The sequence below is a fragment of the Chaetodon auriga genome, chromosome 18, assembly GCF_051107435.1.
Source record: "Chaetodon auriga isolate fChaAug3 chromosome 18, fChaAug3.hap1, whole genome shotgun sequence".
Lineage (NCBI taxonomy): Eukaryota > Metazoa > Chordata > Actinopteri > Chaetodontiformes > Chaetodontidae > Chaetodon > Chaetodon auriga.
The window spans coordinates 4,624,674-4,685,621 of NC_135091.1; the positions used below are offsets into that span (position 1 = coordinate 4,624,674).

General features: G+C 44.6%; 1 protein-coding gene across 2 annotated transcripts; it reads right to left on the reverse strand.

Annotated features, from left to right (window-relative positions):
- Nucleotides 1–48,644: 48,644 nt before the first annotated feature.
- On the reverse strand, nucleotides 48,645–60,732 carry tfap2b (transcription factor AP-2 beta). Of its 2 annotated transcripts, none has more exons than XM_076756182.1 (7): nucleotides 60,659–60,732; nucleotides 57,958–58,419; nucleotides 56,389–56,443; nucleotides 55,013–55,232; nucleotides 54,536–54,654; nucleotides 53,372–53,513; nucleotides 48,645–49,652 (listed from the first exon to the last, which is right to left on the reverse strand). In XM_076756182.1, the coding sequence occupies exons 1-7, from the start codon at nucleotides 60,704–60,706 to the stop codon at nucleotides 49,364–49,366; spliced, it is 1,335 nt and encodes a 444-aa protein (XP_076612297.1). In that variant the 5' UTR covers nucleotides 60,707–60,732; the 3' UTR covers nucleotides 48,645–49,363. The 2 variants fall into 2 exon arrangements, with proteins under 2 accessions (XP_076612297.1, XP_076612298.1); XM_076756183.1 differs by lacking the exon at nucleotides 60,659–60,732 and adding an exon at nucleotides 58,723–58,982.
- Nucleotides 60,733–60,948: the final 216 nt, after the last annotated feature.

Here is a 60,948-nt window from a genome sequence, read left to right on the forward strand (position 1 = left end):
AATCTGTTTCTTTATGATGCAGAAAATTGCTAAAAATGGTTTCAAGGAAATAAATAGCCCATTTTTTTTTCAGCTTTCTGATGGTGGCGTGAAAACATCTCGTATCTGCATGCGCATACTGTAACACAGGAAGTAAAACCACCGGGGTCGAATCAGTCAGTACATCACGGTTATTCAAAAATTCAATGACAATTATCACTGAAACAGAGCGGCTGTTCTCTAACGTTGACAGCATTAAAAGTGGAAATGCTTTCCAGCTTATTGGTGATGATCATGATAAATTTCCATTTCCTGGAGCAGTACTGTGAAATCAGTGCTCATCTCCAGCCCTGGACATTCAAACCACTCATTCTGTATTATGGTCCTCATTTAATGGTGTTAATTACTGTAATCATATCGTTAAAGTTATTTTGTAAGATGCAAAAAACCTGATAAAGTGTTCCCGAGCTTTGCTATCTATGTAAAAGTTAACATATAGAAGCTGTTCTGAGCTTCAGTCACGTCACATGATCTCCATGTTAGCCTTCAGAAAACAGCAGCTCCTGTGAGATTTTCCAGTGTTTCAGCACACAGACGGTACAGCAATGCTAACTGTTACTCCCTAATCCTTGACATCGCCACACACACGTCTTCTTTCCCTCTTTTCAGCTGTAATCTCTGCAGTTTAAAACATCTAGCCTGCACTGATCAGACATGAAGACAAAGTTATGTTTATGTTTTAGGGCTTTTGTTTGTGAACTGGCTTTAATATAAATGTGAAAGTGATTTTGAGTTAAGTGTCTTTTATGGGACTAGATGCCAGACTTACTTGCAGCCTGGAAGTTATGCACAGTTGGTGGTTTGTTAATTTTTAGCAGGAGCAACACACACACACACACACACACACACACACACACACACACACACACACGCACCGTAACTGTGAAATTTCTAATTCTTTCCATTTTATCTCTCCTTAGCTGTCTTTCTGTAGCCGTGCAGTAACGTAATGAGTAAATACACCTTTAAATCTGATGCACTGGACTCCTTCAGCACCACAGACAGCGTCATGGCTGCATCAGTGCACGGCGGTGAGACTGCTGATGCGTCAGAGCCGTGGTCCAGGACGTGGATTCTAACTTACACAAACCTCAGTCAGATAAAGGATCAGTGAGGAGGAAGACGAGACCAACACATTCAACTAGACGACCCCTCTGCCCCTGCACTTTCTCTGCTACGAGGAGATGAGGGGGGTGACAGCTTAACGAGGGGGATGCATTTCGGTCATTTTGCTAACCAGGGTGATGCCCCCCCAAAATCACCTACTGGTTGTGCATGTTGTTTGGTTCTAAAAACCCGTAGAAGTGAATGAACTGAACCAGCAGAGATGCTGCAGACCAGGAAACCAATTAGCAAAACCACAACGCAGTGAGATTCACAGCTCAGTCACCTGAAGAAATGCAGACTTCTGCACACCACGGCTATGTTTCTTTGAGCTCGTTATGCTCAAACTTTACGTTTCTTTATGCTTCAGTTTTCAGTTTTATGCTGTGGTTCAGGTCTGGTTAGATTTAGGCACAAAAACACCTGGTCAGGCTTCGGGAAAGATCCATTGTTGGCTTAAAATAGTTGATTTAGTCACCATGAACGCAGCTCGAACAGTAATCTGCAGCTAGTCGTCTCACCTGCAGGTATTGTAGAAACAATGCAATACAATACGACACAACGGCAACATTTAATTTGCAGATTGAGCTGAGATTTGTTATTTAACTGCAGTCATATTTACATGAATTTCAAGCGTCCTCTAACTCAACGGGCTGCTGAGGTACAGTGTGCTGCCTGGTTCCATCTCTCACTGTCTAAAACAGGAGAGAGCGCTCCTGTTGTAAGAATCTCAGTCTGTTACGAGCTTCGTATCAAAATCTTTGCTTCTCAAGCTGCACTGAGCCACACTTTAAAGCCTTGATCTGTCAGTCAAAGACAAATGTTACGGACTCCAACCAACACGAGTGCCAAGAGCTTCTGGAAGCAGTCTAAATATTTTGACACCAGCCTTCAGTGTAACACCAGCTCTGACTGTGGGCCACACACACACACACACACACACACACACACACACACACACACAGGAAATTATTTTAAGTTGGAATAATTCATTTAAACTCAATGGTACAAATTTCACCTTTTGAACCATCCAGAAGTCTGAATCAGCTGGATTCAGCAGAGCAATGGTTGATGGTTCAGACGCCAGATTTTCAACAGGCACAGTCTGACAATCCAAATCCATCAAATAAACTCTCTTGCATAAATTCTAGTTATTAAAGGTATCATGGTGTCGAACTTTAGTGGGACCTGGAGTGTACAAATGGGACACAGCTGCTAACTGCAGCCCCTAACAGGCTGGTGCAGGTTTACAGTATGTTGCTGCATGATAAGACTGGCTGGATGACTGCACAACCTGCAGTTTGAATGGGCAAAAAATGATGCACGAGCGCTAAGCTAACGTATATGAACCAGTACTGAGGTGGTCCCTGAAGTCACTCATCTAAATCCATTACATTTCTTTCTGTGCTTGTTTGGTCTACAGCAGTTATATCTCTCACAGCTTGAGGAGGCGATCATCAGGAGGTATGTGCACAATTTTTGCAGGTGCAAATATGCACAAACAGACAGGAAGTGGTTGCAGCGTGTGGGTATGAGGTGGCCAGTTAGTGGTGGTCTCTCTTTCATGGCAGCTTGCAGCAGCGGTGTGCAGTTTCCTGGCAGATGAGTACTGATGTGGCTGCTTTTGCTCTGATCCTGATCACAGCACATGGCTGCCCACTCTGGCAGTGTGTAAAACATTCATGATGAAGGTTTTGGCGTCTGCTTCTCCAAATCAAAGATCAATGGATTCTGTCTAAAACTTAAAGCGGCTATTTTAGAATTCAACCATCATACAGACAGAAATCCATCAAAAATGAGACCAGATGAGGCACCGGTTCTTCTTCAGTGGTAGCAATCCGGCGCTGACAGCGGTCTAAGTGGACACGTGGCTCGAGTTAGCAGCAGAATGCACTCGAGCAGCTGTTGTAATCATGACGGGAGCGAAGGAGGAAGTCAGGTGACGGCCTTAAAGAGTGGCACAAGAGCGGTTGTACTCAAGAATGACTACAATCATTCCATAATCTTAGTTATCATGGTTGTAACCATGATGACATGATGATGACAAAGCTCCCCTAACGCTCATTAGACTTGTTGAGTGAGAAGCCACAGAGCACCTCTTGTATAACAGTCTCCGGCGGTCTGAGGCTCCCCTCCGAGCCACCGCCCGGCCTTCGTCCCAGCTCCTCCTCGGATCGGAGCAGAGGTGTGTTTTCTGAGCAGGACCTGAGCAGGTTGAACGGTGCGCTCTAAGTGGATTGGGTTCCTGTCAGAGCTGAGCGTTTGGACATTGATAAATTTCCTCCTGTGTGGGATCGATAACTCTCACCTTTCAGCCCAGGGCTCCCTCAGAGTGGGACGTCATAATTACTCTGTCAAACTGAATGCCTGTGTCTGTGTTAAGACTGACGACCGTGTGTGTGTGTGTGTGTGTGTGTGTGTGTGTGTGTGTGTGTGTGTGTATGTGTGTGTGTGAGAATGATATAGAGTCAGCGAATGTGTGTGTAAAGCAGTAGAAGGTGGCTTTTTCATGCGAATGTGGTGCTGTGTGTTTTGGGATGCATGCATGGAGATTTATGGCTTATGTTTGTACACGTGGGCTTAAAAAGTTGTGTGTATTTGTATTTGTGTGTGTGTGTGTGTGTGTGTGTGTGTGTGTGTGTGTGTGTGGGCCCAGGTGATGCTTTGTTGGCTGAGCTGGACTTGTGACTGGCAGTGATTGACAGCTGGGCAGCCCGCCTCCTCCTTTCTCCTCCCACGGCGCTTTTTGATGCCTGTCACATTGGCCAATCAGCGAAGTGATCTGACAGCTGTCCTGACACCAACGTACACACACACATCACACACATACACGGACACACATTCACACGTGTGCAGCCAGGCAGGCCGAATCCTAAATTCACCATTTAAAATTCAAAATTAGGTGGAAAAACTGACTTTCTAACACCTTTTTAACATTTTTTTTATCAATAAACTAGAACATTTGCAGCAGCGAAACAGACCAAAGCAGCCATGTTTACTCACCGATTAGCAGCAGCAACGATTAGCTCCGAAAACAACACGGTGGGGATGACGGGCCCCTCACGTCGATCATGTTAACTGAATTAACATACGACGTTCCTCAGATCCGCTGTCTGTCCACATGTAATGATGATTTATTTATTCTGTTTCAGGGAAGGCAGGGGATTGCCTCCATCTGCTCCATCAGACATCGCCGCTTCGCCGCTTGCATACTTCCTCCAGGTTAGTGCGATCATGCCTGTATTTTGGCACACGTGTGTGTGTGTGTGTGTGTGTATATGCATGCATGAAAGTGTGTTTCTGTATGTGAACGTGTTTGTCTTTATGCGGGGGAGTCTATCTGTATGAGGACGTGTGTGTGCATGAGTGCAACTTTCTGCATATAACCCAGTGCGTAAACGTGTGTGTAACTGCTCTGCAGGTTTTTATTAGATTTGCCTGCATGTGTGTACGTGTGTGTGTCACAGCGGCCATGTGGCGCTGCTGCCTGTAAAAGAGGCAGCCTGTGGAATTAAAAGTGAATGAAGCGAAGATGAGCGAGGCTGCCCGCTCCTCATAATGCTGCCACAATAATAATAATAATAATAATCAGGGCAATAATAACCTCAGCGCTCATTTAGACATCAATACTAATCACCCTCATTTGGAGGACAATAATAATAATCAGGCTCATTTAGAGTGCCGTTTCTCCACAGAGGCTTTCACTGCCTTTGGGGTTGGTTGGTGCTTAACCTAATGATAATAGTCATGATTCATGGCTCAACTCTCCCTCCCTGCATGTTGCTTTCACTCCACATGAACACAGGAAGTGTGTGTGTGTGTGTGTGTGTGTGTGTGTGTGTGTGTGTGTGTGTGTGTGTGTGTGTGTGAGGGAGTGAATCTGTTGTGATATGCTCATACTTCTCTTGTGCTTTTGATAAGACATCAGATTCTCCTTGTTAGAACTTCACATTGACTCTCTAACCTCTAAGTCTTATGAGAAATTCTGGTTCATGCTCTGATTTTTTTTAGCTTTGGCACAGATCTGAAAAGTCCAACAGGTGCAAAAATCACAAACAATCAGATGATCATAAAGATTTTAAACAAACCTGCAGGTCAACCAAACTTATTAACAAGAGAACAGAAGAGGTTATAGCCCGAACGGTGTGCGCAAACATCCATCACAGCTGACAGACCGACAAAGAACGAATTCCTGTGCAATAAGGCATCATTGTGACATTTTGGGTGTTTTGTTTGTTTGTTTTGGATAATCTGGCTGATTTGTTTTCTTGCCTGATTGGATATTGTGTTAGCTGTGCTGCTTTATCTTACCAACCAATAGAAACGATGTCTAAAACTGTGACATTTAAACCGAGCTGTAATAAAACAGATGTTATGCTCTCTGTTAGCTTGTTGTTTTGTGGCAACAACAAACAAATAAACAAGACGCAAACAGCAGACATTTAGCAACTATCAGGTGAACTCAGTGGAGCATTAAACTGCTAAAGAGTCGGATATTTCACTCAGGAGTTGGTGGAGACCAAAAATGGAGCTAAAATCTTGCTCTTTGCTTGATGTGAAAACTATTACCAGGTTACTGTTTCCTCTATTCATGAGGAAAAAGCACTGATGGAACCGGAGCTAGCTAAAGCTAACGTCTGTACAGTTGGTACATTGGCTGTTTGAGGGAAATAAACTCAGACAGCAGAAACACTCCAGCAGTCAGATAAAGGGAGGCGAGAATTTGCTTTGCATTCTGTCTGAGCACACCTCGACTGCAGCTAATCCTACCAAAATCTGGCCACTCGTGACTCCACATTACTTCATGAATTACTTCCAGGATACCTCGGACGTGGTGCTTCAGAGGAATCGAATTCAGACATACAGACTGTCTCTATTAAACCTTCTCTGGTGCCTTTTCTTCCTGTTTTCCTCTGTTTCTGGTGGTGCTGTGTGCAATGGAAACAGATTGACATTTGCACTTTTATGTTAATGTGGTCACATGTGTCAGAGATCCGTTTTAGCCCGACGTGATCGCGATCCAGCCGGCAAGGATGCAGGTTAATGCTGCAGGAATTTAGGTGTTACAGTAAGTCTCAGCCCTTTACAGCACTATATAGTCATCTTCAAGACATGGAAATATTCTCTTTCTGATGTATTGCGTGCCAGCATATGGGACAGTCAGGCACTAATGTAATTCCTTGCGAGTGGTGCTCATCTCATCTGGGCTCCAGCTTTGAACTCTTGGCTCAGCGGCTTTTCAGAACGAGACAGAAAATGGGGACAGAGGGAGAGAATTGTCCGGCACTGATTCGCTGTAAAAAACTCGGACAGAAGATCATTTCAGCGCCGCTCGGGAAGATCAAAAGCTCTGCTGGCAGAGAGCGGGCGCGAGGGGAGATGGTATCGCCGGGCTCTCATTTCATTCACAGACGAGTGTGAAATGACTTCATCTGTTGTGTGGACTCACACTAGACACCATTATACACTACTGTACCCTGACCCTCCCTTCCTCTCTCACTTTCTGCTGCACGCTGGCAGCTACAGGCCAAAAACCACTGCAGCTGTGTCCTAATAATACATCTGTAAGGTATTGCTTTGTGTTTCTATTAGCCACACTGTCAGCTTTTACCTACGTTGACATTAAGAGCATTAAAGCACCTGATTTTTTGGCACTAATTGCACTGTGATTATCTGCAGAGTAACACCAGCGGAGCTCAGGTCTGGTGTTAATTGCCTGTTTATAAGAGCAGGAGATCTCAGCCCTTAAAGAACACCAAAGGGGGAATATGGGAGTGCTAATAAGAGGAGATCAGACCTCAAGTCCAGGCCTACAGTGGTTGGTTTCAGGCCCAGCGATGCGCGTCGTTACCACTCTGCCTCCTGCACTTAAAACAAGAGGAAATGCAGGAAAAAAAGCAGCAATTTGCTCAAACTTCTGAGCCTTAAACACTTGAATAATTCAGAGCTGAATATTATGAATCCGCTTGATTATTGCAGGGACGACAACAAACAGGTTTTAACGCCACTGCTCTCTTGCTGCTAATGGAGATCGCAGGCACACACACACAAACACACACACACACTCACACACACACACACACACACACACACTCAAAGAAAGACAGAGTGTGAAAGGGGAAGAGGAGGGAAGCATAACGAGATAATGCGAGTCGACTTAACGGGAGGATTTTCCTCCTCTCTCTTTCTTCTTCCTCCTTCATCCCTCGTCTTCATTTCCTCCTTCATTAAAAGAGGAGTCCAGGCTGTAATGCTGCGTGTTGGCCGTGAGAGCCTTCCTCCTCTATCTCCGTCTCTTTTTTTTAGCCTCCCTCCTCCCGTCTTCCTCCCCCTCCCTCCCTTGAACACCCTGTTTAGCTGTTTAAGCTGATGACACAGAGAATATTGCACGTTGAAAGGCTGTTTCACCACACACACACACGCACACACACACACACACACACACACACACACACACACACACACACACACACACACACACTCTTGCCCAGAGCGAAAGGCCCCAGGCAGTCTCTTTCCCGCTAGCCAGGGGCGATCATTCTGCCTCTATGATACTTTAACTGTGAGATGTCAGGAAACATTAGGCCTTTAAAAACACAGCTACGATGTGGTGCAGATACACACACACACACACACACACACACACACACACACACACACACACGCACTCAACTGTAGTCCCATCCAGTTTCCTCCAAGGCCAGAAGACTTATGCAATCCTCATACGCAGAAAAAGTAACTTTTCCTGTTATTTTTTGGAGTAAATGTCTGTAATTTATTGATTCTTTGTCTCTTTCTTTCTAATAACATTTTCTAAAGTAACAATCAGAACTTTAAATGTATTAAAAGCATCAATTTTTCATGCTGCTAACTCATAATGTAGCTGGCCTGCTGCCTGAAATCAGTACGACTCTAAGCGAATCATTGCAGTGATTTGGATTTTCATAACAAATCAAAAGAGACCGACGTGTCTGCCCGACATGAACTCATGTTAAGTCCACACTGATGCGTAGCCGTGCCACATACTGGTTTTGCTGGGGTTTGAACAGTGAAGCAGAGCGAGTCAAAACAAACTACGATGTTGGGCAAAGAGCGGCCTTGATGGCAGCGTCCCTCGTATCTGTCGTGGTCGTCACTGATGTTGTTACTCCTCCTCAGCTTGACAACGCTTAACAACAGCATGACAATGGCGTTAGCCCCGCCAGCGGTGCTCATTGGCTAATCGTCAGCCCCCCCCCGTGATGCTCATTGGATCGCCTGCCTTTTCAGACGAGAAGCCGCTGTTTCATGTCGGGATGCCAGACGAATCAAGTCGGCGGAGTGGGCAGATTCAAAGGTCTGGACCCAGGCAAGCTGGCCTACCTTTTATTAACCTTTTGATGCAACGGACATGACACAACTTCAGTAAAAGACAACTATGAAATCACTTAAGTTTGGAGGATTTTACGCCGTGGTTCTCATCTCATGTGCGGCTGATTGATGCTGCATGTGGCTCTCTTAAAGAAACACTCGGTTTTCTCTCTACCTTTAGGTCGGCATAACGCCGCATTTACCTGCTTCACTGCAGGGATCACAGCTACGAGGGCTCAGCTGGAAACAGCTTTCAAACAGAGTCCAAAGAAATACATAAACGCACGTCAGAAGCAGCTATCTGTCAGCATACATACAGATCCATCTATCTGTTAGCTGTACCTGCTTCTCTTTTAGGGGGCTGAGATTTTTTAAACTGTTAAAAATAATATAGATTAAAAAAAAAAAAAAGCTCAGGTATTTCCTAAAACAGCTGGGCTCTGTGGATTATAGCAAATGTGACTCAGGCAGGAGTAATAGTGTGTTTGTTTGGGACTATTTTTAGCTGCGGATTAATACACATTTAGTGTAAAAACATGACACGAGGACCAGCTCATTCTCGGTTTTGGTGTTTTCTTTGGATTTGTTGACAATAAGTGAAAATCAAAATACCAACAGCTTTATTCCTTAAAGCTCTTTCCAGCAGAGCATTCAGAAATTCTGCTCTGACAGTGGTGGATGTAATATAAAGAAGTATTTGTAGTACTTGTACCGCTGCAGCTACTTTCCAGCAGAAGGATAATAACATCCAGCCTTGTGGAGTTTTTACAGCCTGATATTGGGCAGTCTTTAAAATGATGTGTAAGGCAGCAGTGATGTAAGATGCATACCACATTGCAGCAATGTCCGGAAAGGCAGGCAGCTCATCCCGCTCTCTCCCCTTATTTCCTGTCTGCCTCTGCGCTGCGCACCATCAAATAAAGACAAAAAGTTTCAGAATGCGATGTACTTGAAGAGACGCTGCAGTTTTATTTGTGATTGTCTTTTCATAAAGGTCTGTCGGGTGTTTTCATCCCGTGGTGTTAGATGATCAGTTAAGATGTGTGTCTGCTCTGTCTGGCATTACGAGTGACTCCAGTCTGTCCCGTCCCGCTCGTCCTCTCGGTCTTTGAGCCTCTGAGAACTGCAAACAGTGGACTGAAGGTCTCAGAGTTTTAATAATAAAACATCTGACATCTGGATTTAGAGGGCTCTGCGCTGGAATACTTGGTGTATCTTTGCAATAACTCCCGTATTTTCCTCCAGAATCAGGCCGGGATCCATTTGTGAGCAGAGACACAATCAGAGAGCGAGTCTGCCGAGCTCCTCTCCGATATTAGCATTTAATGAAATGCACATTTTTTTCATTTGGTTTGAAACGTTTCCAAATCTGGGGAAATGCCGGGATGACCCGTGTTTTGATATGCTCTTTATTAGTTTGTTTTCTTTTCATTCATTCTCTGCTCTCCACTTAATGTTTCAATCTGTCCACTTTGAGCCCTGCGTGCCAAGCTGCTGTGAGGACAGACTGTGTGCTTCCACTGTGTGAATCTGTGTCTGCTGGCCTCTGACGGAGCCTGAAAACAGTCGGCCGAGCGCTCTGTCAAGCTCCCTTCGCACCTGTAATACCAGCCCAACTGGATCTCCCACAGTTTAGAGAAATAACGCTCTATGAAAGTGCAAATATACGCTAAAGAGATGAGAAAATGCATAAATGAGTGCTGAAAGTGTCCATCCTGAATATCCATCCTGTTGGCTTGCAGATGGTTATGAAGAGCTTGCAGGTCCCTTCTGCATGAAGAATGTCAGTAATACTGGATTCTAACAATTCTTCACAATGTGGGAAAAGTCCATGAAAACGTCTTAAAGCATCCCTGCTGCATAACACTGTGTCTCCTGTGTCTGCTCGACAGGCTCTCAACACTCATCACTTCCCCGTTTGTGCCCCGATTCATACGCTGTTATTGCCATATTTGATCAAATGTATGAGCCAAACTCTGACAGAAAACCCGTCTGGTTAATGTTTAGATTACTTGTTAATGAAATTTTAATTTCTCTACAGTAGGTGATGGAGTTAATTACCCGGTTTTACTCCAGACTATCAGGGAACACTTTAGGTTTTTTTTTTCTGGAGGGGACCCTCCACACACCAAGAGCAGCTAATGGAAACTCATTCACGAAACAGCACCGAGTGCGACCACATGTGTGAATGTTAATATAAAGTCGGAAGCTGTGATCGCCGAGCTTTTCCCACAGAAGGACACTGTTAATGTCCAAATATTTCAAAGTGTGCAATAGGCTCACCGATCCACCAGGAGAGTGTGTCACTGTGCAGCACCAGCAGGGGGCGATAATGACGACGTGATGGACAAAATATAGTATAAAAGGCAACAAAGTCCATCCGGGGTGGAGGTCCAGATACCCAGGCCATGCAAAACGTGACCCAGGGTTGACTATCTACGCATGTTTCGGTGCTTTGAAGCTTAAAATCTGTTCAGTCCTTTCAAATCTGCAGCGTGAATCCAGGCTTTACTCAGCAAACGTATCCTGATACCTCAGTACGCCTGAATCTTTGAACGGGCCGCAGGTGTTGCTGAAGGTGGGTGTGTTTCAAACGCTTGGCAAGGTGGATTAAGAAAGTCACATTGTGAACAAACTAGCTTTAAAATAATTAACAATCCTTCTAATGATCTTTTTCCTGTGTCATGAATTTAAAAGAGAGAGTTTAGTGTAGCTGGCAGCAGAGCTGAAAGTTTCCTCCAACATTTCCTATTTTAACTTTGTTGAAACCCATATATTAACACACAAACACACACACACACACACAGAGGAAGGTCCAGTGCATGTGTGTGTGTGTGTGTGTGTGTGTGTGTGTGTGTGTGTTAGTGTGTATGCTTGGCCGCGGGCCCACATGGTGTTAATTGGATAATGAGGTACAATGACAAATCCCTGTTGCTGCGACAATAAGGTGCTGCTGTCCAGGTTTAATATCACAGGCCCTGGTGTAATGCTGTTTGGACACACACACACACACACACACACACACACACACACACACACACACACACACACACACACACACACACACACACAGCTCAGGTGTCTGTCGCTCCTCTCTGGAATCTAATCTGGCTCTTCCTCTTCCTCCTAGCAGCCAATCAGAGTACGCCATTGCTGCCCTAACAACCAATCAGTTATTGCTAATTCTGGAAAGGCTCCCCTCTCCTCTCCTTGTTCCTCAGCTCCTCTCCTCGTTTCCTTTTCTTTTCTTTCTCATGTCCTCGTGTCCTTTCATTTTCTTGGCCCTGTTCTTTCCTAAGTTTTCTCTCCCTTTCCCTTTTCTTCTTTCCTTTTCATTTCCTTTTCCTCTTCTCTCCTCTTCTTGTTTTCTTTCTCTCCTCATTCCTCACTCCTCATTTCCTTTTCATCTCCTTTCTTTTTTCTCCTCTTCTTGTTGTCTTTACTTTCTTCTCTTCCAATAATTCATTTCCTTCTTTCTTTTTCTTTCCATTTAATTTTACTCTTCTCCTTTTCCTCTCCTCATTTCCTTTTCTTGTTTTCTCATTTCCTCATCTCCTTATTCCTTGACTCCTCTCCTTGTTTCTTCTTTTTTTCCACCTTCCCTTTTCTCCTCTCCTTGTTTCTTTTCCTCCTCTTTTCTTCTCATTTCTTCTTTGACCCCTTCCTCTGTCTCTTCTCCTTGTTTCCTTTCCTTTCTTTTCCTCTCCTCTCCTCTCTTTTCCTCCTTCCTCCTTCCTAGTTTCTTCTCTTTTCCTCCTTCCTTTCCTTGTTTCCTTTCCTTTCCTCTTTTTTCTTCTCTCATCACTCCTCCTCATTTCTTCTCTCTTCCTTTCTCGCCTCTCTTTGTTTCCTTTCCTTTCCTCTCCCCTCTTTTCGTCTCTCCTCTGTCCTGCTCTCTCTTGCCGAGCCATAACTGGGGGGATGATGGGCCATAATTCACGGGGATCCAGGCCGCCCCAGACGTGCTCACATTAATTGGATGTCCATATTAAATGGAAAATGAGAGCGGAGCTCAGGGAAAAAGTGAATGACTGACTCTCTTGGCTGCTATTGACCTATGAGGAAGAGATGCTGCCCTTTTCCCCAGCGCTCTCCCTCGCCCAGTTTTCTCTGCTCCCGTCAGCGTGATGGATCTCAAAGCATTCATTTTCTGACCCCTCACCTGGAAGCAGATTAAGCGCTCTGATTCAATAGGGCCGTTAATGGGGGCGCCAAAAGTTTATGAGGATTTCTGGAAAAGGCCAGGGAAATTAGATTGTAAGCTAACAGATTTATTGCTCTGTTTCAACACATTGTAAAAAGATTATAGGACCTCGAGGCAGGTTGGAGGGGCCGAGGCGCTGCGACGTGTCTCTCGGTGTGAAGGAGAGGTATAGGAGGGAGAGCGACAGAGTCCTGCTCTCACATTTACCAGCTATTCTACACTGACAGGGCAAAGACAAGCATGTCAGTCAGCAGAGGATAAGCTCACGCGTGACCGTAACCTGAAGGACAGATGTTTAGACAGCATGCCGAGCCGCCCTCAGCTGGGATCCTGCTGGAGGTGATGTGACGTGAAGTGATGCTGTTTTGTCTGTAACTCCGATCTCTCCTCTCGTTTCATCCCTGTGTTCCTGTATCGTGTAACAGATTCTGATCATTCCAAATGTGGCCAAACAGTCCGACGGTAAGCTCTGAAATTGTGCTTTTATAGGTTTTTCTCGATCTGAACGCTCCCTGTAGGCGAGATACTCTCAGGAAAACAGGGTCACGAAGAGGGGCGTGAATCCTCTGAGCTGTCTGATCTAAACAACTGAATCCAGTCTCCACACAGCACACGACACTGTAAGCGTGACAATAAGTCATATGAAATGATTGAAAAATGAAATGTTCATGACAGTGAGCTCAGACAGTGAGAGAGTTGATGAAATAACATATGAAAAAAAAAGTCCATTATTTGTCTCTTTCTCTGCTGCTTTTCACTCTTCACTCAATGCTGAAATGAATGTTGGGACATTTGTACTCTCTTAGATACCAGCTGCAACATGAAAACGATGAACACTTCAATGCATCGATGATAAAAATCCAATATATAATAGAAATGATTCTGAAATGGTCCACTCTGCATAATGAGCTCTTATGATGTTAATGCCGTAAATCCGGTTTTGATTGCAGGATTTTTACACTGTGGTATTTGTACTTTTAAGGGTGTTAAAGGTATCAGTACTTCACTGAATACTTCATCGTCAGAGATATGAAGTTCAGGAGGAGTTTTTCCATTTTTGTTTCACTTTCTAAGGAGAAAAAAACTCGAGGGGCTCATTTTGTCTTCACCCCCCATAGCAGCTGGTGGTAGTAATGCACCATGTCTTTATTTTCCAAGCCCATAAAAAATAACCACGAAGAAGAAGAAGAAGAAGAAGAAGAAGAAGAAGAAGAAGAAGAAGCCATCGGTGCTGTGGCTGCACCGGCTGACGTGACCGTCCAGACAGTCCTGGAGGACGCCGGCTGTGTGACCTTCTCTTGCCTGAAAAGTGTATTTACTCAAGTGCTGCTATACTTTTGAAGTACTTGTACTTGAGTATTTGGATTTTCTGCCATGTTAGACTTCAACTGCACCACATTTCAGAGGGAAATGTTACTTTATACTCAACTGCATTTATTTGATAATGAGTCTCTTTGCACTCTGCGATGAATAAAAGATGAATACTAATGTTTTAGGCCTATTATAGGTCAAAACTGAGCCGATATCCAACAGATATTACTGAGGCAGAGTGAGTAATGTGATGTAATGATGGAGCTCTGCGGTGAGAGTGACCGTTGACTTCTCTGCTTCAGTTTTGTTGTACGTCCACAGGCTTCCTGAACCTTAAACTATTCATCAAAGACATTTTCTGACACTGTTGTTTATCTCTTGTTCTGATGTTTCAGGGTACAAGGTTCACTTATTTATCATTGTACAACACAGGTACAACACAGTGAAATGAGGGCTGGAAGCTGAGACACCCCGGGGGTCTTTTCATCCTCGCCCTTTGGATGCACAGCAGAGGCCTTAACCATGATTCAGCAGTTTACACGCACATTTCCTCAGTTTTTCGACAACAAGCCGTTTGAGAGCCATGTCGTGTCATCCTTGCAGGTGCATGCACACAGACACCCACAACTAACTGAAGCTTCATTTCTTGTGAAAAACCCTTTATCTGTGTATTGACTTTACTTGTTAATAAACGACATGTTTAACGTTGTTAAAATGAACCCAGCAGACTCAGACGTGGCTGCGCTGACTTCAGGTGGATTTCTTCTCCACTCGGCTGTGTGTCTTGTTGGTCTGTACTTGGGTGAGGAGCTGCAGGCTAAGATTAGCTGTTTTTTATTTTATTTTTTGGTTAAAGGCCACTGGAGTACAAACAATTTAAAATGGATCGGCTGAGTTGGAATTCAGTTTGAAAGGAAACCAACTCGTAAAGGAAACAAAACACTCACAAAATGGTTGATTTAGGTGTTAAAGGACAGGCACAACTTCCTGTTAACTAACTTAAGTGGACTAAACCACTAGTGGGGGTGCTCACCAAGTACAGACAGAGGAAAAGACAATTATGCACATTTGTAATATTTGTAACTGAAACAATTGTGACACAAAACATCAGCTAATTATACAACCAAACACTGATGTAACCACCAACTTCAAGAAAACACATTTTGATGTCAAACATACTTGAAACTCCCCCCACTGCATTTCAAACATGGTGGAACCAGGAAGTATATATAACACATTGGTTCCAATGCAAACTCTTTTGTTTGACCACAAGAAAACAGGTGAGTAACAAGGTGTGAGAATGCTCTATGCTATGAATTAGCATAGCAGTTAGCCGCTAGCTAGTGGAACTTAGTGGAGTGTTTGCCACTACGCTCCACTAGCTAGCTAGTATGTTCTGATAGCCATGTGTTGGCCTGCACTCTTTAATATCTACATTGTTAGCGACTAAGCTCCATTAGCTAATGGAGCTCAAAACATGGCTAATAGAATATAAGACATTCAATGGATGGCTAGCAACATGACTCCAACTGAATGCTAATGTTGCTCAGTGTCTGCTGGATGTGAGAGTGAGTAAATGTTTGCTAACACCCAAAAAGTCAGTGTATACAGGGTTAGTATTGGTGGCCTCCAATCAATGGAGGGAAGTGTGCCCACAGTGCTTCGTGCGCCATCAAACAGTCGGCGTACCTGCTCCAGGTTCAGGCCCAACTGCTCATTCATGTTTCGTGCTGCTAGGCCGCCGTCCGTCACCGCAACAATCCTGAATCAGCATCTCAGTGATTTCGGGTTACATTTTCTTTTTTTTTTTAACATCTGTTTTCTGTTGTCAGACAACTTGAATAAGTGTGAAGTTTGATTGTGGCTCACAGTACGTTGAACAGCAGTCAGCAGCTGTGCCGTGAGGTCGACATGATTGATTGAAATGAGTGATGAGCAAAGGGTTGTCAGCCAGGAAACATCTGTTACTTGATCTAAATGAGCTGCAAATGTGTGTGTATATATATATACACACATACACACACACACACATATATATATATATATATATACACACACACCCCGGAGTGCTTATATAGACACGTGTCTATATGTGTATATGTACATATGCATGTGTGTATATCTCTCTAGATATCTCCAAATCGACAGACTCTGACCTCATACAGGTCTTATGTTGCACCAGCATTACGAAACACTAACAGCATTAGATGGATGTGAATCTCCATCAGCGTGTTACCGTTTGTCAGCTTAAAGCCTGCAGAAAATCTCCTGTTTGCTTACACATCCTAAATTCTCATCCAACATTTAGAGCTCAAAAAAAGACCCCTGCTGGAAACCAGGCCTGCTGAGGAAAAACAGATTTTTCCGATGTCAGTAATGATGAGCCGAGATGCCAACACAAACAGATTCCCTGTGTGTTCGGTAATCGACTCGGGAGTAATGTAAAATTCTGTCATGCGTGTTAGTTTGGCTGTTGGTGGGGGAACTACATGCATGGCTCAGAGTTGAGAGAAACTCACCAGGGCTAAACTGTCTCTGTGGGCTGAGCTGCAGAGTTTGGGTTTAACCCTCTGATGTCTGCTTTTCGGTTGCACACCAGCGCCTCAGGATCTCTTTCTGTAGTAAATTAATTTACATTTGGAGGATTTTCTAAAGATGCTGGCTTCCTGTGGAGCCAGGGAGATCAAAGTGTCTCATTCTGTGTGTTTGATGATGTTTGATGTTTGCTTTGAGTGTGAATGTTGCTGACTTTCTGCTGTCTTTTTCTCGGCACAGCGGGAGGTGCTCTTTCCTGCCTTTTACTTTCTGCCCTTCCTCGCCCAAATTCGGTAAGTTGCGTTTTACTTTTTTTCCGGCTCTGATTCAGATTCCCTTTGCTGACATATTCTTAATCACCTCATGGTATCTACCCAACAAGCATTTGATGGATGATGTGGGAGCAGGAGGCCAAGTTCAATTGTAGCCCAAAGAAGCACAAAATCATTGAAATTTATATGAAGGATCAGTAAAAAAATGCAGCTTCGCAAACTTCTGCACGGAGATGTTGAGGCTCTGGCTTCATATAATGATGCTGTTATCCTGATAATTAGATTAAAATGCTGTTTAGTTTTTGCTTACTTATTGAGTTTGATGCTTTTTGCGTTGGCCTTTATCTGTTTTGCTCTTTTGAATATCTAAGGATTCTGATGCGTGGGTGTTGATTCAGAGGTCTGGGTGCAGACTACACGCTGGTAGCAGATGATAACTGCAGACTCTTTCCATAACGCTGGTGCTCCTCTCACTGTTTTCTCAAAGGTCCAGTCTGTAAGATTTAGGGGATCTATTGGCAGAAGTGGCAGAATGCAACACTCACAAGTGTGTTGTCATCAGTTTAATCACCTGAAGTTACAGCAGCCCAGAGTGGACAAACCAAACACAGGCTGCAGAGATCACCTTTTTTATTTTTAGTGGCCGCCATCGGGGAGGGTGAGGCGAGGGGTGTTCAGTCGGTTGCAGCCTCACTGCTAGAAGCCTCTAAATCCTCCACACTGGTCCTTTAAAGCTTACGCTGATCGCTGAAACTGAACTGATCGCTATCAATGTGCTTTATCAATACTCCTTGTCTTTTGCTGTGGCCTTGAATGCAACACGTGCCTGTCCGGTTTGGTTGTGTGCTGCTCTCTTGAGGTCAGGCAGTTCAGAGGAGCTCACCGTTGTTTTTGCAGAACAGTGATGTCATTTATGGGTTTCGATGCTTTCGTACAGATAAAGGTTTGTTGTTGCTCTTGTAGAAAACCAGTTGTGTGCATGCTGTCCTTTATTTAGGCCGACTGCAGTGCCAAAGACTCAATGAAGACAAAATGTAGAGATCCACAAAATGAATCAAAGCTCCCAAAACTTGAAGTGACTTGAAAAAAAAGCACAGATTCGTTGTTTTTTGCCCTCCTTTGTCGTTGCTTCGGCTGCAGGTGGTCTGTTGAGTATCGTGCAGTGTTGTCATGGTATGCTGTGTTTGTATTTTTGTGGTTTGTGTGACTGTTTTTAGGCTTTTTGATGATGCTTCTGGAGGATGATGTCGCATTCTGTAACGTTTCCCCGATGAAAACCTGGTAGAACTGGAACACAACCTTTTAAGTCTTTACTCCAACGTGCACATACTTCATGTTTCCTGGTTTGTCAGCGGTTGTTGGTGTTGTCATTTGAACCAAAATCCTCAAAGATTTCACTCATTAGTCAAACTACGCACTTTGTGACACTGTGCTACGTCCACGTTTCTCCGTTTTCAAGCAGCCCTGGCCATCCTAAAAATAAAATGTGCAACACATGCATATTTCAAGGATTGTGAAGGTCGGCACAGGCTCTCATATCAACATCAGATCAATGAAGAGCGATGAAAATTGTACAATTGAAGGGAGAAAAAAAACATGAAAAGCATAATAATGACTGTTGAGCGTCCTGCAGGAGGAGATCTCTCCGCTCTTCTTCTCACTCTGACGGCTCGTTGTGATTGCACGAAAAACTGAAATACATTTCTGAAAAAATGTACAATGCAAAGATAATTTTCACCGAGCAGCTGCGATGTGTTGACGGGCCCCTACGCCCACTCTTTTATATATGTGTGTGTGTGTGTGTGAATGCAGCTATTGTTAATCTGATTTGGTTAAATGTCCCGAGGGCGCGCACAAAGCAGACCCTCCTCACCTTTAACCTCCTCCTCCTCCTCCTCCTCCTCCTCCTCGTCGCCTCTCCCTCTCCCTCACAGATAATAATCCCCGACGTTTCACTCATTTGAAGAGGCTAATCAGTTTAAATACTTTGATACAGAAAATAATGTTGTGTGTGAATGTGAACTGTGTGCCAACAACTCCTTTTCTCACTTTTTTTTATTGGCAGTGGTATCCATGTGGATTTTAGCCTGATTTTGCTGCAACATTAACCAGTTTAGTTCAATCAGGGTGTTTGCTGCTCCAGATTAGAGCACATGATTGTAAATTTTAGGGTTTGTGGTTAAATAAATCAAGTGTTGCACGTCTTTGCTTTTGCTCTGCTGCAGAGCGCAGAGATCATGGCCGCAGCATCGCTGTGAGGAGGGTTATTGCTCTAAGATAAATATATGGCTGCGTGAAGCTGCATTGATCACCGCGCAAACTGAGAACAAACACTTAGCATCTGCTGAGTCTCTGCTGAAAGATTACATTTTTTTTACATTGTGCATATTTATTCCTGTGAAATGCTTCATGTTTACGTAAATACAAATATGAGGATGAGCTCTGGTCATTGTCTTCATGCTCCCAGAAGAAACAGATGCAAAAATGTACAAATCTGAAAGTTTGGATTTTTGGACACACGAAGCCTCTCTCTCGTCTCGGCGTTTGACAGGAAGACTGACGGCGTGTGTTTAACATGCACTTTGAGGCTTGTTGTTGGTTTAGCCTCGTTATCCCACGCCCAGCGTGTTTCCAGTCGTCGAGCGTTGGTGTGTTTACTCCTCGCCGCTCGTCTGAACTGTGATATTCAGCTGACCTCAAAACTACCAATCGTCCATTCTGTCTTTCCCCTCGTCTCTCCCTCCCGCGCCCGCCTCACCCCCTGCCTCCCTTCTACCTGGGGCAAAGTCTTATGTAAAACACATTTATTTTTAATAGATTTTTTAATGAATTTTTTAGCTGCCTATTAATAATGCCATTAGTGGTGGCAGAGCGGCGTCAGACAGCAGCCCGGCCTGCTAATCCTGCCCTCCAGCCCTGGCAAACGCAACTAATCCAGGCCCCTGCTTCGGCTCCAAGTAGGCCTCACACACACACACGCACACACACGAACACACACACACAGAAGTATGTGCAAACACGTACTGTATGTAAAACACACTGCCCCACACACACACACACACACAGAGGAGAGTGTTGGTTAATCCTCACGGTGTGTATGTGGTCAAACAGTCTGTATTATTTCTTGCGGTCTTTTCACACGCCTCCTCCTCCTCCTCCTCTTCTTCACTCGCTCACCAGTCCTCCTTTTAATCCTTCTGTCGCTCCTTCTCTCCTCCCTCGCCCCCTCCCTCATTCATGCCTCTCCTTTGCCTCCCACCTTATTTCTCCCTCTTTCAAGCGCTCCCCTCCCCTTCCATCTTGACCTCCTCCCTCATTTTTTTTCTTCACCGTCTTCGCCTCCCTCCTCAACCGCCTTTCTTCTTCTCCCGTGGGCACCCGGCAGGCCTGGCCTTGGTGCTCGACTCCTCGCGGAGGCTCCTTACCTGGGGGGCCCTGAGTGTGCACACACATCAGCAGACACCCACACACACACATCTGTGGATGCTACAAAAATTCAGAGCAGAGCAGGGAAATAGTGAGCCGCTTAAAGCCTTAATAGAATTTGAGCCGGGCTCAGAGAACGCTGGAGAAAAGGTGTTAATTACTGCTGGTTTTAATGCTAATTAAATGTTTCAATTAATGGTGTGTTTGTTGCCAAAATGTGTGTCAGTAATTGACGAATGGCAATAAGGTGTTTGAAGGCATTAAAGGAAGAGACAAAGAGAGAGCGCTCTACCTCGTAGATGTGCCAGAGCCTGGAGCAGTGCAGCATGGGAAATTTCATTCATGAGGTGGAGGAGAAAAAAAAGAAAAGAGAGCTGGAACAGATTCAACACAGCTGTTTTCCATAAAACTGTTCACGGCCTCCATCAAATGTGCTGCTTCTGTCTGGGCTGTGCTGCCGGACTGCGGGTGCGTACGCTGAGCTGGACTGAGGGAACGCTGCGTCTCTGACAGGAGAACAATGCGAGCAGGCAGAGAGCATACTAGCTTGTTTTTTCATTGTCAAAGTGCAACTTTCAGATGTGTGGAGGGAGACGAAATATGCCAGACCTCATGACTAAATATGACAGTTACAGAAACAAGAACTTCAGTTTGGTTTTGAGGGCTTGTGTTGTGTTCAGGGCGAGTTTGCAGAAATGGTGAGAGTGAGATATGAAGAGAAAAGGCAAAAGCTCAAAAAGTCCCTTAAAGTTATAGAAGAAATGGCCAAATGCGAAGTGTTTGAGCTGCTCACTTTCTGGTGGATTTTTACTTAAACACGGACTTATTATATTTATTTTGGAAAAATTAAAACTTAAAATAATGGATCATAGAGGACGTCACACTCTCAGTGCCATGTGGTCACCGTGTTATCATTATTGTCCTGATAATTAAATATTGGCTTGTACACTTATGTTAAGTTTAGCATCTGCATCAAGATACTCTAAAATGCAGCAGTTCAGGAGGAAAAACTCCTGTTTCTGAAGCGCTGAGAGAAACGGACGCTGATGTCGACCCCGTCGGTAATGGAGATCCTGTCGATCGTGTTTTGAACTTTGCGGGTTTCACTTTTAAAAAAACTTCCCAAACAGGCGTCTGTAAGCACAGATTCACTCTGCTGTCTAACAGGCAGGTGAGTGGCCTTGTCTTGTACAGCAACATCCATCTGAAGTATCAGTCATTATGTTTACATGCACCAAATATTTTTCCCTTATTGTGGAAACATTCCTGCTAAGCTGCTTACATGGCTAATGACAATGAATACTCCACAAACACAGCCTCCCTCTTTCAGTCCTTCAGTCACCTGCTTGAAAAGCTCGGCGCTGTGACGTTTGCACCTAACCAGGAACCTGTTGATTTAAGTCTTTGGTAAAATGTAAATGTAACTGACCGTGAACAGGACAGGGGCTGTGGGCGGAGAGCATGTTCTAATGCACATGTCCAAAGAATGCTCCTAAAACATGAATATTAGATATCCCTCATGTGTTCATCAGATCATGCTGCATGTGGAAAGAGGCTTATTTCAGACCATCCAAAGAGAACGCGCTGTTTACACGACCCGTATCAAATTCAGAACATCGTCATATTTGGAATAATAGGTGTGTGTGTGTGTGTGTGTGTGTGTGTGTGTGTGTGTGTGTGTGTGTGTGTTACATGTGTGTTGCCCTAGGTGATGCACTGCAGACACACAGTCCATCATGCTGAATTATAACCTCAGTGAGGAGCCAGTGACGCACCTACAACCGCTTTGTGTTCACTTTACACACTCGCTGTGTGTAAAGTGTGTAGGTGTTTCTGCTTGTGCATACTCGTCTGTATGTATATGTGTGTGTGTGTGTGTGTGCGTGTGTGTGCGTGTGTGTGTGTGTCACACTTGCTGCACACTGATATGAATTCTGTCTGACTTGGTATGCAAATCAAAAGACTCTAGGTGGGGTAGTGCTAATTGCCCGGTGGCTCTTTGGGCACACACACAATACACACTTATAGTGTGTGTGTGTGTGTGTGTGTGTGTGTGTGTGTGTGTGTGTGTGTGTGTCCTAAGGCTTTCGGGATAAGGATGTGAAATTCCAGATCAGCGTTTCGGTGCTGCAGCCCGTAGGCTCCTGTCAATCCTGCTGACGCACACACACACACACACACACACACACACACACACACACACACACACACACACACACACACACACACACACACACACACACACACACACACACACACACACACACACACACACACACACACACACCTCTCTGTGAGTTTGTGGCTCAGATTAGCATAATTAAGTCATTTGTTGTGGTTGGGGCAGATAAAATCATTGAATTATTCAATACCAACAATATCACAGGTTGGATAAATCTGCGTGTGCGTGTGTAAATGTTTGTTTGCATGTGTGCAGGTGTCACCACGCATCCCAACACCTCCTCTCCATCACCCACAATGCACCGCGCTGCTGGCAATGATCCGGCGGGCCTAATCAATTGCTCCTGCACCCAGCATCACAACAATCCATCACAAACGCACAGCCATTAATTTGTTTCCACGGCGGCAACATTGCAGATGCTGTAACACCGCTGAGGCTCCTAAAACGTGGAATTATCACGCGTAGCTTATTGTTTCCACCTTCCTCTGCCGAAGAGACGAGTGTCGCTCTGTGCTGCTGCGATGAATTGGCGTCAGCATCTTCTTCTGCATGTCTGAAAGTTCTTTTACTGAACACTGGCAGCAAAACAAAATGGATTGTGGGGTAATGGAGGGGGAGGAGGAGGAGGAGGGTGGTAAAAGTACTTTGAAGTACAGGAGTTGTGTGGCAAGGACAATAGGAAGAGTTTGATGGGAGTGGAGCGATGCTGTAATTGTGGGGGTGCAGGGTGTTACAGTGGAAATGAAACAATGTCGGCGGAGTGAAATCACAGCCCGGTGCGGGCGAGGTGTGGGCTTTGTGTACACGCCGACTGGGAACTGGGAATGAGATTGAACCAAACGGCACTCTGAGCCACAGTTCAAACCACTTTCATCATCTTCCTCTGTATTCATCATCTTTAGGGGACGCGATCGCTGCCGTTTTAGCTCCATCGCTACAGGTTGAGGCTGACTCCGGGTTTGTGATTCGGAGAATTGAAATCAAACACAATCAACCTTTCAGCGCCTTTTTTTTTTTTTTACTTCACGATGCAAACTTCAGGTTTTCTTGGCAAACAAATCCCTCTTTCAATGAGGCGAGAGGTGGAGTCTTTGCTGTCTGTCATTGTATTATGAGCTCAGTTCATCAACTTCAGAGCCAAAGTGTCAAGATCACGATGAGGTAAAGCAAACAAAACCACGTATGATGACATGATGGTATTTACACCACACAACTCTTTGAAGTTAAAAACGCTCCTCGCCTGTGCATCCTGCCGTGCAGTGGACGTGATGATGCTTTCTGTGCTGCAGACTAAACATAGCGTGCTGCTAAAAGGATTAGCACCCCAGAAACTTCATTTTTCTGCAGGTCAAAGGTCTCTTGCGTTCAGATATAACCATTAGCTCTTCAAACAGGCAGGTTGACTCGCCCCCCTTGAGAGAAAAGATTTAGTTAGAAAAGTCCTTTTCATGTTTTAGTGCTCATTAAAATATGATTCAAGGGTTTCACTTTCAGTAAAATCACATTTCAGATGAGTTCTTCTTCATTATAAGAAGCTGTGTTTTAGGAAAGGAACCTTTTGTGTGTAAAGTCTCAGAGTTCCTTGTTTGAAATGTAACATAAGACATTATGTTCATAAAGTCTAATACGTCCATGTGGGCTCTCATGTCTGTTCATGGAAGGAGCCAGGCTAGCTGTTTGCCCCTGCTTCCAGTCTTTATGCTAAGCTAAGCTAACGGCCTCCTGCCTCTAGCTCCACATGTGATGTTACATGTTTCTCTGGAGGAGGTTTCTAAAATCTGAGAACATAAACGTCAGGGTCACCTCAGCTTGGACTTCGCTGCGTTACAGACTGGGGGACGTGGAGTTTGACAGATGTGGGTGTTCGCTAGCAGGGAGGGTCGACGACATCATGCAGCCGAAATCCAGTTTTTTGGACTCATACTAATGAGAGAGACTAAGTCAGAAAATCTCAGCCTCTGCTGCTTTAAATTAGACCATTCTTATTAAAATCTGTCACTTAGGGGGTCGCTCAATGTCCTGGAAATGCAAATTGGTGAAGTGCCTCTTTAAATATTGTTATAGCCGCCATAAACATTAAGATGATGAGCAGGACGACAGTCAGCCTCTGTTTTTTCCCATGAAAACGCAGTTCAGGCATAAAAGGGGAGATTGCAGCTGGTGAAATCAATCATTTTCAACAAGTGTACAGGGATCTCTTAAAAATATTTCTACTCGCAGTACAGATGATGTAAAATGTGAATCTGGTGTAAGAGCAAATTTTTACTTGTTCGTATAAAACAGCTGTGATTTGTGATAGAAACAACTCAAATGTTGCACCTTTGGATGCGACTGGACTGTTTTTTCTTCCAGCAAAAATCAACCCTGAAAACTGATGAAAATCCTTGCCCAAAAGTTGCCACATGAAATTTTCTCTCTTAAATAATCTGCACAGAGCGCCGCAGAGTTCACATGTTTCCATATCTGTGGATTTCTGTGCTCCTGAACGCATCCCGGCTCCTTCGTCGAAGCTGAGCTGAGACCGAGCACTCTGGCAGAGAGGTAAATAAGGAGGCTGATTAAGGGGAGTGAAGCGCAGGCCCTCGTTACGTTTGCGTCTTCTTTCTTTCTAATCAACATTAGTTCAGAGTCATTATTCCTCCGGAGCAATTGAAGCCTCCGCACGCTCATAAGCTCGTCCATTACTCTCTGCCGCCAAGCAGGAGGGAAGAGACCAGAGGAGCAGATGGAGAGAGAAAAGTGCAATGAATGTGACGGTTGTGTTTTGCAGAATAGAGAAAATGCTTCGGTTTCTATAAATGTCAACAGGTTTTTCATGTTTTGATCAACTGTGGCTCGATTGTTCCTGAACATAGAGAAACGACGGGGGAGTTGTTGTTGTAGCTTTTGTTAATTGATGTTATTATCTCACGTTTTATTGGACAGAACAGCTCCGTAGTTTGTCTCTGCCTTCCAAAACTCTTACAGATACCATCTACCCCATAATCTACTTCATTTCCAACAGACAGGACAGTTCTGCTGAGTGGAAAAGCTCCGATGAACCCGCCCAGCCTGCCCATTATCACACAGCAGGCAGGCCAAGTTAGCAACGAGCTGGTGAACATTTAACGGCTAATGAGCCAGATCTCTCCCTCAGGAGCTGGAGGAGACCAAAACAGAGCTGGAAGAGACTGAAAACCTCCACGTGGCCACAAACATGAATCCTATTTTTGTTGCCTCCAAGTATACCCCAGTGTACTCAAGCAGTCCTCGAGCACCACTTTGGTATACTTGAGGTGTAAATAGTTGCTAATTGGCACAACTTTTTACAAACTTTAAGTGTTGAAGTAAACCAGTGAAAATCATGTTTCATGACAATTCAAAACACACTTGAAGTATAATTGTATTATATCAGCAATGTGTTGAAATATACTTCAAATTAGGTGAGAGAGTAAACTTGAATTAAGCATGCTAAAATAAGAAGTATACACATGTACACTTAAATACAGTTAAAGTATTTGTAATTTAATACACTGATTAAATGTACACTTAAGTAAAAGTACACTTTTTATAGATACTTTAAAATACCACTTCAAGTACTGCAGAATTTGTATATTCATTTAATACTTATATTTACATCTATTTAGAAATACACTTTTTAAAAGTGTATGTCAGACTTAGAATTTAGGACAAACTGTGAAAATGTACTTCTAATGACTTTTCTATATTTTAATTGTATGTCTAATACACTAAAATATACTACGTTTTCATAATAGAGACAGCTGTTTGCTAACACGCTCTAACTTTCTTCGATGATATGTCGGTGCTGTTTACAGCTGCACTGCCCCCAAGTGGCCAAAAAAATCAGTTCAAGCAGGTTCGGCGTTTGGTTTGGAACAGAAGTTACTGTCAGGAAAGAAATGGGAAACACAGCGAAGTGTCAAAATCACATAATTCACTGACTCGTCAGTTCACCACAGATTAGCCAAAAAGTGCTTTAGCATCGCGCTTCTTCCGGTCATGTAATTTGTGAAATGATCTGCCCTCAAACACAAAAATCCAGCGATGAACAGATCAAGACGTTGCTCTGACAGTCTGAAGAGGTGAAGGCAGAAGTATCCGCTCACCTGGAGCTGTGTTTGATCCTGTGAGAGGAGGAAGGAGACGCGGGGAGGAGGAGGAGGAGGAGGAGGAGGAGGAGAGGTGAATGACGGAGGGATGGAAGCAGGGCGAGTAATGTTACGGAGAAAGAGGAAAATATGGACACAGAGCAGAAAGGAGAAAAGAGGTGCATGATGAAAAAGTTGAGGATTGGACATCCTCCTGTGTGTGAAATGTGGAGGTCAAGAACGGCCGAATGTATTTTAGCTGAATTTAGGAAAACACACAGAGGCTGAAAAGCTCCACCCGCCTGCACGTCTGTCGGAGCCTCGTTTCCTGCTTCTCTCTCATCACTGAATTTGAAATCTGAAAGTCAAATCAGCGTGAAAATCACATGGAATCAGCCATCCAATCAGAGCGGCAGGCTAATGGTTGGCGGAGGGATTGCAGACACACACACACACACACACACACACACACACACAGAGGAACACATGGAAAAATAAAACACTGTTGTGAGCTTCCACTTTAAGGAAACAGTAACAGTAAAGTAAAAAAAAAAAAAAAAAAAAAAAAAAAACTTTAGCAGCAAAAACTAATAATTGCAAAGCAGCCAATTAAATTGTGCGGGAGAGATGAAACCGCTCATATTTCCCCTGGTAATTTCATGCTCTAAACTCGCTTCCGTGCGCACATAAAAAGAGGAGAGAAAATATCATTTCAGAAGCTGACAGAACTCATTGTTCGTGGAATTTTAAATTCAAAAAAGTTAATAAAGGCGAGTGCGAGATGAAGGGAATTTGCATTTCTCAGATTAACAGCATGTAGAGCAGCGGCGGCGCGCGCAGCCTCGGGTCATCATTTAAGAAACCTTTGCATATTTTATTTAAGAGTGGCCCGGTTTGGAGCGTAATAAGACAGACAGATAATGATTAGAAGGTCGGGCCTGCAGGGCACAGCCGGGCTGGGCGCTGTAACGCTCTAATACCCAACACACACACACACACACACACACACACACACACACACAGCACTGCACAGCACAGCCTGTGCCGGCTCCTCTAATTGGCTGCTGATGGTTTATGAAATGTTTTCCAAAGGTTTTATTATTGTTGTTGTTGTTGTTGTTGTTGCCTTTATTGCTTTCATTATTTTAATGGAGGGGTTCTGCTCGTGAGCATTGGTTTAGCTCAAAGCCACCAGGTTCTGCTAACATGCTCCTTTTTAATCAACGCAGAAAACCCCAAAAATGGTCCAGAGATGGTGGTTCGTGGCTACATGCTAATAAGGCTACGCAGTCACGGCGTTGGCGCCCGAAATGTTTCCCGGCCGGGTGGGAAACACCTCCGAAGCTTTTAGACAAATCAGATTCTTTCATATAATTAAGTTTAATTTGTGTCCCACCCAAGTCCTGATTGAAAATCTGCTTGAATTTTGCACCAGAGGTTAAGAACCCATGTTTTTTTTTTTTTATTTTGATCAAGTGTTGATTTATTACTGATTTCTTATTATCATTATTATCCATCCATGTGTAACCTGCAGCGCTAACTTTGCAAAGCCACACGTCACTTCACAAACCCAGTTTTTGAACCAGCAGAACGTTTAATCTTTAATCTTCAGTGTTATGAAATGCATGAGTTTGGAAAGGGAAGCAAAACCTCAGCAGAACCTTCTTTTCTGAGGAGAAAGTTCACATTTTCAGAGCAGCTGAACATGTGACGCACATGTCAAACCAGGTGTCTGATGAACCTTCATCTCCCTCAGTCAAACCCAGAAAATACGGCGCTGAGGCTGCTAATCACCGATTAGACTGATTGGAAAGCTGCTTTTCAGATCTAGTGGAAGACTGAGAGCGATGTTTGCTGGTGGTGGAGATGGTTGGTGGAGATGCCTCCATGTTGGTTATCTTCAGACGACAGCAGCAAGACAACGTAGAACAATAAAAACTCTGCTGGAGCCATTAATCAATAAGAAGACACACCGAAACAACCACCTGTCACATTATTTTGATGGCACGGTTATTTGGAAAATCACCACACTTAAGATGATCGATGCTGCATTTCAGATTGTTCAAACAGTCGATGTTAACGTCACCTTCTGCAGCGTGTTTCAGTCTCCGAGTCGAGACCTCCTTTTGCTGCGCTGTTGGCAGCTGTAGCATCTGGAGGAAAGATGACGAGGAAGCGGGAGCCGTGTTAACAGCACAGTAACCTCCACTGTATCTACAAAGCAAAGTCGTCAATTAAGGCTGATGTCGCCGCTGAATGCTCGCGCTTCACAGCTGCAGCAGAACCACAGTAATGATCTTTTCTGTGCTATTGTGTTCTCTATCTGGAGTCGTGAATCAATGCATCTTTTTGATCTCCCTCACTCCCATGTATACAACAGAGGTGTGTGTGTATATATATGTGTGTGTGTGTGTGTGTGTGTTTCCATGCCCCCGGGGTTGCCGCTATAATGATAGTATCTCACAGGCCCCTCCGCGGGTTTGAGGCCTTATTATCAGAGCAGGTAAAGTAATTTCTCAGTTAGACCAATGTTCCACAATAATTCCTCCTCTATATGTGTGTCCGTGTGTGTGTGTACGGGCATGTGTGTGTTTTTGTGTGTGCACACACATCAAAGCAGTACAGAGAGATGAGCCAGATAGTATTTCTCTGATTAATTTAGTCATTTGGGATACTCTGTTAACTGGATTACACTCAGATGTGTTGATATGGCCACATGGCCCTGGGTTGTGTTTATGTGTGTGTGTGTGTGTGTGTGTGTGTGTGTGTGTGTGTGTGTGTGTGTGTGTGTGCGCGCATGTGCATTTGAATATTATCAAGAAGCTCAGTGTTTCATTCCACTTGTGAGGTCCAGACAGCCGTCACTGACGTATGACGACGCTGACTGATGAGGGAGGCAGCGGCTTTAAAGTCACAGTGCTTAACGAGGTTTTTCTGTTAATTGACTCACCTGTTCAGTGATGAGACGCCCTCACCTGTGTCCCAGGTAGCCTGATAATCAGAAGAAACACGGAAACGTGAATTCACTCTGACATTTAGCTGTGTGGCATCAGAAGCAGTTAACTTAAAGATAAACTCAAGTAAAAAATAGATTTTCCCGTCTTTTAAGACTCGTGTTAATTGCTCGTGTGTGTCTTGTTACATACTTGAAATTCGTCCTAATTTTCAACTATTTTTGCATAAAAATCTCCACATTTTGTCTCCCTATAAAATGAAAAACATTTTCATTCACTCATCTTGGAGGCGGTTGCGTAAATGTATCCAATCAGATGTGATTAACCAACATTTTTGGAGCTATTTTTCTTTTTCTATTTTTCATGGATGTAGCTAGCTTGCTAGCTAGCTATGTAGCAAGACGATGCTCCCGTTCTTCATCCCTATGATTGTTCGACTGTTTTCATGACATGTGGAAACGGCCACTGACAATTAACATTTCATTCATTTTTTATTTGAAATTCAAACTGTTTGCACAGGAAAAATTAAACATTTGATCTGTAATCGTTTGTTCAGCTTCAAAGTTCACATTGCAGAGTAAGCAGCCTGATCCTTGAACTGTTCCCAGTACACCCTGACCACTGACAGACTGCGTGCACTGTTGCCTTATGGCTCTTATTGCTAACACAAATAACACAAAATGAAGAAAACCAGGAATTTGTGCTGAACGACTCACCGTGAAACCAAACTATCTGAGAAGTAAAGTGTGCAGGAGTTTTGTGTTTGCTGAGTTGTAAAACGCTGCTGCAAGCGAAGCAGCGGCGGCTGTGAACGAAAGCGTTAACTCCACAGTGTGCGATGAGGTGTGGGATGTGTACAAATTCATTTGAACTAATTACGACTTGTTATGATTTGTTCGAACTACATGTTTTCGAGCGACAGCTGCAGCCTGGGAAACACAACGAGGGAATTTTACACTAAAAAGACCAAAACTTTGAGTGATGGTTTGTCTGAATGAGCCTGCTGAAGGGGTCACATCACAGCCAGTATGGACAGGAGGAGTGATGACAGCCAATCAGCATGAACATGCATATGGGAATTTATCATATAGGATGAGACGGGATGGACGTGAGAAAAGTTGTGTTTAAGTCCATTTATCAGTGAATGTGTGAAAACAATTGTTGTGTAGGTTTGGGTTTGTGTGCAGTGTCAAGATGCATCATGACAGACAGGCAGTGAAATGTAAAGAAAAAGAGAGAGAGAGAGAGAGAACGAGTGGAGAGGGGTGAGGATCACGACCAGGGGTAGAGAGACACCGAGAAACAGAGCGAGCACATGAGAGAGAGAGAGAGAGAGATGGCAGAGTGGCCAGAGGGCAGTGTGCATTAGAGTAAGAGCCTGATTGGCTCTGACCTTCCTCACAGCCAGCTGTCAGCCTCTTAGACACACACACACACACACACACACACACACACACACACACACAGTGCACAGCCTGTTACGGCCCTGCAGGCTCTGATTACCATATCAGCACCGTCTCATTTGCATAAATCCCAGCACTCTTAATTAGGCTTCATCTCTCTCTTCCTCTCTTTACCTCACTTGCATTTTCAGCTCTTCCCCTCCACTCTTCCTCCTCTCTCTCTTCCTCCATTTGCTTGCAGATATGGGCTGGGGTTTAGGGTTAGAATTAGCAGATAGGAGGGTCCATGACTCCCAATTAGTTTAGTGCTGATTAGCCTAATGACAATTTCACTTCATCTACATGTATTAGCACACCATATTCTTTTACTGCTCCTGTTCACATAAACATTATCTGCAAGGAATTTTCTCTTTCAACTCCTTCCCCTCGCTCGTTTTTCCTCGCTCTCTTTATTTTACAGGTGTTATGGTCAGAAAGGACAATGAGCTAATTATGGCTAGAAGTAAACGCTCGTACCTGCAGTAGATTAATGTGCAGGAGCGTTCGGCGTTACACCTTCACGCAGCCATGTTCTGGTAGTACAAGACGTTTTCTCGTGTAATTATTTCATCGTGGTTTCGCATCAAGATCTAGAATTACGCGTTTGTTTACTTTGCTGCTAATCAGCTGTCATACCACATTATATTGCAGCTTAATCAGGGGGGATTAGTGGCTCATATGCTGCCTACATGCTGTCAGACATTTAACAAACTGGTTGCCTATTTCTCAAAAGTGTGATAGATATGATTGCAGCGACTTAAAGTGACTGTACAGCACAGACTGTATGCAGATATATGATATTTAGACTGAGGAGATCCAGAAATCTCTAAAAAAGAAACAGCCAACTGCGCAACAAGTCATTTGTGCAGCTGAACTCAAATGGCCGAGCTTATAAAGAACACTTGAAGGCAGCATGATATGGGCCATGGAGCTCACAGCACAATAGCAAATAAATGAAAGCTAGTTGAAGCCCAATAAAAAACCAAAAATCTGACACGTAGATGAGGATCTAAAGCTATTTTTGACAGACATTTGACTCAACAGCCACCATTGGTGCAGATTTTAAATTTCAGTTGAAGGTGACTCAGTTCAGTTAATGCTGCATACAAAGGTGGCTAACTAGCATGTAGCATTAACCGCTGCATTAGCTGGACTCTAGAGGAGCCTAAAACGCTTTACAACTGAACCAATTCTGTTCATTTTATATATACACTTTATCCTTTATATTCTCGATATACTTGATACTTTCAGTAAGTATAAATCACACACTAATCAAACCTGAAAACCCAAACCAACAATCTGCATCCTGTTTTTACAGAATTAAATTCTGCTGCCACATAGCATTTGTTGCAACTTGTTTGTTTTCAGACAGTTTCTTTGCAGAATGAGGTAAAACCTCATTCATATCTATGTCAGACATCAGGCGCACTGTCAAGCAGCAGGGACCAACACGATCGAGCTCTCTGAATGGCAGAGTTTGGAGAGCATCTCCAGCCATGTACAGTTGAAGGTTACAGGTGCATATCTGTTTAAAATCCTAATCCAGATTACTGTCTTTAATTTCTCCTTTTCATCAGATTGGAAAAGCGAAGCAGTGTTTCGCTTTAAGAACTGTTTCCAAAAATTTGAGCTAAATGTGTAGCCTAGCAATTTAGCCAAAAAGGCTTTTTTAAGCGAAACACAGTCACTCACATACATGTGCTTTAAAGGACGATTCTGTATTTGCGAGCGAAGGCGCACAAATGAAAATGGATGGGGAACTAAATCATACTCAGCTCTGGTGCCTCGTCAGCCTGGGGCAACCACGATCTGTGGACCTCCAATATGTCTGCCAGGGGCTGCATTACATCACGAGAAAGCCCACAAAAACTGAAGTGGACTTCAGGACCGAGTTAGGAGCCCGACTAGGGAAGGCACTAGGAGGAGGACGGGGACTTGAACAAGTCAGGGTTCAACTACATCTACATTATCTTAAACCGAGATGCACATCCAGATGGTTTTTGGGGGGGTTCAGTGTGGAACCAGGGGGTACTTTGGGAGGCTGTTGAACCCCCGAACACTGAATTCTGTGTGTGTACACCGTATGTGTGTGTGTTGTCAGAGGGAGGTGTGTTGGGGGGTTAAACACAGCTATATTCTGTAGATAACAGGATTAGCTGGGAAGCGGATAATAAGTTAGCATTTCCTCCCTGCGGCGCTCTCTCCTCTCTCCTCTCTCTAATCCTGCAGCTTTGATGTCCCTGCTCCCATCAGGTATCTGGGCTGCTCTGGCCCCGGGGCCTCGGGGCCTCCAAATGCTCAGACACTGAGTTGTGTGTGGGTGTGTGTGTGTGTGTGTGTGTGTGTGGGTGTGGATGTCTGCCTGTCTTTTGGTGTGTGTGTTCAGTGTCCTCATTAGTTCTGCCTGTTTACTAAAGTTGGCTTCTTGGGATGAAATCTGCTGTGCGGCCGCTCTGCCAGAGATCTGCTCACTCTTTCCGACCGTCTCCCCCCCCGCCAGGGTCCGAGCTGGCACAGCGCTGATGAGGCACCTTATTCTGGCCACGAAAACATCGAAACAACAATACGCTTAAAAGCAAACCGCAACTTGATTTCAACAGCAAAGAGCAAACGCAAAGAGAAAAGAATTTCCTCTACGGGATTTTTCATTTGGAGGATTTTACATTGCTTTAATGATCTTCTTCCACTGCTGCACAGTTAGGATTATCTACGTGTAATTCACGTTCCACCTGTCATAGATCACATGAACGTGACGCCCTGCTTCATTTTTCTGTTTCACTGATGGTTAGCTGATATGAAGAAACCCTTTTCAGTGTTTCCCCCATGCTGACTACATTCACATGCACACTAATGTTCCACCATGACTCTAAAAATGAAAATTTGATGCAGGTCATGTAAACAGCATATTCTGTTTGAATGCTCTTCAGTATAAATGTAGAATTTTCTGATTAAGTCGTGTAGGAAGTGCTGATATTTGGGTTTTGGCCAGCAGTTTTTAAGGCTGGTGTGAGGAGGCGTTCCTGGTCCGGAGGAGAAACACCTACTTTCAAACATCATGAAAGACCTGGATGTTAACAGGTTTTTGAATAAATGCAAATATCGCAGCAAATAGTGACGTATCTCATTATGTTTATCAGAGTACGCATGGCTGCAAGTGAACAGCAGTATTAGTGGAATATTCATTTTTATTCGCCATGTAAACAGCTTAGCAGGAATATTGTCTTTTTTGGAACAAGGGCAAAAACCCGAATGCTTTGTGCATGTAAACGTAGTCACTGACAGCCTATTTCCTCATGTAGACTGGAGGACAAGCTGCTGAAAAAGCATTTAGACCATCATGGGAAACTGAAATCCTCCTTAGGCTGTGTTCAGACTGACACCGCCACTAAAAATAAAAAATGCAGCCTCCTCATCCGTTTCACTGAGGCCACTGCAGAGGCAGAGCACGAGTCCTGCACAAGGCTCCAGTGAGAAACTCAAGGTTGAACCCGCCCCGACCCATCGCTCAGTGCAAAGTCATTCAGAGCGGCTTCAGTCAGTCAAACATGTGCAGGCGCAGATTCCTGTTAGATTAAGATGGTCTGATGTGAAAGCTACAGTTCAACTTTGAGCAGTGTTTTGCTCTCTTTGACTAAAGAAATAATTTTCAATAAGGAAGCAGCTCCTGAACCAACAATTTAAAGGAATAATTCAACATTTTGGAAAATACATTTGTTTTATTACGCCACTCTCATTTTGTGCTGTTAAACACGATGCTGGACCCAGAAACTCGTTGTGTTATGGGGGAGTTATGTGCTGGACTGCTATCTTGACTGGATGCGGTTACTTCCTGGAGTTAATGAGATACGTCTTAATTTGTGATCTTCAGATGTTGCAGGTGTTTTTTTTTTTTGTTTTTTTTTTAACTTTCAGACAGGCTAGCTGTTTCCCCCTGTTTCCAGTCTTAATGCTAAGCTAAGCTAACCAGCTTCCGGCTGCAGTTTCATATTGAATGCACGCAACCTAATCATTGAATAATAACATCTCATCAGCAGATCAGTGAAAATCCTCCTTTCTCCATAAATGATCCCACTGAGTCGTAAATGCAGATTATCTTCAACCCATTTCTTAAAACAATCTGCACGTATAGATCTCAGGTTTCCATAGTGTTGTTAGGCTGTTTACAAAGTGTGTGTGTGTGTGTGTGTATGTGTGTGTGTGTGTGGCAGCAGCGGAGAAACAGAGTCTAGGAGTGTGTGAGTCTAATTAAAACGATGAAAATAATTACTGATACAGGCTGACAGACAGCCTCGCCCTCAGACATCCTCAGTAATTAGTTAATTAACCAAACGCAAATTAGCAGCAAGAATTAGTCAGCCAGGCTTAACGGAGAAGATGGTGAGCCCTCCTCTCGCTTTCTGCTTTGCTACTCTCTGCTCCGCCTTTGCTATCAGAGTGTGTGTGTGTGTGTGTGTGTGTGTGTGTGTGTTTGTGTGTGTGCTTGCAGAACTACACTAAACTGCTTTGTAAAAGTTAGAAATAGGGCACGTCTGCTTTATTGCACTTTATCACCACTCTGCATGACACAGTCGCAACATAGTATGCAATATTTTTGTGCCTAAGTCAATTCATTCAAATTAAAAAGTGATTTCAGGATAATGAGGCTGTAATTTTCTCAGTTTTTGCCTAAAATAACAGGACACACAGAGCGAACGTTTGCATCTGTTCCCCTTCCAATCCCCTAAACTTGTATGTGCTAATAAAAGTGCTAATTAAAAAGAAAATATTGAGGCATTTTCTTCAACAACTTGCAGTCAAACCGTGAAGTCGTGAAGGACAGAGAAGATTTTCTCTCCACTGGAAAGAACACGTTAAAAAAAAAAAAAAAAAAAAAAAAAAAAAAACTTCCTCATCCCTCCAGCGCACATGATCCAAACAAGCCACTGTAGTTCCTCTGAAGCCCTGCAGGTCATAAGAACAACCCCTCGGATCCACCACGCTGAAGTCAGAATGATTTTGCGAGCAGGGATGAATATTCGCCCACTGTTGGCTCCGGCGACCGAGTCGAGGCTCGCCGCTGGAAGCGTCTGGTATCCCTCTTGTTAACACTCACTTTGACTCGCCTGTGGCTCATTTTCGGGAAGATCTGAGAGAAACAATGCTCCAACTGCACAACAACCCTGAGTCCTGACACAGTTTGGCCATGTACAGTATGTATAAATATGAAAAAGGATGAAGCTGATCGTGTGTTTTCTTACTGTCAACGTGTCCTGTAAAAACACTAAAACCAACAGGGAAGAGGTCCAACAGCTTATTCTTGATACCACTGAGCTCCATTGTTATGCAAAGAAAAATCATCAATGAACCACACTGTTGCACTGGGTGACATGTTCCTTCATGATGAGCACACACACACGCACACACACATAAACTGCTCATGCTCTGCTGCTGTAAATACCAAAATGTGTATTGGTCTGCAGCTGGAAACAGCAGAGAGTCTGCGATCTGCCTGTTTTTTCGCCTCCAGCCAGTAACGGCACGCAGGTGAGGTCGGGACTTCATGAAAAGGTAGAGACCAGGCCGCATGCAACCAAGACGAAGGTGCAGAAATGGAGGCTGCATCACCAAATCCTGCAAACGCTGCTGCAGACGGCCTGTGCGTAGTGAAGTAAGAGCTCTAAATGCAGTGACACCAGGTGTCAAAACCTGTTTTACAGATGAACAGATATGCATACATTGCATAGATACATATGTACATACATTTACAGAACATACATACATGTACACACTGATGGACGCGTTAATCCTTTTGTCATTTTGCATATGAATGCTGAAGATCTGTGTGTCGTTGTGCACAGCAGTGTGTCTGTTTGTGTGCTTTGTGCATGCTTGCTTGTAGCTTGAGGGTAAGGAGCCATGTGCACATTCAGGTCAGAGCTGTCCATCACGCCCAGTCTGGGTGGGGGTGTGTGAGTATTGACTTTTATGAGTAACCTAAAACCAGTTTTAGCAGTAAAGAGGAGGAAAGTTTGTCTTCTGTCCACTGGCGCTGCAGGAGTTTTCCTCACGCACTGCGAAATATCAAGAGTCCAGACATTGTCTCAGTGACAGGTTTTTGTTTCTCTTTTCGCACTGAAGGACGTCATGAAGGAGACACTTGACCTCAAAATGTGACCACAGGGGGTGTTGTGTTCTGGGCAAATAGAAACATGCATTTTCTGTAAAAGCAAAGCACACAGGAGACTCAAAAGTTTCTTTTTTTTTAATCCTCCTGACTAAAACATTAGCTTTACTTCAACATTACTGTCATTAGGCTGTGAAGAGGAGCGCCGTGTTTTGAAGATCAAACACTCAAACCTTGTAGCCTTAAAGTTTGCAGCTTTATGCTCCGTTTTATGCAGGAGAGCAGCAGAGAGCCGCAACAATAGAGTCAAACAGTGGTCCGAAGATCCAAAGAAACATGTCAAACCACTTTTGTAACAACTTTATTAAACTTTATGTCCCAAACAATTTGCCATAAAAAAGCTTATGCAAGACGTAGTCAAAGTAAATTGAAAGCTGCTCTTGAACCGTTTGGTTTTGGTCTCTTTTGAAATGTAACACTCTGAAGTTTTATCCCCAGCAGTCAGAATCACTGTAAGCGCAACTTGCATTGAATAATAGAAGTTTGAACACATTGAAGTAGAAGCTTTTTATTATTATTTTTGCCTTTATATAGGTGTAACAAGGGCCTTTGCACGTGCAGGGAGATGTTTCTCTTGTTACGTTCATGAATTGCTCATTCGAGCCCCTTCACACTCGACACTGTACATCCTTCCATCCTCAACAATACACCTGCCACGTGTGAGGTCGACGGGATGAACGAGAAAATTGAAGGATGCACATAGACAGACAGAGACTCCTTCTTTTATATTTACGTGTCCTGTCTCCTAACAGTCACTGTTTCTGTTACTGACAGGGGTGAAACCTTAACCGAGCGGTTAAACTTCACCTTAACGTAACCACAGTGCAGCAGATCACAAAGCGTCACTGCTGGTGCTCTTGTGTTTTTCAGATCCACTGACAAATGATCGACTTTGTGCTTTCAGCAGGAGGACTTGTTGGACTGAATAACTGATCTAAGGGTACTTGTCAGCTACATGATGCTGTTGGTTCACATCCGCTTGGATCTTTTTGTTTATGCCGTCTTCGCTCTCTCCCGTCTTCGCTGTCACACTCCACTGTGTATCGCTTAGTAAAACTGGAATTGCTTTAAAACAGTCTGTAAACAGCACATTTTCTCTGGTGGGAACGTCTGACTGTGTTTCCATTCGCTAAGCAGCCAGCAGCCAAAGAGCTGGCGCAGTGGGATTCAAACTTTTTCTCCAGGGACCCACACTGGAAGCTCATCTACCCAAAACACAGCATCGAAATCTAAAGTAATAATTTTTGACAGTAGCTAAAAATACGAGAAACAACCCCAGGGGAGTGTGCATGTCAATATTTTTTCTGAACAGGATGAAAATGATTTCCTTTTCCTTCAATTTCAAAATGTCATTTTTCTTAACTTTAGAACAAGAGGAGAGACACAAACATCGTCTAAATGAGACATTTTATTAGTACTGCACTGTGCAGCTTATATCTGAAGGCCGTGAGATGTGAAATGGCTGAATAAACACGTGGGAACACTGGAACCAGTTTAGCATCCTCCTGTTTATTCTCACTTTCTCATGGAAATAATGATGTGCACATTTTGTTGCTACCTAACATTTTGTCCTAGCAAACCTCCATCACAATGAGCCTTTCAGCTCGTGTTTCCTGCCCACAAACAGCCAATAAAAGTACTTTATTCTGAAGGAGGACACGTGTACCAATAAGTTATAGCACAAGCACTGATATGTATTTTAATTTGGTGTTTACATTCCTAACATACGAAGTGACTGCTGCTAACTGTGCCCATCACATACAGTAAAGTATGTACATATAATTATGTACGAAGGGCATTTAATTCCTGCATTAGAGGCACATTTTAGGTAAATAATCATCACTTAACTGATAAATTTGAATGTCAACAATAGTTAAATATATAAGAGTGTATGATTCAACATCCCTGCATTGGAAAAAAGGACACGCAGCTCAACAAGGACAAAGACCCCAAAGACTGAACAATAAGTTAATTAATGGTGGAAAAAGGTTCTTTTGTTGAAGCATTTTTGATGAGCGATAGCAAACACGCAACACCAACACTGACAAACACATTGAATTTCCTGTGACTCCTTCATAATAAGAGTCAACTCGTGTTTCGCCGGTTAAATGCTTTTAATGTGAAGCCGCAGCAGCAGGAAACGTTCGGTTTGTGGCAGCAGTGACTGAAAACAGCATTTTATTGTCTGCGAATGTCGAGACAGACACCCGGTTTGTAAAACTGCAAATATACAAATACTGCACTTGGCTCCTCCTGAGCTTCGGGGGAAGCGTTACTTCCTGAGAAACAACTTTCTTGACTCCACCCTTCGAGAGTCAGTAGACATTCAATACATTCGCATGAAGTTGGTTGAACTGGTGAAACAAACCCACACCAAGTGTTAGAGAGAAACACAGACACACAGGCTAACGTGATGCCTTGGCTTCGTCCAGCATCCAGCCGGGCTGCTTGCTAACTGCCGTCTCTTTGTTTCCCATTGGCTTGACTTTGGCCTCGTGTCAGAGATATGACGTGACCTGCAGGCTTCCGTTCTCCTTCCCTAGAAGCTTCGTACACACACACGCAGACACCCATCATAAGCATCACGCACACTTCTGCAACGCACACTCCCCACACCCCTGTCTTTTGGTATTTCTCGGGTATCCACGCCCCGCGTCCTGCGGTGTGTCTCCTGTGGAGGAGTGTATGTTTTGTTTATGGTCAGTGACATGCACAAGCACTGTGGGGCCTAACTGAATGTGAGCACTGTCAGAAGAGATTAGAGCCACGCGTGTTGGTGTGTGTGTGTGTGTGTGTGTGTGTGTGTGTGTGTGTATGTTGGCTAGTTGACTGGTGGGGAGACACCAGTACAGATGGGGGCTTCAGATGTGATGAGCGTCACGGCCGGGCCTCCTCCTGTCCTCTTGGTTCAGCGTCAAGAAAAGCCCTGCTGCTGCTGTCCAAACCGACCCAAGCAGCCTATCGGCCACTCCAGTGTCCCCTTTGTCTCCTTGTCCCCTTTCTCAAATACACTTACTCACACACTCACTTCTTTCAACTGATACGGGCATTCGAGAGCCAAAGCCGTATTTCTGGGGCCGAAGCAGCTGATAGCTTGCACTTATATTTGATATTTAAGGCATATTTTGACTGAAATTGTGGTTTTTCTTAAAACATGAATACAGGCTTTCATCCAGAATTTAAGCTGCCGTGAATCCTGACACATTTAAGTCTCCTGCTGCAAGAAGACGTCGATCGGCACAGTTTATAGTAAACGTGGTTCTTGTGCAACGATGGCTCAGGAAATTACTCTGGTAATAAGACCAAAATGAGGAAGAAAAGCCAATAAGCTGCTGTTAATGTAATTTATAGCTCAATATTTTAGTAAATTAAATTCGCTTATTTGCTTATTTGCTCATGTCTGTACGGTAAATATTAAGATGCTGCCAGCAGCTGATTGGCTTAGCTTAGCATCAAGACTGGAAACCGTGTGCATGACTGTTCAAATATGACAAAATCAGTCGACTGGCACCGTTAAATATTAAATCTGTTTTGGGTTTTTTTTGGGCTGCAGTCGTTCAAAACTCTAATAATTTTTTATTGTTCACATCCACAAGACTTTAGTTTAAAACCTCGAGTGGATCTCAGAAGTCCTTGAGCTGCCAACGATATTCTTACCGATTTCCCCCCTGGAAATTTTAAAAAACTCCATTTTGTGCCACTTTTTAACACTCAAAGCAGATACTGATGAAGTGCTCTCCTTGTTTTTCTGTCCATATTTACATCGTAAACCGCTCGGCTTCAACAGACAGCGGCTGTTAGCGTTCTACATGAAACGTGCATTCAAACAAACTGAGCCATGTGCGTCACATCTGAAATGAACTGTCACACAAATGATGGCTGTATCTGTGCAGCCTTAACACACACACACACACACACACACACACACACTCCCTCTCTCTCTCCACACACACTGTTAGAAGTGTGATGAGGGTGGGCTGGATGCTATAGGGGGGTGGAGGTTGGTTCATGGCCCTGCGCACTCCATCAGACTGGGCATTTTGTTCAGACACTGAACAGAGACCTCTATCGCCCTGAGGCCACCAGCAGCCCCCCCACCCCACCCCCACCCCCCCTTCACCCCCCCTTCTGTCTGTTTCTCCCTCGCTGTCTCTGAGCCACAGCAGAATCTCTATTACATCTGTGACAAACACACAATGCAGGCTTCTCCCTCATCGTCCTCCTGTGAAACGCTCCCTCGTTCTGTCTTCGCCGTGCATTTACATTCAGGATGAGACACAATCCAGAAGGCTCAGGAGACTGAAGCTACTGGTGCATAATGCTTAAACAGGTGCTTTCATACGTGTTTCTCGGATGCTTGGGCAGGCTAAGACACCCTGCTGCACTGCACACTGCAGGGCTGCTGCAGCGACCTGCGTGTCCTGCGTTTTGTGTTTTGTTGATGTAGGACGGGGAGTCTGTACAGGGGTGTTTTATTTTGAAAATTTACCAGCTTGTCTACACTGTTCCTTGGTCAGACTTCCTGTTTGGCTCAATCTGCTCTGTTCAGATTGATATGTTGTCCATCAGTAATAGACTTGGTGCTTATTTTCCCCAGAGCAGAGTGCAGATAAGTTTCTGGAGACACTAAAACTAAGCGTCCGCTGGAATCGCACCTACTGACGATCAGCTCCGCCCTTTGATTAACCCTGATAACATCATTAATGGCCATATTTCTCCATCCTCTCCCTCAGTGTTTTGTGCTCTCTGGATCGACCGAAACGCATCGCTTTGGTCAAAGTACTCATCTCTCTCCTCTCCTGGAAATCCCTTCATGTCTGCGATCGATGCTCTTGTCTCATGTCTGACCTGCTGTGACATCCGCAGCTCCTTCCTGTTTGTCTGGAAGTGATCTGACCCAAGCATGCCTCCAACAATAAACACAGCTAATAACAGCTGGCTCTCAGAGGACTGTGTGTTTATTGGTGTGTGTTGGGGGATGAGTAAACTGGCGTTCCCTCTCATCCGCTGACACTGAATCCATGCAATATCTTGCAGGTTTTCCTAGCAGCTAATCGCTGCTGCAGCTGATTTCAGTGATTATCACACACTCATGGTGGAGGGAAAGGAGGTGAAGTTCAAGGTCAGCTCGAACATTTTCACAGTTTGACATCATGAAACGTGATTTTTGAAACTTTTTTGAACTATTTTCAGAAAGATGTTTAGCGTCTGAATGATTCAGGTTGTAGCAGAGGACCAGTTCAGGACTTCTCTCGTCCTCACGTCATTTGATGTGTTGGGAGTGAGAACAAACTGTCTGTTTATCAGACTGAAAAATGATGCTAAAGGGGTCTCCAGTTAAAAAGTGACACCAAGAGGTCCTGACCAATCATCTGTATGTGATGATTGAGAGTGAGGAGAGGTTGTTAAAGCCAGTGCTGTTGTTTGGTTGACTCGTGCGAGCAGGATGAAGACACACCAGCAGTACTTTCTACATGTCGGGAAAACTTGTGGTTGTGACGAATTAGTTCAAACAATTATTGTCTGTTATCTGTAGTTTTTCCCCCTCTGGAGGATCAGTAAAGGGTTATCTAATCTTGATAAAAGCAGGGTTACATCAAGGCCACTAACAGTGCTTGGTTAAGGTGGAAGAAAGGTCATTGTTTGGTTGACGTGTTCATGAGTGCGCTTTAGAAGTGCTGGCAGGTGGATTTGTTCCCTTTAGACAGACTCGTGGGTTCAGCCTTTCTCCAGTCTTTATGCTAAGCTAAGCTAACCTGCAGCTGTAGCCTCACCTTTAACAGACAGATACGAGAGTGACATCGATCTTATCTAATTCTACTCAGGAAAGCAAATAAAGGTATTTCTTAAAATGTCCAGCAAATCTTCAGTAATGTCACAGTAAAGCTTGAGCAAAAGCCACGTAAGACGCCACATGTGACAGTGTCGGCATGGCTCAGCCAATAGCGTGGAAGCATCAATCAACATGAACTTAATGACCTGATAATTCAGCTTATTAACACACTTTTAACATCTTGAGACACCAGACTATGACCTGCTAAGATGTGGTTTAAGTGCATAAAAACCTGAAGCCCTCTCCTTAGAACAGGAGGATGTTTTTGACCTTACGGAGCATCGCTCTGTGGTCCTGAGTTTGTGTGTAAGTGAGCGCGAGAAGCTACGTTGCAGAAGTCTGTTCTCCTCCGTGTGACCTTGACCCGTCTGGAGAGGCAGCGTTGCCTCAGCAGCAGCAGCAGCAGCTGTGTCACTTCAACTCAGCGTCTTCGCTCCAACCTTAAGGGAGCCGGACTGGCCGTGTCCCTGCCCACACGTCCGAGGGCCCCCGATGGAACAACCAGCCAGACCTCCCCCCCCCCCACCACCTCCACCGCCCCTTCTGCCCTGAGCCACCGGCAAACACACATTCACGCACGCCGTCCGTCATGCATACTGATAAACGTGTTCACTATCACCATCAGCAGACAGTGGCCTGGCTGCGTGGCTGCTGACAAAGCCCAGCCTCAGCCTGCCCGGCCCCGTGGACACGAGCGCGGCGGCGGCGGAGACAAACACTGGCCTGCAGCCACTTCCAGTCAGCTCTACATATGTCACATGTTAATGACATCAAGTCTGCGGCCACCCGCGGACCGCGCCGTACTTGAGGGCAGCAGATTGAGAAATAAAGTCGTTTCTCCTTGGAACGCCACTCTTATCCTCTCGCCGTGGCATTCGGTGCCAGGACTTGAGGGCTTTAACCCTTCGCCGCCCCGCAGGTCTGCTGTGGAGTCCCTGGTCACCTTCCTCCACCTTCTCCAGCCACAAACCGCGTTGCGAGTGATTCAGAACGAAATGCATTCGTACGACACACATATATCATTATAATATTTATGATACATGTTTTTCTTCCTGTGAAATAATGAATATTTGTAGCCTGGAGGCTTCCTCTGTTAATTAATTAAGTGAACTAGAGTGAAAAGGGAAAGTAAAAGTCTGGAGTCTGAGTTCATCATTCTGCATATATTCAGCTGTTTCATGGCAAACCCGAGCACACCCCTTTGTTTTTGTCGGGATTTGAGCCAAGAACGGGGACGGATGAGCCAAAAACATATTCACAGCTTTAATCCTGATCCCATTAATGGACTCGCTGGTGGAAATAGTAAACAGCAGCCATGCTCAACTCCTCCATGTGCAGAGAGGAAACAGAGCGGCGTCTTTTGTCAAACATGACTGATTCACTTTGGCCCTTTGTGTGTGTGGGAGCTTTGCCTTTCATATCGATCACGGTTGTGCCAACTGTTTGTTTTGTCTTTTCATATAATGAACCCTGGGCCCTCGGTGAGGCCCCGGCGGAGCTCTGCTCCACGCTAAAGGGCTTTTTGTGAGACAGTGTCACGCTCCCTCGTTCCGGCGAGGCTTCGCGTTTCTTATTATTCATGGCTCTCTCCCCGTTTGTTGAGGAGGCCGGGATCAAACAGGCCGATTTGCCACGCCTGACACCCACTGCTGCGAGTGTGTGTTTTCTGTGTGTGTGTGTGTGCGTGTGTATGTGTGTGAACTCGGCTCGGGCTCAGTAATGACAGGATTTGTTAAACAGTAAATTAATGAATAATGAAATATCCAGCACGCGCCTGCCTTGCCTGGAGCACAGTGCCCCGAGCAGGAATTACTCCCAACCGGCACTCGGCTGTCTGCATGCTGGATAACCTGTGTGTGTGTGCGTGTGTGTGTGTGTGTGTGTGTTGGATAAGCATTTTTACAGCCCATTGCGTGACAGAACGCCGAGGGGCTTTGCTGATGGGGGCCTGCTCTCTCACTTCCTGGCAAAACGACAGACAGACTGACTGCAGACATAACTGCATACAGAGGAGACTGTCAGTGCTGCTCTCACACGCCGTGGCTCAAATATTAGCGACGCCTTCACGAGCTCAGTCCACGTTCATAACCGGATTACCTTCCACCGGTCCTCTCATTAAAGTAACAACCTGTGACGTTTTCATAAAACTAAATTTTGCTTCCCATTATCACCAATTCATCAAACACAGGTGATTCATATCATATCCAGCTCCCGAAAGCTTATTTTCAACCGTGTGCGGCTGCTGGGTCTGACCCTGCTGCACAGGAAGTGACGGTCGGCCATATTGGACCTCCAAAAACTTTCACAGGTGACCTGAGACGTGCAGAATATAACACTTTGGACAAATTACGTAAACCAAAAGAAGAGGAAATTACGTAAGAACACTCTAAAAAGCAGACGTGGAACAGTCCACAGGCTCGCTGTCGCGGTCGAGAGAAGTCTGACTGGACGTTTGGCTGCTTCATTTGGTCCGAGCGCTTCTCCGGAACCAACGTCACGGCGCCGTGATGCATCTTTTATCAGTGTTGACGCCGTGTTGTTGGTCTTATCTGGAAAATCTCGAAGCATTTCTTCATTTCCAAAGCTCCCAGAAGGCTGTGAATTAGCATCTTGCTATTAGAACCTCAGAGGAGGCGTCGGATGATGGAAGGCTCCACTGACTCCTGTGTTCAGTCAGTCTTAGTCTGCTTCATCTGTTTGTCGAAATGAGAGTTTGAAGGATTGTGTTGGGGGAGCAGAAAACATGAAGCCGTTCAGCTTTTTGCTTCCTGTAGTTTTCGATGAGGACTCAAACTTCTTGCAGCTTTGCATTGATTTCTGGAATCAGAATCTATTGAGCTCTCGGTTTTGTGGATTTCATATTGTTGTTTATTCTTCAGGAGGAAGAGAAAAAAAAAAACAAACTCAAAATCAGCTCCACGCCGAATTCTGCTGGTCAAGTTTTATGGTCCTTTTTGAGCCGAATCCCACACTGAAAACAGGTGCAGCCAACTGTTTGAAACAAGTGGGAAGCTTCAAAGTAAAAGTCGACTCAGAACACGATATCATCTGTGATTAGAAGCTGGTGCTGACGTTCGCACTGCGTCTCTGTATCGTAGTACTTAGTACTGTATCCTACATACAGCACATCATATTTAGAAAGCTTAACAAACCACATACTGCAAATACAAAGTGAAGGTGAAGCCATGCAGCAGGCTGGCACACAGCGCTGGTCTGGACCAGGGGGATGACCTCAGAGGTGATGCACTTCAATGTAAACTATTAAAAAAATCCATTTAAAGAACATTAACATTGAATCTTACATAATTTTAGATGAGAGACATTTCCTACAGTTAAGAGGAATAAAGAGTTTTTGCAGCGTTTTTCCTGCGGCCTTACACACTTACAATCATTCTGGTCCTTTAAAAATTCATTTTAAAAAAGGAAATTTGACCTCGGTAGTTAAAATATTGCATAAGGGACGGCTATGAAAACAAGAGGGCCTTAACTTCTATTTGCATGACCCTGCTGACTGGGTCTTGAGCAGCAGGTAGTTTTTCGAGCCTTGACTGGAGAATTTTCCGGAGGCCTGAGGGTCAATGCAGAGAATTACAAAACCAGCTCAATAATTCTTCCACCGACCTCGACGTCTCACTCTGGATTCTCATTTTAGGAGACGAACTGACAGGATTTTTGTGACGACATTTACTGTATTTTTGTCACTAAAATTTCGTTTATAATTTGATTTTTTTAAAATTTAATTTGGATGATTAGCTGTTTTGTTTTTGCTGCTTTGAGCTGGAAAAGCATCATCACCCATCGTTTCTCCTCATAATTAGAAGTTGAATCAATGCATCAGTTCGCCTTAATCAATTTAATCGTTCCATTCTTTTGCCTGTTTCTTAAACATCAGTTTTGCTGACGCTGCAGCTCAATGACCGAGATCTACCTCTGTTTTTAATATTTTAATTCCTAAAAACCGGAAAAGCGTTTTATGGACTCCTGTCTTCAAGGGATTATTAATATTAAGTCAGTTTTATTAATCGAAAACTGAGAAGTGAACGTGACAGTTCCACTGGTGTGTTTCAGATTGAGCACCTTTAAAGTCTTAAACTGACAGTGTCACCTGTCCTCGCGCTGAGCGGATGCTGCGTGATTTAACTCAGCGAAACGTCGCGTTCCTCTCCGTGTTTGTTGTTTTGTTTTCCTCGGCCTGTTTGTTTATTGTTCCAGCCAACCTGTCGTCGCTGTAGCCGCTGATGCTCAGCAGCTTCCTGTCTTTGTTGAGCGTGAATCGCTCGCGGACATGCGGGTGCTGAACTCCGCACCTGCGTCACGCGGCGTTCCACTCCACGGGTCACAGCGAGCCCGCGGGACACTTTCTCTCCCTCTCCTTCTCTCGAGCTCCCCGTTTTCTTTCCCTCCGTCTCTCTTTCTCATTAGCTTTCTTTCTCTGTCTCTCTCTCCCTCCACTTTTTTCTCTCGCGCTCTCCCGTCATTAGCACACTGGCGGTGGATCCCCACCGCAGAAGCGGGCCCGCGAGGCACGATTCTATTCCCCCTGCGCGCGCGCGAGAGCGAGAGAAGCCTCACTGGCCGGAAAATACAGCCAATTATTTCCCTGGAATAAGATGGTATCCATCATGGTGTGTGTGTGTGTGTGTGTGTGTGTGTGTGTGTGTGTGTTTCAGAGACTTTGCATTATAGAGACCTCAGACTATTTTAAACCTTACAAACCTTGTAAAGTATTTTTATTATTATTATTTTATTATTTTGTATTTATTATCATTGAAATGTTAATCTTGGACTATTTCATGCTTTCAGTTTATATACAAAAACAAAATATAAGCCTATTTAAAGGACAATTTAGCTTTTTGTAACTGAAAACTTTGACTTAAAACATGGATAAAAGTGTTATTTTTGTGATGATGTGATGGTAAACAAGCCATAACAGCATCAGACGTGACTCCACTCCGTGTATTAACTCTTTAATAAGTGTGAGCACAGCCCCAATTTTGTGTTTTCATTTTTTTGGGGGGAGTGTTACCTTTTTTATTTACATTCGAAGCAAAGATTGCGCCTCTCAGTGTCACGATTTCCAGCAGCTTCCACATATTTTCCTCCCTGCAGGAAGATGGAGGGCGAGATTATTCCCTCCCATCTCCTTCGCTGCAGCCTGAGCAGGCTGAGGGTTAAGTTGCTTTAGAAAGAGAGGCTGAAATACTAATTCTTAGCTTCATTGTTCCACGACGTCATAATGATCAGAAATTTACAGCAAATAATTTAAATGAGTTCAAACGAAAAGCTGAAATTAAATGTAATGGTTTAATGTTGTCATCTTCCCATTAGTTCCATCTCAAAGAGTCTATTTTTCCACTGGTACCTGCACCAGTCAGACATTTATTGTGTGCTTGTGATGAACAGACTCAAGTTGTTAAAACACGAAGTAATTTTGCTTAAATCAGAATGATTAGCGGAGAAGCTCGGCCTGTGAACCGGAGCCATCGCACTGAACATCATCACAAGTTTATCCAGCTCCAGTTTCAGTCCTTCAGGAAGTTGCCTTTTCTTTTGAACCCCCGACTCTTTCACTCGCAGCTGTTCATGAATATTTCATGAAATACGTAAAGGTAAATGGCCTGACATCAGCCAATGAATGTGGTGTTTTTTAGTGGACTGAACTGACTCTGACCCACGACCCTGAGTGGGACTCCACAGTGGAGGAGGTCCCTGGAGAAAAGGCGCAGGCTGCACACCTCGCATAATAAAACACATGGTTTATTATCAATGTGATAGAAATGAAATCACTGGACAATTAGAAGCATGTCTACCCATCATCAGCACCATGACAACAGCTCTATAAGAACAGAAAAACACTGGATGAGTCCTGCCCCCCCGCCGGCTCACAAAGGTCGAATCACAGATAAATAGGCCTACTCCAAAATAGCTGGTGCACCTATTTACACAACCATCCATTTAAATTAATATAAATAAATATTTACACACATAAATTAACACCCTCCCTCCTCGCACTTGTGTTAAAGAACCAGACAAACCTGTTTCACAGACAGAATGCTCATCACACACACACACACACACACACACACGCACGCACGCACACACACACGCAATGTTGCTTGTTGGCTGCTCACAGCGTCTCAGTCTCACAGGATGCAGGCAGGGGGAGCGAAATGGATGTAACACAGTAACCACCATGTCCTCAGGGGAATGAAAAGAACGTAACACAGATGAAAAATCCCTCTGTGCTCTCTGACACTGGCCCACGGGTGTCTTCCTCTGCCTTATTCTCTCCACCAAGCCTTCCTCCTCCTCCTCCTCCTCCTCCTCCTCCTCCACCTCAGCCCTGTGTGTGGCAGGTCAGTGGCAGTGGTGTAAAGCTAGAAGTAACGGTGTAACGCCTCCGTCTGGGTGTCTGCCTCCCGTTCGGCCGTCCCGTCATCGCTCCCCTTCTTCCGGCGCTTCATTTCCGCTGCTTCTCCTCTTTGTCGCCGCCCTTGTTGCCGTCCCCGTGCCGGTTGTTGGGAGGGTTGTTGAGAAACATCTTGTCGAGTCCTTTGAGAGCCTCGGTGAGGTAGTTCTGGAGGGTGGTGAGAGCGGCGCAGATGGCGGGCGAGCCGAAGCCGTGCGTGATGAAGGAGAAGTGGGAGAGGCAGCTCTGGATGCCGGGCTCCAGGATGGGGCTGGGCCTGGAGTTGCCCAGGGGAGTCCTGTCCTGGGCCAGCAGGTCTGTGAACTCCTTACACAGCTGTCTGCAGGGGGAAAGACAGCAAGACGTCATCTTAGGGTTTCCCCAAAACAGCTGACAGTGGACATTTGGTGCAGGATTCAGTATCTGACATTTTAGTGGTGATCAATGGCCTCCTCAGTGTTTCTCTTGAAATTAGTGGAAGGTCTGGTACAGAATTGTCACCACAGGACATCAAACCTCTCAGTGATCTATAACTACAACTACCTCAGCTGCACCTGCTAATGCAACAAAACCGTGCACACGTGTGTGAAGTCTGACCAAAACATCTCATGGCGACGTTGCAGGATCAGTCGCCGATGCACAATTAGAACTAAAATGCCTATGAATACTGACCGTGTGGAGAAAACAGTACAACATGTGCAACCCCAGCTGAAAACCCCATGAAACGCACCCAAATCAGCCACAGCCAACATAGTGCTGAGAGGCCTCTGTGGTGAAACAGCGTGAAGGGATGACAGCGAGGGTGTTTGCAGCACTGGACGCAGATGTTCCTGCAGTGCTTCCTGAAACTGGACTTATTCATTAAAAAAAGCCTTCCAGAGCAGAGAAACATGTTCTGATTTCACGTGGTGCTTTAACTGCGCTGAGAGAAAACAAGCACATTAACTTTAAGCTGCGTTTCAGTGTTTCTCTTATTTTTGGAATTTTTTCGTATCCTGTGGAAAAACAACTCAACACTGAAACATGTTCGCAAATCCCTCTCGACTAACTCTGCACTTTCTGAACGCAGCACAGCGCACGCAGAAATCCGGCTGCAGCGGTTTAACGGATCAAATAGCGAAAGAGGTGATTCACCCAGAAAAGTGTTCTTGTCCAGGTGGGAATGAGCAGAAAACAGCATCAGCGCCGTCACTGAGACTCAGGAAATTCTTGCAGATGGTTCAGCGTGACCCCACCCACCCATCCGAGAGGAGGGGGGGCTGAAGCGAAAGGTGCATCCGTGCTGTGCTAATCATGGTGAGATTTAAGGCTGTTTGGTGAAATTCTCTCGCTGAGTCACATGACTCCTCTGCCTGGACCATTCCTAAAACTAAGTGCTCCAAATCGGGATGTCTGCAGCAGAACAGGAACGTTTCACTCTGCTGTCCTGCAATTTTGCTCCAAAGTGCTGCTTGAAATGTATATAAAACCTATTAAAAAACAGTTAAATGCATCAAATTTTGATGCAAAATAAGAAAAAACTACCCCCCCCCCCCCTCTTTGTATGACATAATCTATCCCACAGGGAAACTTTCCTCCTGGTATTTTTCTATTTTTAACTCTTCTACCTGATGTTTTAGCACACTTTCCTCTGTTTGCCTCTTGTGTTTCCTCTTCAGGAAAACAAAGAACTTAATGCAATCAGCTGCTACAGTAAACCTTTACCCGCACAGAGTGAGTTTTCCAGTTGAAAGTTTAGAAAGTATTGAATTCCCAACATCGTCTTCTGGCTGAACTGTAGTCTGGCACTTTTGTTTTTTTGGTGAAACTTGGTGCAGAATGTCTGACGCTAATTGTTCATCGTTGAATCGCTTTAGGTGAGTGGAACTTTTTGTGCTCTGTTGGACACCTTCTCAACCTCAAACACCTCCTCAAGTGATGTAATACCATTTATGTTTGACAAATTATCTGCAAGAGTGAGAAAAACAGTGGAAAAAAAAAAAAAGAAAATGCACCCAGAAATAGCAAGCAAGAGTGTGAGCAATGTACCAAAACAGCAGCTCGTGGAGGCGAAACTAACACCGGAGCAGGAAAGTTTTATGGTCCGAGGCCTCGACATTAAGAGCAGTTTGAGACGAGGTCATCAGACGGATCTTTACTGTAAATTCAAGGCGAAAAAAGAAAAAAAGAAACTTGCAGGTTAAAAGAAAATCCACGTCTTCACCTTGTTCTCCTTGTTAAATTTCAGCAAATCATCCTCTGGTTTTAGGCCCACATTTTATATTCAGGAGACCTCTCTCTCTTTCTGCCTCTCTCAGATTTGTACCCACACACACACACACACACACACACACACACACACACACACACACACCCACATTCAGCGGCCTAAGGGCAGAGCTCCAGCAAATGAGTGACAGGCTGTGCAGGCCGAGCCCAGCTGGGGTTAGGGGAGTAGAGAGGAGAAGCCGCCACCCGGGGCTACACTCAAGGCTCTCGCTGTTGTTTTCTGACGACTTGAAACACTTCACTGCTAAATAATGAATTTCTAACAGGCAGCACCGACACACAGTGTTGGAACAGGTTTGAGTCTGAGCATCAAACATCCACCACCGACACACAGTACATACTGAGTATGTTGGGATGCACGCAAACACACACAGGCAGATGGTTTATGCGGTGCAGGCCAGCAGACAGCACTGTTTATGCAAGCTAAAAATACAATCTTCCTGAAGGGATCTTTGGGAGATGGTTTACAGCTCCGCTCGCAACCTTTGCGTCTACAGAGGAGCCACGTTCGGGGGATGAGTGGACGTAGAACAGGGCTGCTCATTAAAAGGCAGAAGGCTTTTTCTTCATTGTAAAAAATCCCAAATTTATAAGCCCGAATCACCTGTGCTAAAGAAATCTGTGTCGCCGGAAGTAATCAGAAGATCCTGGATTCAATTCCACGGCTTAACGGCCATAAAAATGGATTCATGTGAGCAACTTTACGAGGAGGGCCGGTAAAATGAATCGCCTCTAAGAGCAGCAGCGGAGGTCAGACAAACATTAGCCGCCTCAGAGCTCGTATTTTAGAGCGTGTGTGTGCCGCACGGGCCACATTAAAGTGTCCGGCCTCGAAATTTCCTCTGCGCTCGAGCTAAAGGTGACTGTGTGCGGTGAGCGGCTTGGACAGAGCGAAGGGGGCTGAGTTGCACCTGTCACGTCTTATATTTAAAAAAAAAACTAACAGGTGAGCATTAACGCCTCGCTGCTTTCGTTTAGTCGTCGTGTGATTTTAATTTTCTGCTCATTTCTGAATTGAATTTAACCGCCCTTATTTTTCAGTGAGGCGTTTTTTTTTTTTTTTTTTTTCAATCAGCCATTTCATTACAGGTTAGATCCATACTGAGTTCGATGCGTTTCATTAAGAAAATCTCACTCGCCTTCACAAATGTTAATGCCATGTTCGCCATGAGGAAATGGACTGGCTGTGATATAGAGTGAAGCACAGAGGAGATGAGAGGTTTGCACCCTCAGGGGCTCTTAAAGAGGGGCCACGGAGGCCCCGGGAAAATGAGTCTAATTTCACCATAATTTCATTCAACTGAAATGTACCTACTTACAGAAGAACGCCCTATTTTTATATATCTGTGTGTGTGTGTGTGTGTGTGTGTGTGTAACTAATTCAAATCAACAGCAACCAAAAGCTGCTTGAACAGCACCTGAACTACACACCCTGTCAAACGGGGCCATAAATGACAGTTTCCGGACATTTGAAAAGGAGGAGATCTCCTGTTTCAGTACTGATCTGCAGATATCTTCACACTGACACCACTTTTTTTTTATGTGTCTCTGCTTGCTTTTCTTTCCCAAACGCTTCCAGACCTCAGCGTTTTAAGTGTCGTGTGTGCATCACGGCCCCGATCTTTGCACTCCTTCATCTTCATGATTCAACAACAGCTATTCACGGGCTGTAATCTCATTACCGGCGCTATCTCCCTATATGCTACACTGCAGACATGTATTCTATATTCTATGATGCTCTATAAAGACGAGGAGGGAACAGAATCTAATCAAACGCTCCATCAAACTCACTTTGTCGCCAGCAGCATGTTTTTCCTCGTGTGCAGCTCGTTGGGGTCCGCGTGCTGCCGGTTGAGGTACTCGCTCACAGCTTTGGTGGGAAACTCCGTCTCGCAGATGTAACCGAAATCCCGGGCCAGGTGGACTGCTTCACCTGCAGGGGGGGAGGTGTGGGTGCATAGTGGATGTAGATGGAATATAAATAAACAACAAGCGAGAGTGAACGGAAATATTTGACAGGAAAAAATTCAGTTCTACAGCTTCTGCTTCTCCACAGCCCAAAAATACCTCCGTGCACGCTCGAACACGTTTCTCCTTCTGTTTTTATTAATTACTAATTAACGTGCCGTGATCAGATATTTCCTGGTTGGCTCAGGATATACAGAAAATTGTTAAAAATGAGATGCTTTTTGCACTTGTTTCCCTCTGCTGTAACACAAACACAACAGAAAGTGATAAAATTCCCATTATTTTATTGGGAAAATTAATAATACGAGCCAGTTATCTTGTTTTCATGATTATTAAAACAGAGAGCTATTTTATTATCCTTTCTACACTCACATGTGTAAATGTAGTGTGAGGGAAGTCAAACCTTTGATTATTATTTGTTTTAAGTAGCTTCATGACTTTCTGAGCAAATGAGCAAATTCTGGGTTTGAAACCACATTTCAAAAACAAATAAATGTGCTTATACATGAGCTGTTTGCAGGATAATGTGGCCTTCACTGAAACGAGCAGATTAATGGGGGATTGCACAGTGGGCTGTATGTGTGGGAAACGAGGCCAGTGAGGAAAATACACAAGTTGTTGTGAAGTCAAAATGTTTGCATGTGACCGGAGAGGCCCTGAAGTGCAGCCTTCAATCAATTAATGCATAATTTCATTTCATTTCATAACCCCGACCCACATGTCTCCTCATTTATTTTCCTGACATTTTATAAATACAGGGTCGTTGTCATTTGTCAAGCCTGCAAGGTCACGACCTCTGCAGTCCTATATTTTTGGATATTTTTTAGCTATGTTGAGACTATTTGCCATAATTTGTACGTCAAATTGTGGTGAACAGAGTCTAAAACTCAACTAAAACGGTTGGTTTCTGCTGTAAGTGGTCACGATTTCCCCACAGAGGCTGAATAAAGAGTATGTTTTTGCAGTTAAAAGCAGTGAATGAATCACCTTCTACCAGAGATGTTAGTAATGTGACATTGGCAGCTTTGCGTCTTCCAGCAGGTAAATTGAGTCCAATCTTCTCCAGCTTTTCTCGCAGACACTTCCCACCGTTTTTGGACTTTGCTCTGTGGAAACAAAAGAAACTTTACAGTCATGTGAAATTGCATATTGAATGAAGTGTATATAGGGCACAGATATTCTGTAATAATTTTAGCATATCAAAAAAAAAATCCTCTGCAGAGCGTTATATTAATAAGTGACCAATCTTCCTGCAGAAACTTGATTAAACAGCATAGCTTGTGCTCCACTTTGTCTCCAGAGAGTTTGCCAGCGTTAAGCAGAATCTGGCTGGTGAATGGCACAGAAACACAGGCCCTCAGACGCTTAATTAATAGATGTCCCTGCATATTTAACGAGCCACAAGCTTTCACAGAGTACCTCCTGAACACACAGCGTCAACATGCTCTGAGGCTGCAGCCCTACCTTCTCAACACGCCCCCCAACAGGGAGGCGTTGAGGCACTCGGGCGGGGACAGTCTCCTCTGCACCTCCCCTACGGTCACTTTGTACTTGGAGGTGGAGCTGAGCAGCGACAGGCGGCCCGGTACCGAGCAGAACACCTCGTTTATGTTGACGGTCACCCCGCCGATCAGCCCGTCCTTCCCGAGCATCAGAGAGCCCATGTTCTTGGGTGGCATGGGGACTGGAAGAGGAGGTGAGAGGCCATGTGAGCGGTTCTCTTTAACAAGGTGTTAAAACACGACACAAGTTTGAAGCCCTTACAGCTCTCCCCTCTGTCAAACTTCGTTCAGTGTGTGAGATCAGCGCGCGCAGAGGGCGGCCCTGGCCTAATGAGGCGCCCACGCGCCGGGCATTTGCTGTTATTTAATGTCGCGCGACATTCTCATTACAATATTATCGATTGTTGATTGGCTCGCGCTCTCAAATCGCATTAACCACCTCCCCGTTTTTTTTTTTTTTCTTATTTTCCACGGCCGGTTTAACTCCCACCAGCAGCACCGGGTGCTCCTTCATCCCGCGTGTTGATGCTCGCGCTAATGGCGTAAAAAAAAAAAAAAAAAAGAAAAGAAAAGAAAAGAAAAGAAGGAGCCAGGCAGCCTCGTGCATGCGCGTGTAGGGGCCAGCGCGAGGGGGGTTTTGATGGCTCCACGGGGGATAATACCGCAGATTAGCTCTAAACGAGCTCACGAGATCTCCGTGAGCGGTGCCATTTATTACATCAGCGGCTTAAATGCCCCGCGGGGAGCTCAGTCACTCAACATCCCGTAACTAAATCACCGCACATCATCAGAGCGGCAGCCTGTCAGCGACACACTGCCTGCCAGTCAATACGCCGGGATCCCTAACCCGCGTTCACTCCTCACAAACGAGCACCTTTAACAGCCTCAAACACGGAGAGGAGGTCCTGTTCACATCCGGGTCCTGCAGGCCGAGCCAGAATTTAGCTTTCAGTGTAACTCTACATCCCATAAATCATCATAATTCACAGCACACGTAGGAAAATAAATTATATAACCGGGCAGGGATTAAATGAACCCAGGATAAGGTGGCGGCTCTACTTATTTGGCCCTTTAAGCTACAAGCCCACATCAAAACTCTCAAATTTATGGATTAAATGTGCGCCAAGTTCTACATATTTTATATTTGTATTAAATCTCACGTTTTGCATTGATGGCCAGCGTTACTCACAGCACAGGCAGAGGTGTGTGTGTGTGTGTGTGTGTGTGTGTGTATATATATATATATATATATATATATATATATATATATATATATATATATATATATATGTGTGTGTGTGTGTGTGTGTGTGTGCGTGTGCGTGCGTGTGCGTGTACCTTTCTTAATTACTGATTGATCCAGGACGCTCGTTCCGTTGGTGTCCTCAATTGTCTGTTAGAACCGAGATAAATCCAAAATCATTATAGTCTGCTTTATACATGAGGGTCCATGCTGTCATACTGTAATTCAACGAGCACGTGAAGCTTGTGCTCGTGCTGGTTTTTCCCTCGAAATCAATCATTCACAAAATAAAAATAAATAATTCGTTAATTTCAGGGGAAACGAGACGCATTTAAGTTGTTCGTTTCCACAGAGCAAACAGTTCTGGTTTTATAATCCATCCCGTCTCTTTATTCATCCTGACGTGGCTCATATAGAAGCTATTCTCACAAATTTAAAGCCTCATTCATCAAACTCATTCATCATCCCGTTAGATAAATTCCCCGTTAAGCAGAGCTGGTGCCGCTGCCCTGCTCGTGTGAGAAGGAAAAACAAAGAACTGGCTCAAACAAATTTAGATGGGGTTAATAAATGCATGGCGCAAATACGAAAAGCCAGAAATTGGTCTGTTGTGAAGGTTAAAAGGCAAACAATCCAGGATGGTTGTGCCCTGAGGGGAAACGAGGGAAGATGAGATCCTACACAGCTGACAATAAAGTCTGTTTCACCAAGTATTTGGTAGCTTTCTTTGGACATTTTGAAGCTTAGCAGCAACAACGCTCACAAAAAAAATCTATATTATAAACAAACAAAAAAAAAACATTCAAAACAACAGTGTGGCTATAATAATAATAATAATAATAATAATAATAATAATAATAATAATAATAATAATAATAATAATAATATAAAATAACACTTTTACAAAAAATGTGATTTTTTTTTCTCCATATCAAAATGAACAAAATGTTGCAGCATCTTCAGACTTATCTGCTTTAAACGCGCGTTAATCATTATGGCAGTGAAGGCATGAGGAACACTGGAGCTTTACTCCACATATCAGCATCTTCTCATCAAAGATGTCTCTCCGCTCTCTGGAGTTTGTTTAGCTGTGAGCCATTTGCGTTCAGGCTGCAGCTGCTGTGAGAGTCCAGCCCTCAGGGAGCTGCTCTGAGTTCACCGACCTCAGCTCTGAAGGCTCGGGAACATGCGGAGACCATGAGGAAGACAACTGTCAACAATTACCAATCCGCTGCTTCCACCGCCGTTTCATTTATTTATTAGGCTGCGTTTAATGCAGCGTTTAATGACTGCCATCCAAACCAGAAAAAAAAGCTGCCCACGAATTATATTCTGAAAGGTAAATATGTTTCGTTTCGTTGAACTTAAATCCGCATTTGCTGTAAATGGAAACCGTTAAATCTATGATCAATTTATATCTGATAATAATAATAAATTGTAATCAAGATTCAGATTCCCAGTTTTGTCCAACTTGACCCCGGTCGTCCCCAACTTGCAGCTGGTGTGCAGTTTTATTTTTCTCGGATATAATGATCCTAATATCAATTAAATACATTTAAAAATAAATGAATAAATAAATAAACATCATAATCAGAGGTGTAAAATATGGTACATGCATTTTAACCTCTGTAAGCCTCAGCTGTGTGTAAATCTCTCGGACTCACCTGAACATCTTCCATGCCATGCAGCCCGTGCAGCAGTCCGTCGCCCATACCGGGCTCCAGTCCCGGGTGAGCGGAATGCAGCACCACGTCAGGCCGCCGCACGCCACCGTAGTCTCGCCGTGGGTCCAGCCCGGACAGCTGTGGCAGCGAGGCCCGAGGCTGAGCTAGCAGAGCCGAGCTGTCCATCCGTTCCCCGGTAACGTCTTGCCGCTGCCGCGCCCCCCATGCGCCCTGCTGGCTCTGGTGCAGGGAGTTCAGGGAGTACGGGTCGCTGACGTGGGAGTACGGGTCCTGGCTCTGGTAGTGAGCGAGCGGCTGGTACGGCGGCGGAAAGTACGGAGGCTGGAAGTCCGACGAGGGCGCATGCGACAGCGGCGGCGCGCTGGAGTAGGGTCCCGCATGCGACACAGAGCCCAGCTGGGACAGGCGCGAGCTGTGGCTCGAGACACCGTCATGCCGGTCCTTGAAGGGGGTGCAGAGCAGAACAGAAAAAAATCAACTTCTTGCAGAATTAGAGCCACATTTTAACGAACAGAAACCACATGGAGGCCTTGGACCGTCGTGCTTTTATTAGAGTATGTTGCCTCTGGTGATGTAGCCAAAGTAGCCTAAATCGCATTGAATCTCCTGCACAAAAAGCAGAGAAGAGCCTGGAGGAAAAAGGTTATAGCCTCATTTAAAATGCCTCACAACGAAAACCAAGCAATATCTGAGGATTCACCATTTGCTCAACTGAGAGGTGCACTGTGAAGGAGGAAAACTCACCGCAGTGGAGTAGGAATGAACTAACATCTGTAAAGCCTCTGCTGGAGTCACGAGCGAGCTCACGGTAAAACAGCAGGCTGCCAAACACTGCACTGGCCCGGGATAGCCAAACTCATTCCAGGTAAAAGCGACGCGTTCGTATCTGCTGGCACGGCCTGCTCCTACAGCTCCACGCAGAACCTTCCTCCGCCCGGAGCTCCCGCCGCTCTGAGTGTGAGCACCGAGCGCCCGCCTCTACCCCCGGTATACGGTGTAATTGTTATTCATGACTGAGACTTACAGGAATATTAATGTGCGCGAGGCAGGGGACTGGCGACACATGGAGCGTGAAGCCTCTCGCGCAACCGTGAGTGACGTTTAAATTCCGTGGAGAGCCGAAACGACGCGCGAACAGCAGGAGATAGGAGGACTCTCGCGCGCTGGAGAAAGCGAAACGGGGTGACCAGACCCGCGAGGAATCCCCCCCAATCACAAAAAAATACGCACTTTGGGCTTTTTTTTATGAGCAAAGTCTGACGCAGGGAACGCACACTTTGGAGACACCTTTGCGCAAATAATTTCTGCGCAAACGGACTTTGACTTTATAAAAAACTACATGAGCCAAGCTGGCGGGTAACAATGTAAGCTGGGGCTGCTGTACAGCCCGCCGGGTCAAACATGACACTAATACCACCAGGGTCAAGGGTTCCGTTCCAAACAGATACACCCAGCCTCGGGCCAGTGCAAGACCATGCAGAGGAGGCTTCCACCGCAATAAAATTCAGCTTACTTTTACGCACAGACACAAAACATCTGCGCAAAATCTCATTCAGATTTTTCTCCATTCACCCCGAGACGTTTTACCCAAACTTCCTCCTGCCAACAGAACGCTCCCGAAAAATAAAGGGTGACTCATGTTGTGTCGCAGCTGCCTTTTATTATCCTCCTGAAACACACACCCGTGACACCACAGGGCGCACGAGGAGCTCGTGTGAACGGTGTCACGAGTCAAAAGAAGCGATTAAACTTCATTTTGCAGACGACACCGGCCCCGCTTTGCCCTCTTGGATGACTTGTTTAACAACATTAGAGCCTCCCCTCCCTCGCGCCGTGGGAGAACGGCCATGTGCGGCACGAGACGAGGGTTTCCCGCCGGGCTGAGCCGAAGGGGCCTCGCGAGCTGCCCTTTCTCCGTGCGCTTTGTGCTCGAGCCCATTCAGCGCGAGCCGGAGCGGCGGCGTTTCGCCCCCGCGCGCAGCGGCATTTCTCCCCTTCCCCTCGCTGGTTTTTAAAAATGATCGTTCTGGGATGAAAGCCAAGTGATTTACATACTCCTCACACTTCATCAACCTCCGCTGACCCCGCGTTTCTCCAGCTTAGTTTTCATTTGCTCTCATTTACAATTAAAAAAATAAGCCATTCATTTCTTATTCCACTATATTTGAATGCATATTTTTGCAGCATCACGCTTTCTAAATATATATATTTTAGAGATATTTTCAGAGGTAAATTTATTCAAAAAGTTGCAGGTTGCTTTAAAAATGATTTTGGTTTAAAAAAAAAAAAAAAAAAAAAAAGAAAGAAAAAACGCCATGTCATATTTACAGCATGTGAAAATTCAAGAAAAGGTGAAATACAAATTATCCAACGTCCAAAATTTTTTCCATTTTACCTCATGGTCCGAAAAGTGAATTTACCTTCATTATAGCCGCAAATGTCCCATAAAATAATACAAACACATTAAAAAAAACCACCTGAGCACAAATGAGACTTTTCTGAGCCAAACTGCAGTGAAATGTCCTCCAATTCATATTCAGCCACCACATCACAGATTAACAGGCCTAAAGCCTCCTGCAGAACACCTCACTCACCCTGCGTCTAACACTCCATTATTCTCTGCAAAGGCATGTCTAATAAGTCTGTTTCCTCAAGACACAAACACGGACGGCAACGTTACCTCATAAATATCTTCATACTTGACATTCTCAACTAGTTTCCACAGCATGGTCGCTTCTCCGGTGTCGGTAAACCGAATGCAGCCAAGTGAGGAAGGGATGTCTCATCTCTCTCTCTCTCTCTCTCTCTCTCTCTCTCTCTCTCTCTCTCTCTCTCCCCCTCCCTCCCCCTCCCTCCCTCTGTAAAAAGGCTTTGTGAATGGGGGGAACCCCTGCAAACACTCCACTACCGTTGAGAAGAGCTATAGGGCGGGTTGATGTATGAGCATGAGGAGGAGAAGGCGAACGAATG

Coding starts and splice junctions, on each gene's coding strand:
- tfap2b (XM_076756182.1), bottom strand. CDS start 60,706: ATGCTGTGGAAACTAGTTGAGAATGTCAAGTATGAAGATATTTATGAG. Junction 56,444..57,957: donor ATGGCATGGAAGATGTTCAG/GTGAGTCCGAGA, acceptor CGGTTCTAACAG/ACAATTGAGGACACCAACGG. Junction 53,514..54,535: donor ACTAACATCTCTGGTAGAAG/GTGATTCATTCA, acceptor CCCCCCCTGCAG/GTGAAGCAGTCCACCTGGCC.